The sequence below is a fragment of the Saccopteryx bilineata genome, chromosome X (assembly GCF_036850765.1).
Source record: "Saccopteryx bilineata isolate mSacBil1 chromosome X, mSacBil1_pri_phased_curated, whole genome shotgun sequence".
Classification (NCBI taxonomy): domain Eukaryota; kingdom Metazoa; phylum Chordata; class Mammalia; order Chiroptera; family Emballonuridae; genus Saccopteryx; species Saccopteryx bilineata.
The window spans coordinates 99,621,779-99,691,037 of NC_089502.1; the positions used below are offsets into that span (position 1 = coordinate 99,621,779).

Consider the following 69,259-nt stretch of genomic DNA (forward strand, 5'->3'; position numbering starts at 1 on the left):
CTCTCACTCTCTGCCTGTCTGTCTTTAACTGTCTCTGGATCTCTGTGTGCGTCTCTCCCTCCCTCTCCTAGTCTCTTGTTTCTTTCTGTGCCCTCTGCCCCTTCCAGCTCTGTTTCTTTCTCTGTGTCTCCCGATTTCTATCTCTCTGTCTCTTTCTCACTCTTCTCTATACCTTCAATTCTTCCCTTTCCCCCGCCCTATCCCACTCCTCAAGGACGGGCAGAGGAATCGGCCGCTGGTCCCACCTGTTTCCCGCCTCCAGAGCAGCATGGCAGGCAAGAAGTTGAGGCCGCTGTCCCTGGATGCCCCCCCTAACCCCACCCCCCATCCCAAGACAGCCTTTTACCGCGGAGCCAACAGCCACTGTGGCCTCCATCTGATAAGACTTATCTGCTGTCCCAGGGCAGGCCAGAGCTGGCGTAAGCCCCAGTGGGGCACTGAGTGAGTGTGCTCCTGCCTCCCAGGGGCTGGGCCTGGGTCGTCAAGATGTCTTATGGGCTCTGGTTCAGATACCACCGAACTTTTCTGAGCCTCATTCTTCTTGCCTGCAAAATGGGTACAGTCACATCCCTCCTTTCCCTATGACCAGGAAGACTCGCATACATAAATGCCCAGCCCACACCTGGCCCAGCACATAGTAGGTGCTTTATGCCCACTGAAAAGTCCAGCAGAGTCACGAAACCGTATCTTCTAGTTTTGTTTTATCTTAGCTTCAGCCCATATTGTTTGCTTGGACACTAAAATCCATGGGAGCCCAAGTCAAACAGTGTCTAAGAATCTATGGGGTGGGCAAGTGGGGTGGAGAAAGGCACCCACTGCCCAAGAGGTGCCCCACCAGCAAGGAGGATGGCCCCCACCCCTGGCCTGCCCCACCCACTGGTGCACCAGCCACTCCCTGGGGAGGAGGGAGGAGGGAGAGGGGAGGGAGGGAGGGAAGGAGGAAGGGAGCCTCAAAGGCCAAGGCCAGCCAGGACACCCCCTGGGATCACACTGAGCTCGCCACATCCCCAAGGCAGCTGCACCCTCTGCACCAACCAGCCCAGGTCAGTCTCAGCCCCTCAGGAGTCCCCAGCAAGGTGAACTCTTACCTCAAGGCTACTCCCCCAGCCTGCTTCAGGCTCCCCACCCTACCGCTGGCCCCCAAGTATCTACCAGCCCTGAACCCCTTGACAGCTCCTTCAGACCACCTCTTCTTTCAAACCCCCTCCCCACCCCAAACCTCCTCCCCTAGACTTTCTCTCTGCCCTGATTCCCATCTGTACCTTCCAAAATACCTATGTTCCCCTGATCCTTTAACATTCCCCCGGCCCCACCTCTGCACCCTAAAACACCCCTTCATCCCCCAAATCCCACTTATGCCCCCAATTTGATTTTCACTCACCTGAACTTGTCTCTGTCTTCAGACTCTCCTCCAAAAGTCACCCCACCCTATTTCTGCTCCCCAAGCCGTCTGCTCTACCACCTCCTTGCCTTTGCCCTAATTTCCCCCCTGACACGCAGAACTATCTCTGGCCTGCCAAGCCCTAGCCCCCTCCTCTTACTTTCATCTCTGCCTCTCAAACCTTGTATTTGTTCCCCGTGACTTCTCTCTCTGAGCCTCTCCCCCCAAAACATTTCTCACCCCAACCCTTTGCCTATGCATCGAAATGTCTTTGCCGCCCAAACACCAAGTCTACTGCTCCCAATCTGTTCTGTCACATGGATCTTTGTGTCTGCCTTCCCTAAGCCCCATCTCAGCCCCAAAGTGTCTCTGTCCATCAGATCTCCTTTCTGGCCCCAAATCTTTCTCTACTCCAATTCTATCTTAGTTCCAAAACTCTGTCTGTGCTCTCACAACCCATCTCTAATCACCAGACACACTTCTGCCTGTCAAAACCCATCTTTGACCCCTAAGTATCATCTCTGCTCCGGTAAAACCTCTGGACCCCCAAACTTTTCCATGACCCTCAGAATCCATCTCTGATCCCCAACTACACCTCCAAATTCTCGACTGCAGCTCAGATTCTCAAACTTCATCCTTGATTCTCAACCTTGTCTCTTCTTTCCCAACCTATTTCTGACCCCAAAATGTGACCCTGCAAGGTAGTCTCTGCTCTTCAAACCTGTATCTGCTTTCTAAAACCCCATAATTATAACCCAAACCTCTCTGACTCCTCAGGCCCAATCTGACCCTCAAACCAAGATGCATCTGCTCTTTTTAGTCCGGAGGGACTCTCCCTCAAGGACTGGAATAAGGATGTTACCTGGGGCGAGGGGCTGGGCGAGGGGCCAGGCCGAGGGAGAGTTGAGGGTGCCGGCCTGCTGCCTGCTGCCCGTTGGGGCAGCACTTACTCTAGTGGGGCAGCTGATAAGGAGCTTTCATATCCCCCAGCCTCGAGATAAACTTTATCTCTGTCTGGAGAGTGATAACTGAGCGGAGGGAGGGGGGGTAGGCTGGGCCCCTGCCATGAGGGGGTGGGCAGCCCTGGACCTGCCAAGGAGTCAGGTGCAGGGGGAGCAGGGAGGGCTGCAGGGAGGGTATGGGGGTGAGCATGAGGGGATAAAGGAACAGTGGTGATGGAGACAAAAAGCAAGAGACACACAGGGAGATATAGAGAGAAGGAAGGGAGAAACAAAGGGAGAGATGGGGAGAGAAAGAAATAGAGAAGAGCAAGAGGCAGAGACATACAGAGAGAGAAAGGAGACACAGATAGAGAGACTCGGGAAATATATGAGAGACAGAGACAGCAGGAGAGCAGGAGACCCAGTAACAAAAACAGAGAGACAAGAACAGCGAGAGAGAGAGAGTCACAGATAGAATCATGAATAGACAGAGAGGAAAGAGAGGGAGGCTGAGATGAGAAGGCAAGACACCCTCCCTGGGGAGCGATCCTGGGGCCTAGGATGGTGGTGGGCATATGCGCAGGGCCATCTTTTCCCTAGCATAACCCCCAACCCCAGGCCTAACCCTTAACCTGTCTACAAAATGGATCACAGAGGCCTTCAGGTTCACAGGGCAAATCAGGGTCTGGGTAAATTACCTGGATCCTCATCTGGGGCTGTGTGCAGTAGAGTGTGGTCAGGGGTATGGGGGTAGTAAAACAGGCATGGAAATAAGGCCAGAGGGCTTACAGAGAGAAAAAGCAGGGGAAGACAAACAAGCAGAAAAACAGAGCAGAGCCTTGGCCGGGTAGCTCAGTTAGTTAGAGCATCACCTGATACGCCAACGTTGCCGGTTCAATCCCTTGTCAGGGCACATAAAAGGTCAATCAATGAATGTATAAATAAGTGGACCAACAAATTGATGTTTCTTTCTCTCTCTCCCCTTCCTTTCTCTCTCTAAAATCAATCAATCAATCAATTAATTAAAAAAAGAAAGAGGCAGAGTAGGATAGATGTAGATATGAGTGGAAAGGAAGAGAGAAGAGAAGGAGAAAAAGGATATAAAGAGAGCTAAGAGAAAGAGAAACAAAAAGAGATTAAAAGGCAGAGACAAAGATGGAGAGAAACAGTCATAGAGAGAGAGACATGGAAAGACAGCGAAAGGGAGGGAAAAACATTAGACACTTATCAAAGCAGAGAGAGAGAGCAATATACACCACGGGAGCCGGAACAATGGAAAGAAATGCAGAGCCAGACTTGAGAAGAGACAGTGTCAGAGAAAAGGAGACCCAGGGAGGCAGAGATGCGCGCGGGGAAGGACAGTGGCAAAGGGGCACAGATCAAGCTGCCAGCTCACAGGTCTCAGCTTGGCCCGGTCACCACCTCCTATCTGGAAAATGGGGAAACTGAGGCCTGGAGATGGTGGGAACTGAAGGAACCAGAAAGCAGAACTATGGCCAGCCTCCCTGGGGAGTGGGTATGGGTGAAGGGAACACCTCCCACCTGGCCCCCTTCTCAGAGGAAGCCAGTGGCCTTGGGGTGATTTCAAAAGTTGGGCGGGGATGGCAGAGATAAGCAGTGGGGTGCTGACCCCCCCCCAGAGCAGGGAGGAACTCTGTCTGCAGACCCAACTGAGGTGGGGGAGGGGAGTCAAGCCGGAAGCCTTGGGGTTTCTGAGAAAGTCAGAAGGCAAGATGCAGCAGATAGGAATGAAACTGGGCCCTGGTCAGATAGCTCAGTTGGTTAGAGAGTCATCCTAAAGTGTAGAGGTTGCTGGTTCGATCCCTGGTCAGGGCACATACAGGAACAGATCAATGTTCCTGTCTCCCTCTCTCTCAAATCAACATTATTAAAAAAGAAATTAAATTTGGGAGCACAGGAGGGTGAACCCCCAGGTCCCAGGGGGTGAGAAGAGGTTCATGGGACTCTGATTCTGTACCCCAGTCTACCGCACCCAGACTCCTCCAAGGGGAAGGGCAGGGAAGATGGGGGCAGGGGGAGAAGAGGAAGAGAAGGAATAGGAGGAGGGGAGGTGAAAATGAGGAGAGGGAGAGATGAGCATAAGGGAGAGGAGACCCTGACCTGTGGTGGTGCAGTGGATAAGGCGTCAGCCTGGAATGCTAAGGACACTGGTTCGAGGCCCTGGACTTGCCCAAAGCACATACAAGAAATACTAGATGTGCCTGACCTGTGGTGACACAGTGGATAAAGCGTCGACCTGGAAATGCTGAGGTTGCTGGTTCGAAACCCTGGGTTTGCCCAGTCAAGGCACATATGGGAGTTGATGCTTCCAGCTCCTCCCCTGTCTCTCTCTCTCCTCTCTCTCTCTCTCTCTCTCTCTCTCTCTCTCTCTCTCTCTCTCTCTCCCCCTCTCTCTCTCCTATCTAAAATGAATAAATAAAATAAAAAAAGAAATACAAGATGCAACTTCCACAAGTTGATGTTTCCCGCTTCTCCCCCCTTCACCCCCATCCTTTTTTCTCTCTCTGCTCTTTCTAAAATCAATCAATAAAATCTTTTTTAAAAAAGTAAAGGAGAGGAGAAGGATGAAGAAAAAGGAGGTGAGGAGAGAGAAGGAAAGGGGAAGGGACAGGAGGAGACAAAAAGGAGGTGAGGAAGGAGGAACGGAGGAGATGTAGAAAGGGTAAGAGGGACAGAAGGTGGCTGAGGGGGAAGAGGGGAGAGAAGAAGGAAGAAACCGAGGAAGAGAAGAGGGACCACGGAGGGAGGACGATGGAGCAAGGGAAAGGAAGAGGGAGGGAGGAGAGGAAGAACAAATGGGGCGCGAAGGGGAGAACAGGAAAGGAGAGGAGGATGGGGAGTGAGAGGACAGAGAGGAAAACAAGGGGGAGATGATGGATGGAGGAACGGAAAGGGAGAAAAGAGAGGAGGGGAGGGGGAAGGGACCTGGGGAGATGGAAAGGAGGGATATAAAGATGGAGGGGATGGAGTGGCAGAAGAGAGGAAGGAGGGAAGAGGCAGTGAGAGGGGAGGGGAAGGATTTCTGTGTCTGAAGCCCCCTCCTGTCCTCACAGGTCAAACCTCAGAGGCCCCATGGAGTTCCCTGGCCTGGGGGCCCTGGGAACCTCTGAGCCCCTGCCCCAGTTTGTAGACCCTGCCTTGGTGTCCTCACTACCAGAGTCAGGGGTCTTCTTCCCCTCTGGGCCTGAGGGCCTGGACGCAGCAGCCTCCTCCACTGCTCCGAGCGCCACCTCCGCTGCAGCTGCCGCACTGGCCTACTACAGGGATGCTGAGGCCTACAGACACTCGCCAGGTAACTCCTTTGGGTGGCTTTCCTGGCACTGGTTCCATGCTGTTAGGATCTCCATGGAGACCCTTAGCTAGGGCAGAATCCCACAAGGACATCATCGTGAAAATGGCCACGCTGACAACTTCCACTAGTTAATTCCAATGAATGCATAAATTCCAATGAATTGACGCCCATGCTCCTCAACCTGCCACATTGGGAAGCAATATTGGAAGTAGGTGGTGGTGGCCTTAGCTGCGAGTAATCCACGGGGCTCCAAATTACAGCAGTTATCCTCAAAGGCCATTTGGAAATGGTTGGAGGTTACTGCAGTTGCCAGAGTGACCAAGAGGGCTTAGGATCCAGGAGTGAGCCAGCTGCTGTTCTAGCAATCGATGGAAAGCTTAGAAAGTTGGCCACCATGTTGGGGCTGTTGGGGACCACTGTACCCTGAAAGCAGGATGGCTTTAGACTGTTCTGTCCTCTTCTTTCTTCTTTCCCATACCCACCCTGCAACAGTCTTTCAGGTGTACCCGCTGCTCAACTGTATGGAGGGGATCCCAGGGAGCCCCCCATACACAGCCTGGGCCTATGGCAAGACTGGGCTCTACCCTCCCTCAACTGTGTGCCCCACACGCGAGGACTCCCCTCCCCAGGCCCCGGAAGATCTGGATGGGAAAGGCAGCAGCAGTTTCCTGGAGACCTTAAAGACAGAGCGACTGAGTCCGGACCTTTTGACACTGGGGCCTGCACTGCCTTCTTCAATCCCGGTCCCCGGCAGTGCCTATGGGGGACCTGACTTTCCCAGTAACTTCTTTTCTCCTACCGGAAGCCCCCTCAATCCAGCGGCCTATTCCTCCTCCAAGCTTCGTGGAACCCTGCCTCTGGCCACCTGTGGTGAGGTTCCCAAAAAGGAGCAGGGAGGTTGAGGTGGGGTTGGTGTCCAAAGCAAAGTTGGGCTGAGCCTGGCTCCCTTTCCCCTCTTGTCCACCTCACCAGAGGCCAGGGAGTGTGTGAACTGTGGAGCAACAGCCACGCCACTGTGGCGGCGGGACAGGACAGGTCACTACCTGTGCAACGCCTGTGGCCTCTATCACAAGATGAATGGGCAAAACAGGCCTCTTATCCGGCCCAAGAAGCGCCTGGTAAGACCCCAGGCCTGCTTCCCCTTACCCAGGTACTGCTGTTCTCACCACGTGCAGGGATCCCCGTCCTCACACTCTGTAAGAACCCACATCCCCCATCCCTGCCCCACCCATGCAGGGACCAGCTTTGTACAGGAGTGCCGATCTTAAACCTGCCCTCACAGGCCGCAAGCAGGAACCCTGCCACTCCCTGCATAGCAGTTTTCATACTTGGCTACACATTGGGACCATCTTGCAGTCCTCCCCTAGATATGCTGATTTAACTGGTCTGGGGTGCTTGCTGGGCATCAGGATTTTTGTTTTAAGTGAGAAGACGGGAGATAGAGAGAAAGATTCCCACATGTGTCCCAGCCGGGATGCACCTGGTAACTCCTGTCTGGGGCCGATGCTCTGCCCATCTGGGGCAACTCAACCAAGCTATTTTTAGCACCCGAGGGTGACACACTCAGACCAATCGAGCTATCCTCAGCACCCAGGGCCCGCACTTGAACCAACTGAGCCAATGGCTGCGGGTGGAGAAGAGGGAGAGGGTGGGGACAGGGAAGGGGAGAGAAGCAGATATGTGCCCTGATCAGGAATAAAACCCCAGACGTCCATACGCTGGGCCCATGCTCTAGCCACTGAGCCAAATGGCCAGGGACAGGATTGTTTTTAACTCCCCAAGTGATTCCAACATCTGCCAAAGTTGAGAACTACTGATGTAGTTTCCCACACAACATGGAAAAGCCCAGGACAGGAGGCAATGTCCTCACTCCATAGAGAACCCAGAGTCCACACTCTGTCCAGGAAGCCCTGCCTTCACCCTGACCCTCACATCGTGTGCCCTCCACTCCCCAGTGCACTGATCCTCACATTCTTGCTTCCCCTAGATTGTCAGCAAACGGGCAGGTACCCAGTGCACCAACTGCCAGACAACCACCACGACATTGTGGCGGAGAAATGCCACTGGGGACCCTGTGTGCAATGCCTGTGGCCTCTACTACAAACTACACCAGGTGTGCCCTGCCTCTCGGAGCCTCCTGCCTCTCCTCTCCCATCCCACTCACCCTCCCTTTCTTCTCCTTGTTTTCCTTCCCTGTATTCTTTCTATCTCCCCTTCCCTCTCTTCTTCACTCCCTTCCTACTTCCTGTTACTCTCTTCCCTCTTCCTTCCTCCTTATCCTCTCCTCTCTGTACCTTCATGTCCTCGCTCCCTTCCAATCCTTCTTGCTCCTTTCTCTGTCCTCTACTTCTCATCTCCTTCCTCCTCCCCTCCAGCCATTAGCTAGTCCCCTGGGTAGAGGTTTCCTCAAGCCTCTCCCCAGCTTAGGGCCTCATAAGCTCATGATTCCTTAGGACAATATCTGTGGCACAGTGGGGGGCCAGCTTCCCTAGTCCTTGACCCAATTCCCTATCGTCAAGGAGTGGGGTGGAAAGGGTATACCTGTTGGAGACATCGAGGCAAAATCTGAAGTTGGGAAACACTCACGGCCTCCCTTTTGTCAGGTGAACCGCCCACTGACCATGCGGAAGGATGGTATTCAGACTAGAAACCGAAAGGCATCTGGAAAAGGGAAAAAGAAACGGGGGTCGAGTCTAGGAGGTACAGGAGCAGCTGAAGGACCAGCTGGTGGCTTCATGGTAGTGGCTGGGAGCAGCGGGGGTGGGAATTGTGGGGAAGTGGCCTCAGGCTTGACATTGGGCCCCCCTGGTAGTGCCCATCTCTACCAAGGCCTGGGCCCTGTGATGCTGTCGGGGCCTGTTAGCCACCTCATGCCTTTCCCGGGGCCCCTGCTGGGTTCACCCACAGGTTCCTTCTCCACAGGCCCCATGCCACCCAGCACAAGCTCCACCGTGGTGGCGCCACTCAGCTCATGAGGACACAGAGCATGGCCTCAGAGCAGGAGTAGGGTCCCTCTCCTCTTGTAACCAGCAGTCTGTACAATGCAACCCTCTGGGCCCCAGACACCCTTCGGTCTGGGGACCTTCAAAGCTTTTGTGAAATAAAACCACCCAAGTCCTGAAATTGAAGGTGTGAGTCTGTGTAGAACTGAATAAAGAGCCACGGTAGGTGGGGGTGTGTAACAGTGTCTGTGATTCTGTGATGACGGTGTGTGACCCTGTGTGACAGCATGTGGGACCTGGCACACATGACCCTTCACGATGGTGGGTTATGACGTGCAATGACAACAGTGTATGTGAGACCGCGTGTGAAAGCCCGCAGGTTGTGCAACGCGGCACAGGTATCCACGCATTGTGGGGAGAGACAGTGTGTGGCCGGCTGGGTGCTCTGCGAGGTGGTGACTGTGGGGACGAGGCTGGGAGATGCTGTGCAGATACCAGGTGGCTGTGAGAAACAGGGCACAGGAGGCTACAGGAGAGGACGTGGAAGGAAGCACGTGTGTGATGGTGTGCGCTGAGACCTGTGAGGCTGTGCTCGTGTGGTTGTGCACCACACAGGGTAGTTTTGAGATGGTGTGACAACATGTGGACTGGGCATAGAATTTGATCAATAAACATTTTTGGAATGTTGAACAAGGGCTGCACGGGATGGTGTATGGAGACATAACGGTGTCACTATGCGGTACTACGTGTCAGGATGTCTCGGTGGGTCTGGTAACGGCAGTACTTCTGTGCAAGTCTGTGTGTGCATGCGTTTTACGAATCACGTGCCATGCCACAGTGTCTCTGAGAGTCTGACAATGTGAGCAGTTATCTGTACACTTATTTGTGGAAGTATCAATGTCTACAGTTTCAGTTGGTATAAGTTAGAGACCCCTCTCCAAGGGACAAAAAACATGTTCAGGACAGGAGTGGGAGGAGAGAGTGGGGCAGGAACGGTAGCCAGCAGGAAGGTCTGTGGGGCTGGCCACGGGCATTCTCGTCACTCACCTCTTATCTCTCTCAGCCCTGCTCAGCCTGCAGCCCTGTGGGAAATGGCAGAGAAGGAGAGGGGTAGGTTAGGACGATAAAAGAGCCTCTGGGGGGATATTCTGACCCAACAGGCGGGGAGCTCCCCACAGTGCCAATACTTTTCCCAACACACCTGCTCACCTGGGCGAACTGCTCCACCTAATGTGGAATCTGTTCTTCCATCGAACAAACCCTCACATAGGAACGTGCACTGAGTCGGGTTACACCCTGAACCGGACTGGTTAAATGGCTCTCTGAGGCCACACAGCTGGTGGCACGGGGCTGAGCCAGGCTCCATGGCTTAGCCGACACACTACCAGCAAGCAGCACCATTTACTGAGTGCTCACCCTGGGTGACAATGCCTGGAAGGCCTCAGTTGCTTTAGTTCATAAACACCTGAAAGAAATATTCCAGATAGCCCAACCAGGCGGTGGCGCAGTGGATAGAGCGTCAGACTGGGATGCGTAAGGACCCAAGTTCAAGACCCTGAGGTTGCCAGCTTGAGTGCGGGCTCATCTGGTTTGAGCAAAAAGCTCACCAGCTTGGACCCAAGGTCTCTGGCTCAAGCAAGGGATTACTCGGTCTGCTGAAGGCCCGTGGTCAAGGCACATATGAGAAAGCAATCAATGAACAACTAAGATGTCGCAATGCGCAACGAAAAACTAATGATTGATGCTTCTCATCTCTCCGTTCCTGTCTGTCTGTCCCTGTCTATCCCTCACTCTGACACTCCTTCTCTGTAAAAAAAAAAAAATCCAGATAAAAGTATACTCAGTGATTTTATCAATGAAAAAGTGAGGCTCAGAACTAAGGAGTAGCTTGCTCTGACCACACTGAGTTTAAGGAGTGAATTTTGAATCAGCACACCCACCCCAAAAGTGATTCTTGCTCACATTTATTTGAAATGCTTTTCTCTTTCTTTTTAAATCACTCACTCATCAATTCACTCAAATCTGAATTTTCTTTTTTTTTTTTTTAGTGAGAGAGAGACACTGAGAGAGACGGCAGACAGGAAGGGAGAGAGATGAGAAGCATCAACTCATAGTTGAGGCACCTTAGTTGTTCACTGATTGCTTTCTCATATGCCTTGACTGGGGGGCTGCAGCTGAGCCAGTGACCCCTTGCTCATGGCAGCAACCTTGGGCACAAGTCAGTGACCTTGGGCTTCAAGTCAGCAACCTTTGGGCTCAAGTCAGCGACCATGGGGTCATGTCTATGATCCCATGCTCAAGCCGGTGACCCTGCATTCAAGCCGAATGAGCCTGCACTCAAGCCAGTGACCTCGGGGTTTCGAAGCTGGGTCCTCAGGATCCCAGATCAAAGGTCTATCCACTGCACCACCACCTAATCAAGGCTGGATTTCCTTTTGGGCTGCTCCTCTTTATGGCTTCTCCCCTTGACCCTCAGAGATGGGGATTGTGGGATCATATATCCTGGACATAATATGAGTAAGCAGCTGTCCTCAACAGAACAGCATCCCTTCAGCTAGTCACCACACTAGCCCGCTGTAGAACCACAGTAGTCCATGCTCATTACAGGGATTGTCCAGAACTGTCCTGGCTACTGCACAGAACCCCAAGCCCTCTTATCCTGTAGAAATCCCTGTCCTTGTCTTACAGAAACCCCTTTCAGAACCTGTGCTGAAAATGTGCCTGGACCCACCTTGTCCAGGAACCATGGTCCTGAATCTTTATAAAATCAGCAGCCCTAGCCCGATGTAGGAACCTAGTTCTGTAACTCTAAGGGAACCCCTTCTCTAATTATCAACAGGAAATCCATCCTGATGCTGGACAGGAACACCAGTCCTTATCTTATAGAGGAGGCACCCCATCCCGCCATGGCACCGGAACCTCTCTGCCTTACCCAGTGAGGAGTCTGGGCCCATGCCTGTCCTGACCTTCTTTTTTTTTTCTGTTTTTTACTTCTCCGAAGCTGGAAACGGGGAAAGACAGTCAGACAGACTCCCGCATGCGCCCGACCGGGATCCACCGGGCACGCCCACCAGGGGGCGACGCTCTGCCCACCAGGGGGCGATGCTCTGCCGCGACCAGAGCCACTCTAGCACCTGGGGCAGAGGCCAAGGAGCCATCCCCAGCTCCCGGGCCATCTCTGCTCCAATGGAGCCCTGGCTGCGGGAGGGGAAGAGAGAAACAGAGAGGAAAGGGGGGTGGAGAAGCAAATGGGCGCCTCTCCTATGTGCCCTGGCCGGGAATCGAACCCTGGTACCCCCGCACGCCAGGCCGACGCTCTACCGCTGAGCCAACTGGCCAGGGCCCTGACCTTCTTCATGAGCTTCCATCTCTCTATAGGAAACCTGCCTTGACCCTGGACAGGACACCTCCATCCTCACACTTGTCCTGGAGCCCTGGCCTCTAGGTAGCATTTTAGAAACACTTCGTACCTGACCTGTGGTGGTGCAGTAGATAAAGCATCGACCTGGAATGCTGAGGTTGCCGGTTCGAAACCCTGGGCTTACCTGGTCAAGACACATATGGGAGTTGATGCTTCCTGCTCCTCCCCCTCTCTTTTCTCGCTCTCTCCTCTCTAAAATGAAGAAATAAAATCTTTTTAAAAAAAGAATAGAAACACTTCACTCATAATAAAATCTAGTTCTGAACTAGTGACCAGACTCTGTCTGCAGAAACCCCAATCTGTAGGAACCCTTGATTGAGTTCGGGAGCCTTGCTTTCATTGTCGACAATGACTCCCGATATCACTCTACACAACAATCCCTATCTTACCCCATAACCCATAGAGTCCACAGGAACCCACAATCCAATTCCCAGCATGAACCTCGATAGTGAACTTAAATGGAAAACCCTTTCCCGAGCCTGTGGCGGGGCCCCTGTCCTGACTCTCGCTTAAGCCCAGACCTCATCCTGTACAGATACCAACAGTCTCACCTGGCACAGGACCCTCCGCCCAGACACTAGATAGGGCTTTTGGTCCTCACTCTGTGTTGGCTCCATGACCCTGACCCTACAGGAAGCCTTGTCTATAACAGTACTGGAACCTATAACTAGACCAGGGGTCCCCAAACTACGGCCCGCGGGCCACATGCGGCCCCCTGAGGTCATTTATCTGGCCCCCGCCAAACTTCTGGAAGGGGCACCTCTTTCATTGGTGGTCAGCATCCATATCCTGTGCTCCTGGAGTACTGTATGTGGCAGCGTCGCTCACGTACAGTACTACTTCCGGTGACGCAGGATGCATGCGTCACGGCTCCGGAAGCGCGTCATATCACTTGTTACGGCTAGCAGTGACAAATATGGAACCGAACATTGACCATCTCATTAGCCAAAAGCAGGCCCATAGTTTCCATTGAAATACTGGTCAGTTTGTTGATTTAAATTTACTTGTTCTTTATTTTAAATATTGTATTTGTCCCCGTTTTGTTTTTTTACTTTAAAATAAGATATATGCAGTGTGCAGAGGGATTTGTTCATAAGGTTTTTTTTTATAGTCTGGCCCTCCAACGGTCTTGAGGGACAGTGAACTGGCCCCTGTGTAAAAAGTTTGAGGACCCCTGAACTAGACTCTGCAGAAAACCTTTTCCTGACTTTCAACAGAAATTCTCTTAAAATTTTTTTTTCCATTGATTTGAGAGAGACAGAGAAAAGGGGAGGTGGGGAGGGAGCAGAAGAGAAAGAGAGAGAGAGAGAAAGAGAGGGGGGTATCAACTCATTGTTCCACATAATTGTACACTCACTGGTTGCTCCTTTATATGTGTCCTGACTGGGGATCAAACCTGCAATCTTGGGAAACCAGGACGACACTTTATCCACTGAGCACCCGGCCAGGCCTCAACAGAAATTGACAACTTGATTAGATTACAGGAATCTCAGATCTGATCCTACAGGAACTCCTATCCTACCTTGGCCCTCTGGAAACACTCTCCTCACACTGTATAGGAAGCCCTGATGTGATTCTCTCTGACAGCCCTTGCCCTAGCCTTGGTCTAGAAGCCCTACCCTCACTTTGTACAGGAACCACTGTTCTGATTGTGGCCAGTGGCTACCACATGAAAACAACATAGTTCTGTGGAATCTACAGAATCCTGTAGCAGGCACTGCTATAGGCTCTTCAGACCGATTCCCTTTCTTCCTGAGCTCACTTATTTTTCCAGCTTCACTTACACTTAGATGTTGACCTGTGACAGAGCTCTGATCAACGGAGTGTGTGCAAAGTAACATACATGACTTCCAAGCCTGGCCCATTAAAACCTTATGGAATTCTCCTTCTCTCTCTCTTTCCCTGTCTACCAGCTGCATAGTGAGAACTCCAAGGACTCAAAGGCAGAGCCACAAAATGGAAGTTGCCTGGGTCCATGAATAACCAGTAGTAAATATTCACTGTATTTTGTATGAGCAAGAAATAAACATTTGTTAAGCCCCTGCAATTCTGTGCTTGTTACAACAGCTAGCCTAATTAAGCCCAATTAATAATACTCTTCTGACTGAATCTGGACATGAATACTTGATCCTATTGTCTTTATGAACACAGCTCTGAACCTATACAGAAACACTTGTTCTGACCCTGAACTGGACCACCTAATCATTTTTTAGAACCTGTCAGAATGCAGTCTAAGAAGCCCCATCCTGAACCTGAACTTGTATGGGAAATCTTAGTCCGGAGCTCTCTCTGAAAGCAACTGCCTTGTCCTGTATAGAAACCCCTGATTGGTTCAGTGGAAGAACAATGCTACAGAAACCATGGAAATCCCTGTCCTCACGCTGTATTGGGATATTTGCTTGACCCAGTAGAAAAACACTAGAAACAACCAGACCAGGGGTCGGGAACCTTTTTGGCTGAGAGAGCCATGAACGCCACATATTTTAAAATGTAATTCCATGAGAGCCATACAACAACCCGTGTATGTAAGGCATTATCCAATAAAAATTTGGTGTTGTCCTGGAGGACAGCTGTGATTGGCTCCAGCCACCCACAACCATGAACATGAGCGGTAGAAAATGAATGGATTGTAATACATGAGAATGTTTTATATTTTTAACGTTATTATTATTTTTATTAAGATTTGTCTGCGAGCCAGATGCAGCCATCAAAAGAGCCACATCTGGCTCGCGAGCCATAGGTTCCCGGCCCCTGAACCAGATGCTGTACATGAATTCATCCTCACACCTCACACAAAAAGAGTATTTCTCCTCAGGAAGCATGAAACTTCAGCACTTATTCTGTAAAAGGATTCCAGCCAGATAAAGGAAACCAAAGACTGACGCTCTATTGCAGGAATCAGCAAACTATGGCCTTTAGGCCAAAGCCAGACTGAAACCTGTTTTTACATTTTTAAGGGAAAGAAAGACTATACCAGAGGCTATATGTGGTCTATGAAGGCTAAAATATTTACTCTTTAGTCCTTCATAGAAAAAGTTTGCTGACCTCTGCTCTCTTCTGACTATACAAAAAATGGGCCTTAATTTAACCCTTGTAAGAGTCCCTACTCTATTACTTTGCAAGCATCACAACCCCAGAATGTTCCTTAGTGTCTATCATTGAGTTTTCTTTGGCGCATGTCGAAGTTTAAAGGTCATAGGGCTGTGAAGCTTTTCCACAGGGACAAAAGACTCGCTCAGGCAGGAAAAGAGTGGAAGGGAAGAGAAGGCTGAAACTAGGGTTTTCAAGAAGGTCAGAGGGCCCGGCTAGTGGGTGGTGGGGCTGTCAATCTGTTTGTTAGTCAGCGATGCTGAACCCCAGACCGCTTATCTTTCCGGCCCCAGCCTACAGCCCGGTAGGAAATGGTGAAGAATGAGAAAGGGAGATTAGGAGGACAAACCGGTCTCCTGTGAGGCTATTTAGACATGGGGTGGGAGGGAGTTGCGCCCCCTCCCTGCCCTGCACGGGGCAACTCCCCCTTCCTCCCACGCACACACTTGAAAGCAGAGGTTACTCAGGAGGAGGCTGACAGAGGGAGCGGCAGCTCAAGAAAAACTCCCCTCCCCGAGTCCATTCTTGCCCTGGAGGCACTATTTTATCACAGTTTTCCAGATGACGAAACTGAAGCACGGAGATGTTCAGTAACTTGCCCAAGGTCACATGGCTAAGTCATGTAACCTCAGTTTCCTTATTTGTAAAGCAGCCTTAATAATGGGAACTACTTCACAGAATTGTGGTGTACAATGCCTGACACACAATACTTGCTATCATTACAATTATTTGACCCTACTAATACTCCTTTCGCCCCACCATCCATTTTTGCGGCAGAATATTAATAGATAGCACTTGGTAAGTGCTTCCTGTGTACCACTTTGTATAGAGCAACAGTAGAGCGGACTTTTTGGACAACTTTTGACAATTTAATATGGAGTCACTGCCAGCCATGACAGTCAGTTATATCAAGTGGCAATATGACCAAGATTGAGGTAATGAGATATAATAGGATGCCCTTAAGATGGGACCGCAAAACTCCAAGTCTGGACACTCAGATAAGAACTCTATCTGGACACTGATATGAGTGGAACCTGCACCCACTGCGGGCTATAAGAACTCAAAAGTTCAATCAGCCCACGCTCCAGCTTGGCTGTACCATAGGTCACAGGTACCTCAGAGCCCAACAGGGTTTCCACTCCCTCAGACTCATGCCATCACTATAGCCTCCTGGCTTGGGACCAATGCACGCCTCTCCCTCCGGGGAGGTCGCCAATGATTGAGACTTCATCCCATGCTTGCTCTGCTCGCTCTCTTGCGGACCGGCACCAGTTGGCGGAGATCGGCGGAGGGGAGGCTGAAAACCACTGGCAGAAGTTCCCCCTCTCTGCGTGTAAACCTATTTATTGACTTATTTATTTGGGAAGTCTCCCCTAATAAATTTGGCATTATGGAAAGACACAATCATGTATGTGATTCCTTTCGAGGATACTCCCTTGCTCAGGGTACACCTTCCTGAACATAAACTTCAGAAAAATCTTAACCCGTTTAGCATCATCACCACACCCACTTGGCCGCCACCAGCGTCCTTCCAATTTCAACTGGACTCCAGCCCACCCGTGTTACGTCATCGCCGCGCGCCGCGCGGGAAGCCGCGGAAAGAGAAGACGCCCTTTCCTAACTCCCTCGTTAGCTTGCTTGTTTGCTCTCTTTAATCACCGCAAGACAATTATCGTGGGTCCGGAGGGCTCCTAAGGTGACTGGACAAGGACGGAGGGATGGCGGCCAGGGTAGCCAGGACAAAAGCAGTAACGGTTGGGGGGAGGGGCGAATTTGAGTCTGAGCGCCGGCTCTTACCTCGGGCAGGTATTTCGCGCAGGCGCAGCATGGCCCGCGCGCGTAATGACGCACAAACCGGCCATTTGTGAACTCGTGGGAGGTGTAGCTCTCACGAGCGCGGCCCTGCGGCAAGATCCCCGGTGTGGGCGGGAACTGGGCGGTAAGTAGACAGAGCCGGCCCAATGGAAAAGCGGGCCTCGGGCTCCCGCAACTCCACAGGTCGCTGGGAATTGAGCGGTACTAGGCCTGGGCGGAGTTTGAGAAGAGGGCTGCGCCGCGCCCAGTGTGTGGAGCTGAAGGGATTGGTTGGCGTCGACGGAGGGGGCGGGAGGCGGCTCAGAACTAGCTGAAGAAGGCTTGGGAAAGCGTCAGGGGTAGGGTTTGGGCAGGGGGTGGGGTTTGGTGGAAGGAAAGGGGCAGTTCCCTGAGGAGCTGTGCTCGTTGGGAGGTTCGGGGACGGAATCTGGCCAAGTGGAAGGTGCGGGTCCTGCAGGATAAGGGGTGGGGTTAAGTGGGTCGTTAAGGGTGGAGTCAAACCAGGGGCTGGGGCTGGAGCTGGAGCTGGGGCTGGGGCTGGGGCTGGGGCTGGGGCTGGGGCTGGGGCTGGTTGAGTGAAAGGGTAGGTGATGATCCCTGGAGGTTGGGTGAAAAGGGCAGGTCTGTGAATAGGTGGGGTCTCCGGCTCGGCTGAGAGGAATGAAAGGACCTGGGAATAGGGTTTGGTCGAGCGGAAGGGACGGTGATTTGCTGGGAAGATCAAACCCTAGAATGGACTGAGCCTGGGGGTTAATTGCTCTTTGAAAAGGCAAAACTTTGAAAGAAGAAAGAAGAGTGTCAATGGGGTGGAGTCTAGTGGGATGGGAGGGACCAAGTGGACTGGACACCTCAGTGAAGGGAGAGGGCCTTGAGAAAGACAGAGATTAGAAAGCCGCTCCTGGGAGATAGGATAGCATAAAGGGCGAGGCCTGGGAAGAGGCTGGGATGTGGGGTCCTCAGGACACCCAGCCCCTTCAGTCACCTCCACCGCACTCCCCAGAACCGCATCAGGGGTGAAGTCTCCCCAGCCATGACCTCCACCGGCCAGGATTCCACCACAACCAGGCAAGGAAGGAGTAGGCACAACCCCCACTCAGCCCCCCACGACTCCAGCATCATCTCGGTGAGGCCCTAGACCTGTCCTGATGAGGGGGCGGGGGAGCAGCAGGCTGTGCAGTGGACTCTGACCTGTCTCTCTGTTTGGCAGAAGCCAGGTGTTAAGGGTGCCGGACTCCGCTCTAGCCCCAAACTAGAGGAGATAAAGAAGAAAGGCAGAATGAAGAAGCTCAGCCAAACAGCAGAGCAAGACCTAATCGTGGGACTGCAAGGGCTGGTGAGAGTGGCCTGGCCACAGTTTAGCCTCTTGTGACAAAACCCTGAGGTTCTCCATCCTGGACAGTATGTTGACTCAGGCCCTAAATGGATTGGTGTCTCTCTTTTTTTTTTTTTCCTTGCAGAGTCTGAATGCTGAGGCCAAGACACTGCCTCGTACTGGCTTGGTGTTTGATGAGCAGCTAAATGAATTCCACTGCCTCTGGGATGACAGGTGAGGCTGACTCCTTCGGGCTGTCCCCGAGCCACACAAATATGCTCGCTTAGAGCCGTTAGGAAGAACAGATCCTTCCTTGCACTAGCCTGGAGACTGGAAGCAGATGACTTAGGGAGGTGGGGCTCAAGTTTGACAGGGTTCTTTTCATTTAGGCAGCAAACGTTTATTGAGTGCCTATTGTGTGGCAGGAGTTGGTGATGAAAATATGTCAGACAAGACAGACAGGGCGCTTCTCAAGGAGCTGATAGATGAGTAGGAGAGCAGGTCATTAAACAACCAACAGCAGTGTGAAGTATTTAATGTAGGAGAACTTAAGACCAGAGGCTTCAAGAGTGTTTAGTAGAAGATCCTAGACTAGCATCCAGGGTTCCCAAAAGGTGTCTTTGAAGAAGGGGCATTTGTGCTGAGGTGGAAGAATTACACCTCCCACTTGCTCACATATGTTATAATCGATCAGTAAGTTCTCTTGGCTCTGTGTTTGGAATATATTCAGTATCTGACCTGTCCTCACTGCCACCACTATCATCTATCACTCACCAAAACTTGCGGAGGCCTCCTCACTTGTCCATTCTTTCCACTCTCACCCCTGCTGTCTGTTTTCTACACAGCCACCTAAAAAATACCTATATGAGATGATATTCTCTTAAAATCTTTCAAGGGTAGACCATTGCCCTCAAGGTAAAATTAAAATTTTCATTTGGCCTCTTAGGTTTCACATGATTTGGCTCCACATCACCTCGGTACCTCATCAGCCAATCCTCACTACGCTTCACTTCACCCACACTGGTCCCCTTGCTGTTCTTTCAACATGCTAGGCACTCCCTCATCTCTGATCTTTGCCCTGGCTGATCCCTCTTGCAGAGATTTGTTTTCTGTCTTCTCTGTTCCTAGTTAACATTCACATCTCAAGGAGACTTTCTTAGAGAGGGCTATGCCTGGCCACCCCCCCCCCCCCATACCTGATCTCTGAGATCTTCCTAGCCTATGTTATTGTTTGCTCATTATATTTATGTGTTTAACAGTTCAGTATCTATCTCCCATATCTTAGTGGAAGATCCAGAATGGCAAAAGCCTTCATTATTAAATACAGACCTGCCATCTCTTGGGGAGTTAGTGACACGGCAGTAGACAAAACAGACAAACCCCTGTCTTTGTGGAGATTATATTTTCAAGGGGGAAAATAGGCAGTAACAAACAGAGAGTGAATGCTACAATGTGTTAGAAACTAGCGCTACAGAGAAACACTGAAGTGGGAGAGAGAGTAGCAGAAAGAACAGTGGAGGAGACTTCAGTTTTGAATCGGATGGCCAGGGAAGGCCTCGCTGCTATGTGAACAGGAATCTGAAGCAGGTGTAGGAGTGAACCATAAAGATATCTGGGAGTGGGGCGTTCTAGGCAGAGGGGAGAGCTAACTGAAAAGTACATGGTTTGATAAGAGTCACAAGGAAGGGTTTTTGTTGTTGTTTGTTTTTTGTTTGTTTTTATTATTTTTTAGAGAGAGAGACAGGGTCGGACAGACAGGAAGGGAGAGAGATAAGCATCAGCCCATAGTTGCGACACCTTAGTTGTTCACTGATTGTTTTCTCATACGTGCCTTTGCCTGGGGGCTCCAGCTGAGTCAGTGACACCTTGCTCATGGCAGCAACCTTGAGCACAAGTCAGTGACCTTGGGCTTCAAGCCAGTGAGCATGGAATCATGTCTCTGACTTCACACTCAAGCCAGGTGAGCCCGCACTTAAGCTGGCGGCCTCAGTTTTTCAAACCTGGGTCCTCAGCATCCCAGGCCAATGCTCCATCCACAGCACCACTACCTGGTCAGGCCACAGAAGGTTTTGAGTTTAGGTGGGACATGATCTGATTTGGATTTTAACCAATGATTGCTGAGAGAAGAAAGTATTGTTGGGGGAATGAAGGCAGAAGTAGGAAGGCCAATGAAGACCTGACTGCAGGAGGCCAGGAAGAAGACTGTGATAGCAGCAGTGGTGGTGATGGGGAGAAGGGTAGGCTCCGGATATACTGTGAGAGCTGAGCCAACAGGCATAGGAGTGACTTCAGAGTTTCTGGTGTGAGCAGCTGTGTACGGGTGGGTGGAAAAGATGTACAGGACCAGCTGTGCAGCTCACCAGTGTCTCTGTACTTATCTGTGTGTGCATATCTGTCGTTCCAGCTTCCCTGAAGGCCCCGAACGGCTCCATGCCATCAAGGAACAGCTGCTCCAGGAGGGCCTCCTGGACCGCTGTGTGTCCTTTCAGGTGAATTCCCCAGCCGGTACCTTGGATGGAGGGCAGGAGCTGGCAGGACCTGGGCGTGGCCAGCACCTTAGCTCTTTGTACCTTGTGTCTCTCCAGGCCCGGTTTGCTGAAAAGGCAGAGCTGATGTTGGTTCACAGGTGAAGGCTTGCTAACCTTGTAGGGATGGGGAGGAGGCTGCCCTGGATCCACCAGGGCAGACTGGATGCTTTGGGAAGGAATGTCATTGGCTCTGTGGCCATGGGCAAGTTGCTGAGCCTCTCTGAATCCCAGTGTCATGGCCTATAATGGGGAATGGTTAATACAGGTTCCTCAGGAAGGTTTTCTATGTGTTGGGTGTTTAGAATGGTGCCTGACATATCACCAGCCTGATGGGCTATTGTTGTTATTATAACCTGGTGTGTGTAGAACTTGTGGCTGTGTGGACAGAGTAATCGGGGTTCTCCAGGAACCCAGAGTAAGTGGCCTGGTGTGGAGTGGCCTGAGGAAAGGAGCTTGGCAGAGGGGGTATCTGAGCTGAGCACTAAGAGGAAAAAGTGAGTCAGATGAAGAGGAGGGCTGAAGGAAGGGAGGTACAGATAGCTGGAACATTCTGACCAAAGGCCTAGCAGTAGGATTTCATGTGGCTAGAACAGAAGGCAAGGGATGCTATCGGAAATATGACGAGGTAGAGAAGCAGCATGGAATGTGACCTGTACCAGTGGTCCCCAACCTTTTTTGGGCCATGGACTGGTTTAATGTCAGAAAATATTTTCACGGACCAGCCTTTAGGGTGGGACGGATAAATGTATCACGTGACCTAGACAAGCAGCAAGAGTGAGTCTTAGATGGATGTAGCAGAGGGAATCTGGTCTTTTTTTTTTTTGTATTTTTCTGAAGTTGGAAACGAAGAGGCAGACAGACTCCTGCATGCACCCGACCGGGATCCACCCGGCAGGCCCACCAGGGGGCGACGCTCTGCCCATCTGGGGCATTGCTCTGTCGCACCCAGAGCCATTCTAGCGCCTGAGGCAGAGGCCATAGAGCCATCCTCAACGCCCAGGCCAACTTTGCTCCAATGGAGCCTTGACTGTGGAGGAGAAGAGAGAGACAGAGAGGAAGGAGAGGGGGTGGGGTGGAGAAGCAGATGGGCACTTCTCCTGTGTGCCCTGGCTGGGAATCGAACCCGGGACTCCTGCACACCAGGCCAACGCTCTACCACAGCAAACCAGGCAGGGCAATCTGGTCATTTTTTAAAAATAAAACATCGTTCAGGCCCTGGCCTGTTGGCTCAGCGGTAGAGCATCGGCCTGGCGTGCGGGGGACCCGGGTTCGATTCCCGGCCAGGGCACATAGGAGAAGCGCCCATTTGCTCCTCCACCCCCCCTCCTTCCTCTCTCTCTCTCCCCCTCCTGCAGCCAAGGCTCCATTGGAGCAAAGATGGCCCGGGCGCTGGGGATGGCTCCTTGGCCTCTGCCCCAGGCGCTAGAGTGGCTCTGGTTGCGGCAGAGCGACGCCCCAGAGGGGCAGAGCATCGCCCCCTGGTGGGCAGAGTGTTGCCCCTGGTGGGCGTGCCAGGTGGATCCCGGTTGGGCGCATGCGGGAGTCTGTCTGACTGTCTCTCCCCGATTCCAGCTTCAGAAAAAAAAAACACAAAGAAACAAAAAAACATCATTCAGACTTAAATATAAATAAAATGGAAATAATGGAAGTTATTTATTCTTTCTCTGTGGACCGGTACCAAATGGCCCAGGGACTGGTACCAATCCGTGGCCCGGGGGTTGGGGACCACTGCCCTATATCTCAGCTGTTCCCCCAGACTGACAATTGAAGAGGTGTGACTTGTCTAGGGGTTTGTTGCATGGAGGGCTTAGCTGGGAAGGGGGCAGGGTTTTGGCTTAGGGCCAAGGAGAGAGGCAGGCCCTTGAATCTCATCCCCCGTTTGTGTCCCCAGCCTAGAATATATTGATCTGATGGAGACAACCCAATACATGAATGAGAGAGAACTCCGCGGCCTAGCGGACACCTATGACTCAGTTTATCTGCATCCGGTATGGATGAGAACTGTGCGGGCAGAGGGTGATGGCGATCCTGAGGATACCCATTTCAGTGCCTACCCCACCCTGGGGGAAGCAGCTGAGTGCACAGGGCTGCTGTTTCCCTCACTCCCCCTCTGGCTCCCCACTGTCTCTCCAGAACTCATACAGCTGTGCGTGCTTGGCCTCGGGCTCTGTCCTCAGGCTCGTGGATGCGGTCCTGGGGGCCGAGATCCGGAACGGCATGGCCATCATCAGGTAGGGCCCGCCAGCATTTGTCTTTAGGTATTTTTTAAAAAGATTTTATCTATCGATTTTAGAAAGAGGAGGGGAAAGCCTGGGGTTTCAAACTGGTAACTGTAGCGTAGTGTTCCAGGTCATTGCTCTATCTGCTGCGTCACCACAGGTCAGGCATGGCTTTCTACATTTTAGAAAATTTCTTTCTTCAAATATAAAATGTATTGGTAATGGGTAGTGTATTTATATGCTTAAGGTACAGAAGAGGGTGCAAGAAAATGTCTTCTTCCCACTCCCGCCCCCTAGACACTTGCTTCCTCTCCTAGGGTAGTCACTGTAACCAGTAACTCACGTGTTCTCCACAAATAGTCTGTGCTTGTTCGTAGAGTAAATACCATATTTCGTTGATTCTAAAATGCATATTTTTCATATTGGTAACATCTTGAAATTCAGATGTATCTTATAAACAGTGACATCTCAGAATTGAGTTGGCAGTATTTTCGGCTTTGTTGTTGGCATGTATAATCACAGTACAGCTTTATCATTTTGGCATCTCATAACTGATGAAATGCAGATACAGCGCCTTTCTGCCCCTCCCCTACTTTAGGGGAGTTCTCCAGCCTTCACAGCGCTCTCTTCCATACCAGGCATTTTCCACTTAAACATCTCGGAGAGCTTTTCTCTAACAGTGTATAGCTTAGACCCATGGACAACACCATTGTGTAAATGTACAGTAAGTTAACCAGCTCCCTACTATTGGGCATTTACTGTTTCCAGAAAATTCCACAGCATATGTTGTCCATTTTATAAACATGTTATTTTACCCTTTTTGTTACATAGGCTGTAGGCTATGCACCAGGAGCAAAATGACTAGATGTAAGGCTGTATGCATTGATTATTTTCAGAAGCATTATCAACTTCCCTTCAAAGAGAGAGCAGTAGATAGGGTGAGAGTCTGAGGGCCCGAGTTACTCAGTTCCTGGCAGATTGTCAGGCATCAGCACTGGGGGAGTCGGTGGTCCAGGATTAGAGAACAAGGGAGAATTCCTCACTACAGAGGAGGAACCCCCAACCTGTGGTTTTCCCTGTCTTGCCTAGGCCTCCTGGACACCATGCCCAGCACAGTCTTATGGATGGATATTGCATGTTCAACCATGTGGCCGTGGCTGCTCGTTATGCTCAGCAGAAGCATGGCATTCAGAGGTCAGCAGCAAGCAGCAGGGCAGGTGTGATGGGGGTGGCACGGGGTGGGGTTGCCTGCTCTGGCACTTCCTCCAGATGCACTCAGATCCTCTTATTCAGTGCTCCATCTGTTCCGTTCACAGGGTCCTTATCGTGGATTGGGATGTGCACCATGGTCAAGGAACACAATTCACTTTTGACCATGACCCCAGGTATGCCCCAAACACCACCCCAAATGCTAGACGTCCAGCCAGAAGGGGCCCAGGAGAGAGGGGATGGTATTCCCATTCCTGGGACCAGGTTCTGTGCTGCTCTCTGTGTGTCTGTCTGCTCTTTTAATTTCACTCTGAGGCAGGGACTGTTGAGTTCCCCATTTTACAGGTGGGGGAACTGAGGCTTACAGGTTAGAAGATCACACAAAGAAGAATGAGAAGAGATGAGATTTGTACTCACAAATATTTGGAGAGCTTGTTCATCAATATCCCCTGGAGCTGGAGTGAACCTCAAATTACTACTTTGTTCTTTCTAATTATGATTACTACAAATTATTTATTTAAAAAATTAAATAATACAGAAATGTCTATAGCAGTGACTCTCCTATAAATCCTATCACCTCAAAAATAACTGTTCATAGTTTTGGTTTTACCTTTACAGAATTTTTCCTATAGATGTATGAATATTCATTATTATTATTAACACACTGCCTAATCGGGTAATCCTCGTGGTCTTTGGCAATTTGCTTTTTGCATTTAACAGCATATGGCGGACACTGCTCCATTTTAGTGCCTCTAAAAAGTACCTCCTTCTTTGTAAGGGCTGTACAATGTTTCATTGTATGGCTGTACCTCTGGTCATTAACTCCAAGACACAGTGCATCGCAGTTTTTGCTATTACAGACAATTCTACAGTGAACAGTCTGGTAGATACGTTGTTGCTTCTCTGCATATGTCTATGGAATGTGTTTCCAGTCATGGATTAGTGGGTCACAGGGTTGGCATGCTTTAAACTCTGGGATCTATAACCAGATTTTCTTCCAGAAGGGGCCCCAGTTTACCCTTCCAGCAGGAAGTGGTTGAGCTAGTCCTCCTCAGTAGGGACACTACTAAGTAGTTGTTTATCCAGCCTTCTTTCGAACAGACGGTGAATCCACTTCTTCCTCTGGTAGATCCTAATCTCCCATGGCCCATTATCTAATCTAGGTTGGCTGTTTTCTAGACATTGCTTTATTATTTTCTAACATTCAGTGTTGCTGACAGATGTCTGATGTCAGTCTAATTTTCATTCCTTTCTGAGTAACCTATTTGTATAAATGAAAAAGAACTTACCCATGCCCTTCAATCTCCCTGCTCCCCATCTCTGTCTCTTAACTCCACCAGCAGGGTCCTGGGGTGGAGACAAGTTGGACATTCCTTAAAAGACTATTATGAAGACAAAGAAAACAGGAAAATTAAAGCTAAGTAGTTAAAAGAAACAAGTAAATATAGTGAATTGGTCATTTGGTGAGTTGGTCATCCAGGACTGATTTTGTGTGCAGTGACCGAGAACTGGGCTTGACTTCTCCAGAAAGGAAACCTCAAGTCATCCTCGGGCCCCTGGAGCCTAAAAACGCTTTCCAGGAATTTGTTGAAGTCTCTTATTGTTTGAATTCTTTCTCTCAGTCTGTCTTTCTATGTGGATACTTGTTTAATAGTCCTTTAATGTCTTGACTGGGATTGTAGGAAAGTGAAGCAGTAAACCTGTGCTATCAGGCCCCCATTCCTTCACTGGAAGTCAGTCAGACTTATTTTAAAATCTCCTGTGTGCTTTATAAACTTAGTTTCCTGGGTGTTAGTTCTTTTTATTCTGGTAACTCTCTTGTGGGGTTGGTTTTCTTTAAATCTTTTCTTTTTTTAAACGTTTGTTTATTGGTTTTAGAGAGAGAGGAAAACATCACCTGTTCCACTTATTTATGCATTCATTGGTTGATTCTTGTGTGTGCCCTGATTTGGGGGGAGGGAATTGAATCTGCAGTCTTGGTGTATCGGGGCGATGCTCTAACCGACTGAGCTACCTGGCCAGGGCTCATCAAATTTTTTCTTTAGTTCTTTCTTCCCCCTGATAATAATATTTATGTTCTACGGTATATTTCTCTTCTTTAATGGTTAAATTAGTAAAACAAAAAAGTTTAGAACTGGTGTTTATATGAGTCAAAAATAAAAAACAATCATCCCCCACCTACTCAATACCAAAGCTTTCACATGAATTTCATTCCCCAATTGCCAGCTATTTTTCTTCAATTTTAACAAGCTTTTTATATCAATTTTATTAAATTTTACAACTGCATTATCAACATTTATTAAAATGAGACTCAAGTTTGTCTAGATTGCTCGCTTACCACAATTTCATGCATTTCCCTACAGAAAGGGGGAAAAAAACTGCCTTAAATCCTCCCTGGAACAAGACAGGGAGTGATGAGCCCACGGATGGATAGATGAGAGATTATTCATTTGGATGCCTCAGTCAGGACTAATCCCTTCCCCAGCCCACTGCCAGGTTTTTTGAACCATTGTGTCTTTTCAATATCTTTTCTGTGTGTCCCCTTCACTACTCTGAGTATCTTTTTCTCACCTATAGAATAAAAGAAATAGTAGAGGTGTTGAGAAGAAGGGATTGTCCCCCCACTGGCCTCATGGAGCCCCAGCCAGCACCCCCACTCCAGCTCCACACACAGAACCAACTCCTAACCCTAACTTTCAAGTCTCTCGCATCCTTCAGGAGAAATGCTAAGCTCTCCAGCCTTGCCTAATGCTCTTAGCAGCCTTAGCCGGCTCCCATCAACATAAAGCCCCATGTCACCTGTGGATCTCCCAAAGTCACAGGATTTGTCCTGTTGTTACCACCATGGTCACATGGGACAGATAGATGGACAGGCATGATCTAGAGTCCCCACAGGGTCAGGAGCCCTTGGGGGCTGAGATAGACCCATTAGCTCTTGGGATCTCAGAGCTAGACCTGGGGGGGGGCAGCAATGTTTGCCAAGGGAGTTCCGGTAAGAGATGAAATGAATGAGTGAGTGAAGTAATGGGTAAATAAATGGAAGAATGAATGAATGTGTGAGTTAAAGATTTAATGGGGAAAATAATGAGAGAATGACTGAGTGGTTGAGGTAGTCGTGGGTTGGGGGGGTCTAGGAGATTGACTCCTCAACCCCCCTCCCCGATCTCTTTTTTTTCCCTTTGTTCCCAGTGTGCTCTATTTTTCCATCCACCGCTACGAGCAGGGTCGGTTCTGGCCACACCTGAAGGCCTCCAACTGGTCCACCACAGGTTTTGGCCAAGGCCAGGGATACACCATCAATGTGCCTTGGAACCAGGTCAGTGTCTGCCTACCAGTAGCCCTTACAGTGAGGCTCATCTATGCCCTTCAGTGGTTCAAGGCAGAGGGCAGAATGTCCCCACCTCACCATCGTGTGCCTCTGTCTGCAGGTGGGGATGCGAGATGCCGACTACATTGCCGCCTTTCTGCAAGTCCTGCTGCCAGTTGCCCTTGAGGTCCTAGGGGGCTGGGATGTGTTGGGACAGGGGTATTAGTGAAGGGTGGGCTGTGAGGACAGGTGGGCCTCATGTAGTCCTTTTCTCCCCTCAGTTCCAGCCCCAACTGGTCCTGGTGGCCGCTGGATTTGATGCCCTCCAAGGTGACCCCAAAGTAAGGCGGGCTCTCTGGAACGGCAGGTAGGCAGAAGGAGGCTACGTGGAGCCAGGCTGACCCTCTGTGTCCCCCCAGGGCGAGATGGCCGCCACTCCGGCAGGGTTTGCCCAGCTAACCCACCTGCTCATGGGTCTGGCAGGAGGCAGGCTTATCCTTTCTCTGGAGGTGAGTGACTCACTTCATCTCTGAGCCGGTGAACCCTAGAGGACATAAGAACAAAGCTTTCAAGCCCGGCGGGAGTTCCTGTCCCAGCATTTCCACTTCCTAACTGGACAACCTCACTTAAGTCACTCAGCTTCCTCATACCTCTGCTTTCCTCATGTAAATCAGGCATAATGCTAGTAGTAGTCATGTCATAGCCTTGTTCAGTGAGCGAAATGAAGTCACCTCTAAATTCCTTGTTGCTTGACATGTTGTCAGCACCCTAGTGGTTGTATTACTACTGTTCTTCCCTGGTAACATCTGGTTCTTTCCTGACACCCCTCACCCTATTCGCCCAGGGTGGCTACAACCTTCGTTCCCTGGCTGAGGGCGTCAGTGCCTCGCTCCATACCCTTCTGGGTGACCCGTGCCCAATGCTGGAGTCCCCCGGTGCTCCCTGCCCAAGGTGAGCCCAGGTGGCGAAGGGAAACGTAGGACCCTCACTGCCTACCTGGGGGCCATTTGATCACTCCCCCCCCCCTGCCTTGCAGTGCCCAGTCATCACTGTCCTGCACTCTGGAAGCCCTGGAGCCCTTCTGGGAGATCCTTGTGAGACCCGGTAAGAGGCAGGGAGTGGGCTTTGGGGGGGGGGGGTCAGGGATAGAATGAGCCATAAGAGAGACTGTCTTTTAGAACCTGCTCTGACTTTTCTGGGCTGCCTTCGTGGGGGAAGGTCAGGCCCTCTCTCTCACTGGGCCCTGGTTTCAGGCCTCCCACCCTTTTTTATGTTTGGCAAATAGTTCCTAATTATTACACTGATCCAAGGTGGGGTAGTAGGGTGAGTATGGTCTCCCCTTGCAGGTGACACCCTGGAGGGGGACAACGTGGAAGGGGATGAGGAGGAGGAAGAGGAGGGACCATGGCCGCCCCCTGCGCTCCCAATCCTGATGTGGCCTGTGTTGCGGGCTCGCACAGGGCTTGTCTATGACCAGCGGATGATGGATCACTACAACCTGTGGGACAAGTATGTGGTTGGAGAGCTGGGCTGTGTGGGCAGGTGTCCTTCATCCTCCTCAAGCATTAAGCCCTGCCTCTGTGTCCCCCACTTCCCAGCCAACACCCTGAGATGCCCCAGCGTGTCTCACAGATCATGTGCCGCCTGGAGGAGCTGGGCCTTGCTGGGCGCTGTCTTACCCTGCCCGCCCGGCCTGCCACCGAGGCAGAGCTGCTCACCTGCCACAGGTCAGACCCTCATGCCTGGGGGTGGAGTGGGGTCTCTGCACACATGCCACCCGGGGGCTGGAGCTTGGGTACGTGGAGCTTCTGGGGGTCACCAGAGGGGCCATGGAGAGGACAGAACCACCTGACTGTCCCTGGTGTCCCCTCTGCGCTTCCAGTGCTGAGTACGTGAGCCGTCTGCGGGCCACAGAGAAAATGAAAACTCGGGAGCTGCATCGCGAGAGTGCCAGCTTTGACTCCATCTACATCTGCCCCAGCACCTTTGCCTGTGCACAGCTGGCCACTGGTGCTACGTGCTGCCTCGTGGAGGCCGTGCTGGCGGGAGAGGTATGGCTGCTTTGAGGTGGGGCTCTGGCTCGGAGGGGTGGGGCTCTGGCTCTCCTGGGGGGTGGAGAGAAGCTACTCTGAGGAAACTGGCAAGGGCCTGAGGGAACAGGGGTGGGGAGAAGGCTCCTGCTCTCCAGGGGCCTTGCTCACCAGGAAGTGCAGCCATGGGAATGGGGCTGTCAGGCTGGGCTCCCCAGCAGCTGGTAGTGGAAGTGTTGGGGGAGAGGTCAGAGGAAAAGCAAGGGGACCAGAGCAAGGGAAGCAGTGAGGGCAGTTGTTCGATCTTGGCTCCCTCACTTCCTCCAGGTTTTGAATGGTGTTGCTGTGGTGCGTCCTCCAGGACACCATGCGGAGCAGGATGCTGCTTGTGGTTTCTGCTTTTTCAACTCTGTGGCTGTGGCTGCTCGCCACGCCCAGGCCATCAGCGGGCATGCACTGCGGTGAAGGCTCTCTGCCCCCCCTCAAGCTCAGTGCTTACTCGGCAGGCCCCATACATAGTACAGGTCCCAGACTTACCCCGAGACACCCAAGGGTACAGTTGACCAGCAATTCCCAGAAAAGGACTGAGGACCTAGCCTCTCAGTGCTTACTTGGAGAGGACTCTGAGACTATGATGCCTGGGTGCTTATGAAACAGTATCCAGGGTCCCCTCCTAGCCTTTCTGGCTCCTGACACTATCCCTACAGAGCCTCGAGTCCAAGCCCTCAGTGCCTCCCCGCACAGGACCTAGGTTCGGGCCTGAGTGCTCGTTCAGGAGCCAGGCTCAGCTGCCATCTTTACTTTGACAGGACCCACAAGTTTCCCACCTAATACTTTCCCTATGGACTCAGGATTTAGCCACCCACAGTACACAGCCCTGGAGACAGGCCCCGGGGTCTAGCCTCTGCCTTCTCCCGGGGGGCCAGTGTCCTGGGTAACTGAGAAGCTATTCCTCCCCAGGATCCTGATTGTGGACTGGGATATACACCATGGTAATGGAACTCAGCATATATTTGAGAAAGACCCCAGGTGAGGGGATGGGGCTGGGGGCGTAGTGTGGGAGGTGGGGTGCCAGGCTGCTAGCTAACCAGGCACGCCTCCCCCACCCTGTCTTTGGCAGTGTGCTCTACATTTCCCTACACCGCTATGATCATGGCTCCTTCTTTCCCATGGGGGATGAGGGCACCAGCAGCCAGGTGGGCAAGGCCGCAGGCGCAGGCTTCACCGTCAACGTGGCCTGGAATGGGCCCCGCATTGGTGACTCTGAGTACCTGGTTGCCTGGCATCGTCTGGTGCTTCCCATTGCCTATGAGGTACGCTTCTGAATGTTGGGACACGACTGTGTGGGTAGCAGTGAGCGTACTCGTGTCTAACTTCTGGGTGATTGATCCTGTGAGGCAGACAGCAGCGGGAAGGGGGGAGTGACTCTTATGGCCTTTGTGTCTGTGACTGCCTTTTCTGTGTGTGACTGTGAATGACTTCTGGGTGTGTGGGGATGGTCTTTGTGTTCCTGACTGTGTGTGTCCTGTGTGTACACCGTCACCAGTGCCTGTCTGTATGTGATGGTGGCCCCATGTGACTGCCATCTTGGAACTGCATGTACAAGGTGAGGAAGGGTTTGAGTATGTGTGTGAGGCTGCATGAGTGTCTATTTCTATCCTTGCTCTATGTGATGGGTGCTTTTCCTGTGACAGCCAGACTTTCTGCATGTGGGAGGCTGTGTGTGACAGTCATCTTTTTGTCTGTCTACTATGGCTGTTTGTCTCTCTGACTGGAGGTGGCCTGTATATATTTGCTTGACTCTGCATGAGTGGCTGTAGAGATCTCCTCCATGTGTAAATTGTGTGTGTCTGTGGCAGATCATATGTGTGTGACTAACTCAGAATGCAGATAAAAGCGCCATCTCTGATCTCTGCAGACAAGCATGTTCAGATGTGTAAATGTGTCTTGATGATGCACAGTGACTGTAACTACCTTCTGTGTGTGTGCAACTAATACCATGTATTGTGGCTAGTTATAAGTGATCACCTGGGGGCGCAGCAGTGTGCATATGTGTGTGTGCGACTTGTGATTGTAATGATGACACGTGTATGATTGTGTCTGTGCAGGGGTGACTAGATTACTGTCCCCTCTGGGAAAAACTGTGTAACTAGCATAATGTGTAGTATGGTCTATATAGGACTGATTGTGTGTGGGTATGTATGGCTGGCTGTATGTGACCACCTTCTTTGTATGGCACTTTAATTGTCATTTTCTGTGATGTAAATATGCAGCAACCTCTCTTTGTCCCCGTGTGTATAAAACCTTTTTTCTTGTGCACGTGTCACATGTTTGATGCAGGGGGGGATTATGTACCCTTGGGCGTGTGTGTGAGGACATATATCTGTCTCTGTCATGTCACCATCTCTTGATGGCTGAATCTCCACATCTCAGGACTCTGCCTCATGTCCCCATGTGTTCATTTTTAGTGTTTAGTGTCTAATCTGTGTCCAATGTATCCATGACTGTTGATCCTTCTCCACGTCTCTGTCTTATGTCTCCACATCCTGCCCGTCCTAGTTTCAGGACTTTAGTCTTGTGTCTCTCAGCCCCCAAGTCCCATGTCTCCATCTCTCTGACTTGTGTCCTCATGTCTTCATTTGTCCTCGTCTCAGTGTCTCTAGGGCTACCTTACCTGTTACAAACCCCTGCCCCCACACTCAGACCCATGCATTTCTTCTCTCCCTGCCCCAGTTTAACCCAGAACTGGTGCTGGTCTCAGCTGGCTTCGATGCTGCATGGGGGGACCCGCTGGGAGGCTGCCAGTTGTCACCGGAGGGCTATGCCCACCTCACCCATCTGCTGATGGGCCTTGCCAGTGGTCGCATTATCCTAGTCCTAGAGGTAACTCTCTCAATCTCTCTTTCCACTGTGGGGATGCTTTGTAAGAGTCGGAGTCCTGCCTTTTCTGCTAGCCGGCTGCAGCGCTGGGGATAAATTCCTAAAATCCCCTTTGAGTGTCTCCACCTGGGACTGTTGACACATACTGCACATTAATAACACGAGCATTAACAACTGCCATCGAATGCTCATTATGTGTAAGACACTCTCTTGACACTTTATGTGTGTTATTGATTCATTGACAAAGCAGCCTTCTCAGGTGGGGTCCACTGACCTCATCATTTTCCTCTCTCAGGATTGGGGAAACTGAGGCACAGAAAGGTGTAATGACTAGCTGGAGGCCACATATTGAATATGGTAGAGCCAGGGCTTGAATTCAAGCAACCCGACTCCAGAGTCTGCATTTTACCATTACTTGAACTGCCTCTATCAGGTTCTTGAAACAAAGTAAATTCACTGACCTTTTTTTTTCTTTATTTTCTTTTTTTTTTTTTTTTTGTATTTTTTTTGTATTTTTCTGAAGCTGGAAAAGGGGAGAGACAAACAGACTCCCGCATGCGCCCAACCGGGATCCACCCGGCACGCCCACCAGGGGCGATGCTCTGTTGCGACCAGAGCCACTCCAGCGCCTGGGGCAGAGGCCAAAGAGCCATCCCCAGCGCCCGGGCCATCTTTGCTCCAATGGAGCCTCGCTGCGGAGGGGAAGAGAGAGACAGAGAGGAAGGAGAGGGGGAGGGGTGGAGAGGCAGATGGGCGCCTCTCCTGTGTGCCCTGGCCGGGAATCGAACCCGGGACTTCTACACACCAGGCTGACGCTCTACCACTGAGCCAACCGGCCAGGGCCTTTTCTATTTTTTTAATCTTTTATTTATTTTTATTGAATCCAGAGAGAGGAAGGGGGGCAAGGGGGAGACAGAAGCATCAATCTGTTTCTGTATGTGCCCCGGCCAAGGACCGAACCAGCCACCTCTGCATTGGAGGACAATGCTCCAGCCAAGCGAGCCATCCAGCCAGGGCTCACTGACCCTTTTAAAACTACTCAGTGTTCCTGCCCCCTGGGCCTCAGTTTCCTCATCTGTAAGATAGGGCTAGCTAATCATAGAAGCCTCAGTTTCCTCATCTGTAAGATAGGGCTAGCTAATCATAGAAGAGTGGCATGTGGGAAGCATTGTAGAAGTGCTGTAGCTTATTGTTATGTGCTGTTCATATACTAGTTTAATCCTCTCAAGAACCTTATGTGCTTGTTTTCCCTATTTTACAGGCGAGCACAGTAAGTCACAGAGAGATTAATTGACTAGTAGGAAGTCTCACAGTGCGCCCAGACTGCTTATGGCAGGGTGGGGGTTAAGAACATGGACTCTGTCATCAGATGGCACTGAACCCAGCATTCCCTCTTTCCAGCTGTTATGACCTCAGACAAGTCATCTAACCACTTGGTTTCTTTGTCTGTAAAAAGAGCAGAGACTGGCTTTTCTATAAAATGTAAGAAAAGGGGTCTCCTATCCAGGTCAGGACTGGCGTTCACGTGAAGAGAAGGACCAGCTGTTCCTGTACTAGGTTGGGGCAGGGCTCTCATGTGCATGCTACTAAGGGTTCCCATACTGTGAAGACAGGTTCCTGCACCAGTGGAGTATGTGTGGTTTGAGGATTGAGTTCATGTGTATAACAGCCTTAGAATAGGGCCTAGCATACAGCAGGCACGTAATGAACAGCAGCTATTACTAATGTCACCATCAGTATTCTTGTTACTGTCATTACTATCTTGTACCATACATTGCATTTATCTCCCTCAACAGCCATCTCACACAATGGGTGCTGCCCATTTGATGGATGTGGCCTCTATTCACTTGTCCCCAGTTGCACCTTCCAGACTTGCAGGGTCCTGAGGCAGGATTGAGAAGCAAGACATCTTGTCTCCCAAATTCTGTGAGGATACTCCATCATACCTTTCACTCTCCTTTTCCTTAAAAGGGTGGCTATAACCTGACATCCATCTCGGAGTCCGTAGCTGCCTGTACCCGCACCCTCCTTGGGGACCCACCACCCCTGCTGACCCTGTCACGACCCCCACTATCAGGGGCCCTGGCCTCGATCACTGAGACTATCCAAGTGCATCGCAGATACTGGCGCAGCTTACGGACCATGAGTGAGTGGGCATGGGGAGTTGGGGGCAGTGGGGGGTTCAGGGAAGGGCAGGGATTAAACTCAGGAGAGTGTATGGCACTCATACTCAAGGATCTCCCTCCCATGGTTCCAGAGGTCGAAGACAAGGACGAACCCTTCAATTCTAAGTCAGTCACCAAGGAGGCACCTCAGCCAGCCAGTCCTGAGTCATCTGAGAGGCTAACCATGCCAAAAGGGAACCCTGTGGATGCAGGCATGGGGAAGGCCACCTCAACGTCATCTGTGCAAGAATCCGTTCCAGCCCAGACTGAGTCAGAGACAGCTGTGGTGTTTACTCAGGACCAGTCCTCAGAGGCAGCCACAGGGGAATCCGTGCTGGACCAGCCCACCTTAGAGGCAGCTACAGTGAAGCAGACTACCTCAAAGGCAGCCACAGGTGGAGCCATGCTGGACCAGACCATCTCAGAGGAGGCTGTGGGAAGAGCTGAGCTGATCCAAACCCCTCAAGCCTCGTGCACTGACAGCCAGACTCCTCCAGCCTCACCTGTGCAAGGAGCCCTACCCACGCTGTCCCTCAGTGGGCTGATTGTGAATCTCGGGACCTTGGAACTAGACAATAAGGCTCAGGTAAGGCCCACCACCACACCCAGGTAGGGGAAGGAGGAGCAAGAATCAGGACTCTCAGATTCATCTCTTGCCTCTGTGTGTCCAGGAGGCCCCAGAGTGTCAGATCCCAGAAGAGGAGAAGCTGCTAGGAGAAGCAGCTGGAGGTCAGGACATAAATGATTCGGTGATGATTCAGGCCTTAGGGGACACTGCCCAGGTGAGCATAGGGAGTACACGGAACAGTTGCTTAATTTTTTTGTCCATTCATGCCTCCAGGTAGGAGCATGAAATGCAGGAACATCTGATGGGGAGATAAGTCCCTAGCTTACTCAGTTTCATCCACCCAGGACACGTTTTATGCCGTGACACCTCTGCCCTGGTGTCCCCATTTGGTGGCAGTGTGCCCCATTCCTGAAGCAGGCCTGGATGTGACCCAACCTTGCCAGGACTGTGGAGCACTCCAGGAGAACTGGCTGTGTCTCTCTTGCTATGAGGTATGCAACAGCAGAAGGGGGTGGAGCCCAGGTTGGCCCAGGAACAAACTGCAGATGGGTGCTGACCTCTGCCCAACATTTACTCCCTAACCTCAGGTCTACTGTGGTCGTTACATCAATGCCCATATGCTCCAGCACCATGAAGGCTCGGGACACCCGCTGGTCCTCAGCTACGTTGACCTGTCTACCTGGTGTTACCAATGTCAGGCCTATGTTCACCACCAGGTGGGCCCTAGACAGACCCTCTGATGTGTCCACACTCACTCACCCCCCCCATACTTCTGTGATTGGATAAGTGGAAAAAGGAGGCCCTTATGCATGTTGGATAGTCCAGGAGACTGGGTGGTTGAGGGTTGGAGTGGGGGCAGCCTCCTGGCTGTGGTAGAGGGGGTCCTCTCAGCCACCCTCTCTTGTCTTTTCCTCAGGCTCTCCTGGATGTGAAGAGTGCTGCCCACCAGAACAAGTTTGGAGAAGACATGCCTCACTCACACTGACTCCCAGAACGTGCTCCTCCTCTCCACCTACAAGGCCCAGGATAGACCAACTTTAGTTCATTCCAACCTGTGCCTTGGATGATGGGCAGCTTCACTCCTTTCCTCCTGAAAACCCTGTTCGACTCTCTACGGGTGCCGATTTGTTTAAATACCTGTAAGAGGACTATGATGATGATTTGTAGTATTCACCCTGCCCACTGCTTGCTCTAGGGACTCTTATTGGCTCTGCCCTAGAAAGAAAGGGTACAGCTCAGTGGCCCCAGGAGGGGGCTGATATGGAGATGATACTTTGGAGGGAGAGGGGATCAACTGGCACGTATGATGGGGTTGCATATGTAATAAAGTACAAGCTGTTACAAAACCTGAAGAATGTCTTTTAACCTAGAGTGGGTGGAGAAGCCACACTCCTGGCTAGCAGGGCTGATGAGTATAGAAGAAATGGGGGCATGGGTCTTTGTGAGGTCAGTCCCCTGCCCAACTAGCACCCAGGAAGCTAACTGAAAATAGAACAAGCAACTTGACTGGCTCCACTATAGATTAAATGGTAGAATCTGTGAGAAAATGAGTGCCTAACAGCCAGTCCCAACTACACCCTGGACTGGGAAGACAAGAAAAATCCCAGGAAGTGTCCCCTCCAGGTCTCAGTCTTCCCGTCTGTCTTTTTGTCGTTTGGGAGAAGGGGCTGTCCAGGGTTAACATACGTAGTTTGGTAGTCATGGATAGCTTCTTGAGGGAAGGATTGCCTACTATGGACCAGGGGTCAGGAATTGGGAGGATAATTTGGGGGGTTTTATTTCTCCAACATGAGGATTAATTGGGCAACTCAAAGAAGTCCAGGGATGAGGTTTCCTGGACTTGTCTTCATGGCCACATTATGGCCCCAAGATGACCACCAGACCCCCACCCAGTCAAGAGGAGGAATGAGGAGGAAGAAGGAGCTGTAGCCAACTCAGTCCATTCTTATTTTAAGGAGCATTCTGGATGCTCCACCCAATAACCCCTGCTTACATCTCATTGGTCAGAACTGTATCACATGAGATAGCTGCAAGGGAGTCTAGGAAGTGTTTTAGCCTTGACATGTGTCCACCTCATAGTAGGTTCTCTCTGCCCTGACAGAATAACCACTCCTCTGCACTCTCTCCCTCCAGGAACAGACACAATGCCCTCTGGTACCTCTTTCCCTCCGGGAGCAGAGACAACCCTCTCTGGTACCTCTCTCCCTGCAGGAACAGGCACAGCCCTCTCCCACGCTACCAAAAAGCAGCCTGCTTAGGGCAGCACTGGCTCCATGGCCTCAGAGGACCTCCCAAAATATTTCACAAAGTTTGGCCACTCAGGTCAAAAATCTGGACACCCCCCCACACACACACTAAAAACCTGAAACCGCAGCCCTGATACGGGCAAGGTAAGGGAGAGGTGCAGCAGGACGAAGAGGGCATGCGGCGGAGGTCTGATCCCCGTCATTGCACCACCACCAGACTTCCTTGAAGCACACCAGCAGGCAGGGGCGAGACCTGCACTCACCCTCCGACTGGGGTAAGGGGAGGAGGATGGGGGTGTGCCAGTGAAGGGGCTTGAGGGCGGGGCCACGTAACGCGTAAACCCCTTTCCCCGCCCCTCCTACTCTGGTGCTGTTACTGTTGATGCACCTCACCAGTCGGTGCTGTCAGAGCTGCAACGAGTTCGAGTTCGGGTCCCAGCGCAACCTTCTCTCCCAAGTCTGAGGTGAGCGGGCTGGAAAAACCACACCCCAGCCCTGACCTGGGAGGGCTGCCCACCTAGGGCTGTGGGGGTTGCGACTGAGGTGAGGTTTGCAGGGACCCTTCTCCTTCCACCGCTTCCCTTCGAGGGGACCAGCCACCACATCCCAGGCCCTCCGGCCGCCGGCTTTGTGGAGGCTGAGCTGGGCTAGGGGCCGTGCAGGGCGGGAAGCGGGGCTGCGGACTCAGTCTCAGGGTCGGGGTCCCTTCCCCTATCTACCCCATCCCCTCTAAAGAAAAACTGACCGATCTGGTCCAGACTGAGCACAGGGTCAGGGTTTTAGGGTGAAACTTGTGGGTCACTCCTCCCTGCCCCAAGCTTTCTACCGCACCTGGCTTAATCACGGGAAGTGTTGTTGGATTCCTGGGCTAGCCCTGAAAGGAGAGTTGGAAGGGCTCGCATTGTGGTGGTCCTTTCGCCCTCCAGGCCCTCCACTCCCTGAATCCGCGCCACCCCCAACTCACCCCCCAGGTAGTTCAGCGAACACAAAAGACCGGGCTGCAAGGATGGGGGTGGGGTGCGGTGGGGTGAGGGAGGGGGGCCACAGCGTCTTAAGGACCCTATAATGGACATTCCAATAGAACGAACTTGGCACAGCAAGTGGCTCTTTATTACTTACAAAGGATGCAACCAGTCTTCTGTTGATCTCTGGATTGTGGGACCTCAAACCAGTCACCATCCCCTCACTTCTCCGAACCTCGCTCACTGTTTCTCACTGATAGAGTGGCCACTGTGCTGATAGCCCACACCTCACCAGGGTGTCAGGAGAAAATGTGGGCACGATAGGCGGGTCACCTGGCATGAGCTAGATTCTTAGTAAGTAATGCCTTATGCTTTTAGGATCATAGTCACAGTCATGGCGACTTACCGAGATGAAAGAGCTCATCTCCCGTGTTCCCACCCTCAAATAATGGCACCCTCAGATTTCCATCTTCCCGGCCTATCCTTGACCCCCCTATCTCTTAATCTCTCAAAAAATCCTGCCAGTTCCACCTTCAGAATATACCAGAATCTGACCTCTCGTTTCCACACCCGCTGCCATTGCGCACCTGAACTACTCCAGTGACCGCCTCACTGCTTCCGCCCTCACCCCCTCCTCTCAGTTTGTCCTCGCAGGTAGATCTCCCTCTTTCTGTCTCCCCAATGTTGGGAACCCCAAGAATTCGTCCTGTTTACCTCTTTGCTCATCATAGCCACCTTCTTTCTGGGTGAGCACTTCCAATAACTTTTCAGGGATCTCTGGGCTGAGGACAACATAACTAGCCAGACCTTGCTCCTCCACTCTGCCCTCCGGCTCCCAAACTCAACGGAAACCCCCTCGGATGCCTGAAACCCCTCACCTACCCCCAAACTGCCATTGCTCCCGGGGTTTCCAGGGAGACTGGTAGCGGCCATTAAGAAGCATTTCCTGAGGCCACACACTAAACTTAATATCGGGATGTGTATTGAATGCATTAACGGTGATTTGCTATTGATAGCTAACACTCAGTGAGCGCCTGCTGTGTGCCCATCCTCTTCTAATTGTTTGGTAATTTACTTGCTTATCTTGCTTATTGTCTCTTTCTCACTTTTAGAATCTAATCCTCTCAAGGTCAGGGACTTTATTTTGTTCACTGCCACATCTCCACCGCCACACCCCCCATCCCCATACCATTAAATGCCGGGCATGTGGAAGCTTCTGGAAGTAATGAATGAGAATTAAATCACCTAATGTTTATATTAACCAAGCACCTTCTGTATGCTTATTACCTGTTGCTGAAATGTCTTTGTTGTTGTCTGTCTTCCTGACTAGGTCTGTCCCATTACTTGAGGGTCAGGGTTTGTTATCTATTTGCCTTAAGTTATCACGCAGTAAGTTCCCAGTAGCAAAATGTTGAATAAGAAATAAAGACTGAATTTCAGATAATGGCTAACAGACCTCACACATTTGCTTATTTATTTGGTTCATTGTCCCCACCTTTTAGAATATATGTGCCCTGGGGGCAGGGATATTGTTTAGCACTTACTGTGTGACAGGCATTGTGCTGGGCTGGGGTTCAACGGTTTAAAACTCCAAATCGCGACCAACAAAATCCCTGCCATCCCTCCGGAGTGGGGAAGGCCAGCTCATGAGCAGAGGTTCCTTTTTGAGGTGACAAAAATCTAAAATTAAATTATGGTGATGGTTGCACAACTCTGTGAATATACTAAAAATCATTGAATTGTATGCTTTCACCAGGTTAACTAGGGTATGTAAAGTATATACTAATAAAGTTAGTCTGACCTGTGGTGGCGCAGTGGATAAAGCGTTGACCTGGAAACACTGAGGTTGCTGGTTCAGAACCAGGGCCTTGCCTGTTCAAGGCACATACGAGGAGTACATGCTATGAGTTGATGTTTCCGCTCCTCCCCACCCCCTTCTCTCTCTCTCTTCTCTCTCTAATGAAATATTTTTTTTAAAAAGTTTTTTAAATCCCTGCCTTCACAGAATTTATGTCATAGAAGGGAATGAAAGAAAGAGAACAAACATAAATAATGTGTATAGCATATTAGAAGGTGATTAGCACACAGTGGGCACTTAGGAAATGTTGACTCGATGACACAAGCTGCCCCTTGCCCCCATGGTCTCCTTGCCTAACCTATTTATTGCCCATACCCGCCCCTGCCATTATTGTCTTTCTTTTCTCTTCCCAGTTGCAGGGCTTGCTGTCCACTTCTCTTCCCTGAGTATGGCACTGCCAAAAAAGCCTAGCGTGCTTGATCTGGGACTGGGCACATGGAATGTGAGCTCCCAGGAGGAGAGCCAGAAGGCTCAGGCACCTTCCAGGGATGTTAAAAAGAAGCTGCCAGAGTACAAGGCAGTGGTGGTGGGTGCCAGTGGTGTGGGCAAGAGTGCACTGACCATCCAGCTTAACCACCAGTGTTTCGTGGAAGACCATGACCCCACGATCCAAGATTCCTACTGGAAGGAGATGACCCTGGACCAAGAGGGCTGCATTCTAAATGTGCTAGACACAGCCGGGCAGGCCACTCATAAGGCCTTGCGTGACCAGTGCTTGGCTGTTGGGGATGGTGTACTGGGTGTCTTTGCCCTTGATGACCCCTCATCTTTAACCCAGCTGCAGCAGATGCGGGCCACCTGGGGCCCTCACTATACCAGGCCCCTCGTCCTTGTGGGCAACAAGTGCGACCTTGTGACCGCTGCCGGAGATGCTCATGCTGCTGCTATAGAACTTGCGAAGAGCTGGGGGGCCCCGTTCGTGGAGACCTCTGCCAAAACACGGCAAGGTGTAGAGGAAGCCTTTACCCTGCTCATCCATGAGATCCAGAGGGTCCAGGAGGCCCTTGCAAAGGAGGCTGAGGCGGGGTCCAGAAAGGCGAAGGCCCGGCACCAGAAGACCATGTGCCACTGTGGCTGCTCTGTGGCCTGAAGGTTTTGGTCCAGAAAGTGAACCATCCCCCAGGCCAGGGTGATGCTTCCTTGATAACAGAAGCCCGAGCACGTAGCTATGTGTGTGGGACACTGGGTGTTCTTGGGAAGATGGACTCTTCTTCTGGGGATATTTTCATTCGGTGATGGGCTTTTAGTAATGTGGAATATACTGTTGCTTATGTTCTGTCAAGTTGAGAGATTCTGTGCAAAATAAAATAGTGTTCTTAGGTTTCAAAGCTGCCTCAGTTCCAAGTATTATGTGGGTGGGTGTGAAACTGGTAAGAATGTTACTTAAATTGAGAGAATCACTTCATTCAAGAATGTGGAAGAGCCCGCTGTGTGATATAAGACTAGGTTTTCAAGGCAGGTGAAGGGATAAGGGAGGTCAAGGAAAGCTTTACTGAGCAGGTAACATTTGAGCAAAAACTTGCAGATAAATAGGGGCGGAGGGAATAATAGCAAGTGCAAAAGCCATGACCACAAACCAGCTACCCACACTCCCAGCTCCCAATATCTTCAGGACTAGGGGAGAGTACAGATAGAGCAGCCTCTGTACAATACAAATAAATATTTAAACATTACAAGTCAAGCTAACAAGTGTAAAGATGCATTTTATCCTTCTCTTGGACAACACTTCAATGACCTGGAGGCCCAAGGTTTTAATTTCTGGTGGTACATGAGTTTCATGCCAGGATGTGGGTGGGTTGGGAGGGCTGGGCCCTGGCTTTGCGCTCCACTCCCTTTCTCTTACCTGGGTAGCCCCTTCCCATATCAGAAGGCACTCTGTGGTGTAACTGGAAGTGCCAGCCAGCAAGACCCAGGCTCCACTCAAGCCCCACAAACAGGCGCCCTTTAAACACCCCTTTGTCCTCAGGAAGATGGATCCTGGACCAGGAAGACACTGCTGTCTGTCCTTGAAAATGGTGCTAAAGCCTTCTGGGCTCCCCTTACCTGAGTGAGGCCTAGAAGTGGGGCACAGAATTTGGGTGGGCACCGAGGCACAGACTAAACGGGATCAGTCTTTAAAGAGCCTGACCGAGGCCAGGGATGGCTCTTTTTTGTCTGAGGCCATAACCACGGACCCCACTAGCCCACAGAAACTGCCACTCACGGACAAGTACATAGCTGCTTCAGATCGTTTTATTTATTGTGGGGCCGAGGTGTGTGTGTGTGAGGAATTCGGCGGGCAGCAAATCCCGAGGGGAGGGGGGGAGGCTGATGGGGGACATGCCAGCGGGGAGCAGTTGGAGTGTTGGGGGAGGGGCGACCAGGAGCAGTTGGGGTGTTGGGGGAGGGGCGGCTATGGGCCCTAGCCGGCGGGGAAGCAGTCGTGCTGGTGGGGACCAGTCGGGGTGTGGGGAAAGGGCAGCCTTGGACCCCAGGGCGCGCAGTATCCCGGCGATGCTCAGGATGGCAAGAGGCGGCGCGCAGGGGGCGCCGGGGGTGCAGGGGGCGCAGGAGGCGCAGGGGTCTCCAGGCGCTTCACGCGCAGCAGGGCCCCCAGTACACCCTCAGTGGGTATATCAGGGCCCAGATCCTGGACTGCGGCTCGGCGGAGGCGGCGGCGCTGGGCAGCCGCCGCCTCGGAATCCGCGCTTCCCGCGAGGATCCGCCCCAACAAGTACCTGCAAAGGAGCAGAACGGATGCAATGAGAATGTGTGAAGTGAGCGTGTTAATGCCGGGGGCCCTAGGGCCCAGGTGGCCCTGCAACCCTATACTGTCTGGGTACCCCATCCCCATCGCAAGTCTTTGAGGCAATGTCCCCGCCTCTTCGTCCTCCCCCCAGAAACCGGGGTTCGGAGTCCCCCATTCAGGGGTCCAAGAGTGCACGTCCCCGACAGTCACCACAGCCAAGCTTTTCTACCCCCACACCCTGTGTCCAGGGCCTCCCTCCCTCCTAGGGTCTCAGAACCCAGGTGTTCTCACCTCCACCCCGGGATGCAGGCACCCGCCATGCCGTCCCAACCTCACTGCCTACCCCATGCCAACTACCTCAGCAGTTCGGGATCCACATCGGGTGTGTCGTCACCGGCATCCTCGGCCTCGGGGCCCGCGGGGCCATCATCGTAGATTGGGGGCCGGGGTCGGAGTGCATTGGCGGGGGCTGGGGCAGGGACCAGCTGGGCTGCAAGGGCAGCAGGATCCAGGCGGGCGCGTAGTAGGGCGCGGGCCAGCTGCGCGGCGGGGGCGTCGGGATCATCCTCCAGGCCCGGGGCCAGGTCGTTGGTACGGGGAGCGCCCCAGACACGCAACAGCTGCGCCAAGACGCGCGCCTGCTGGTCCTCGGCCTCCTGCGCCTCGGCACGCGCCCGCTCCTGCCGTTCGGCCTCCAGCAGGTGAGCCAGCGCCCGCGCCAGCTCCTGCACGGCCTCCGCTGCCTCACCCCAGGCCGCTGCCCGCCGGAAGCGGCGAGGGATGCCAGCCTCGCTCAAGGTTGGCGAGGCTGAGCCCACGCTGCGAGGGTCCTGCAGAGAGACGAAGTGTGTGTGGGGGGAAGATGGCATCGGTCAGGCCAGGAACCCCCAACCCAGGGAACTCCAAAGGCACCGTGGCCCCTTAAATATACCTGGGCACCCCTAAGGCCCCTGGAGACCCCCAAATATCTCCAGAGACACTTAAGACCACAAAAGACCTTTACATCCACCCCCCCCCCCACACACACACACACACAATTTCCTAGTGACTCAGAATTTGCCCCAGAGCTTCTGGAGACCAGGTTTCTTTACAGAATCAGCATGGCAGATATGACAGCTATAGATTTTTCTATGTTAATATTGTGGACAATAAGAAACTATATTTGCATTTTATAGGCTCCTGTTTAACCCAAAAGGTAGAAAATTGTTCGCACCTTGCTTTTTGGAATCTCTATCTACATCAGTTCCTTAAAAGCATCCTTTCTTTTTTTCTCTTTTGTTCTTTAGCCTTTCTTTAAATATATATATATATATATATATATATATATAATTTTATTTTAAGAGAGAGAGAAACATTGATTTGTTGTTCCACTTATCTATGCATTCATTGGTTGATTCTTGTGTGTGCCCTGACTGGGGATCGAATCTACAATGTTGACATATCAGGAAGATGGTCCTACCAACTGAGCTACCTGGTCAGGGCCTCTTTCTTTAGTCTTTCTTCTGCATTGAGTCCATTTTGTGTGTATGTACAATAGTTTATTTAATCAGTCTTCAACCAATGAACATTTAGGGTGTTTCCAATCTTTTGCTATCTTATAATGTAGGAATGAATAATGGTGTTAATATATCATTTGGCACGTACAGCTTACCTGTAGAATAAATTCCCCAGTGACTCATTTGCAGTTCAGTTTTAAAATGTAAAAGTATGAGCCAGGACATAAAACTGACCGTGAATGATGACTTGAAAAAGAAACATTGAGAACATCTATAAATATATTTTAAATCAAATTAAAAATTAAATGGGCAAGTTAAACAGAAGATTAGACACGGCACAGGAAATAACAGGACTGAACAAAGCTTAGAAATAGGCATATTGACCCTTGCTATTCGACAGAGGTAGCACTGCAGAGCAGTGAGAATGGGTCGAGCTCCTTCAATAAATCATGCAGGAACAACCCGTCCAAATTTGAGACTATGGAAAAGAAGGCAAATTTGACTACATAAAATTAAGAATTTCTTTTTGTCTGAAGACACCATGAAAAGAATAAAAAGTGGGAGAAGATGCCTGCAACACAAACCATCAATAAAGCATTAGTATCCAGTATTCAAAGAATCTCTAAAAAGCAACAAAAAACAGGCAAAGTTAATGATCAAGTATTTCAGAAAAAAGAAGCAAAAGTAGTTATTAAACATATGAGACATAGTGAACCCCATTAGTAATCAGGGAAATGCAAATTAAAATGCCAGGGAGAGAGAATTTCCATCCTAGAATAATGGCCCAATTTGTCAGTAACCTCCTGGAGAACTCTCTCCACCCTACCCCACCCCCACCCCCTACCCCCCAACCCCCACCCCCACCCCCCGTGCTGATAAACGCTGCTGTGACTTACTCAAGCCTGGATTAGCCACATCTATACCAAAGTTGAGCTGATTCTTCCAACCCCTGCTGAGGTCCGCACAGCTATTCAGAGCTTGAAAAACAGTCAATAGTGATCAAACTGGTAGCTTCAAACAGCTCAGTTAAGGATGCCCTGCTGAATGGTTTGGTGGCCACTGAGGAGTGGATGTGGTTTAATGTCGGCAAGATCATAAGCAAGTGTGGCATCCTTGGCTATAATGTTTAAAGACCAATTTTTTCTTTTTCTTTTTCTTTTTTTTTGTGGCAGAGACAGAGAGAGTCAGAGAGAGGGACAGATAGGGACAGACAGGAAGGGAGAGAAATGAGAAACATCAGTTCTTTGTTGTGGCTCCTTAGTTGTTCATTGATTGCTTTCTCATATGTGCCTTGACCGGGGGGCTACAGCAGACCGAGTGACCCCTTGCTTGAGCCAGCAACCTTGGGCTTAAGCTGGTGAGCTTTGCTCAAACCAGATGAGCCCGCACTCAAGCTGGTGATGTTGGGGTCTCAAACCTGGGTCCTCCACATCCCAGTCGGACGCTCTATCCACTGCGCCACCACCTGGTCAGGCAAAGACCAATTTTTAACATCTGTTTCTTTTTTGTTTATTATTTGAATGTTCTTGGACCATGAGTGATCAGAATGGTATTTGAGTAAAAAAAAAAAAAAAAAGATATGTCAAAAAATAAAATGCCAGTGAGATACTATGCATAATACAGCCAAAAGATTACTAAAACCCAGAAAGTCTAATATGCCCAATGTTGACATGGATGTGGAAAAATGGGAACTCTCAAATATTGCTGATTGGCACTCAATTGCCCAAATAACTTTGAAGAACATTTTGGCAATATCTAAAAGGATGTCCCTACTCCTGAGGTATTACAATCCAGCATAGCTTCTGTGCATATGCTACTGGACACAAGTTCATTAAAAATTAGTGGATAAAGCATCGACCTGGAAATGCTGAGGTCGCCGGTTCGAAACCCTGGGCTTGCCTGGTCAAGGCACATATGGGAGTTGATGCTTCCAGCTCCTCTCCCCTTCTCTCTCTCTCTCTCTCTCTCTCTCTCTCTCTCTCTCCTCTCTAAAATGAATAAAAAATTTAAAAAAAGATATTATTTAAAAAAAATTACAGCTGCACTATTTGCAATAGTGTAAAAGTGGAAGGAGGAAAAATAGAAAGAAAAGCCTGTACACAACCCAACTGTCTACTGGCATATTGATAAATCCCTGGCCTGGTAGTTCAGTAAGTTAGAGTGTCCTCCAGATACGCCAAGGTTGTGTGTTCGATTCCCAGTCAAGGTATATACAAGGATCAACCAAATAGGTGGAACAACAAATCAATGTTTCTCTCTCTCCTCTGTTTCTCTATCTCCCTTTCTCTCTCTCTGAAATCAATAAATATAAAATTAAAAGAGAATGTGCCTGGCCTGTGGTGGCGCAGTGCATAAAGTGTCGACCTAGAATGCTGAGGGTCACTGGTTTGAAACCCCAGGCTTGCCAGGTCAAGACACATACAAGAAGCAAGTACTATGATTGAAGCTTACTGCTCCCCGCCCCCCCTAAAATCAATAAATAAAATATTTTTTAAAAAGAGAATGCATACATAAGCCATGTATCATAAGTATCATATACTAATGATACATTCATAGGATAAAATATTATGAATAAAGAATGAATTACAGCCACACACTTCAATGTGGAGGTATCTCACTACCAGTGTAAGACTAAAAGCAGTTTGCAGAATTCCACCGCAGACTACCTGAGACTAAATCACCTGATTACTTTAGTGACCCCTAGTGACGACCAGAGGCCAGACACTGGTATGATTCTATTTTTATGAGAAAAAAACTAAACAAGATATTGTATATGTCAAAGGTATAATGAACAGAAAATCCAGGATAATGATCATGGAAGAGAGAGGGTCTTATGTGGGAAGGGGCACCCAGGGGCTTCTAAATATTGGTCACGCTCTGTTTCTGAAACTCAGTGGTAGATACCTAGGGGGGTTATATGTCACTATTCCTTACCTTGGACATACATGTTAATTATATAATGTCATATATATATAATATTTAATAGGTTTTTAAATCCTCCAGCTCTGAAGTTAGAGGAGGACGTGCTCCAAGTGCCCTTGGCACACCCCAACCCTTGGCCCCCGAGGAATCACACTCGCCAGCAATCACTGCCTCATACACACCCACATGGACGGACAGGCCTTGAGATATCACACTTGCAATCCAACACTGCCACATCCACACGAGAGGAACTGTGCGCGTTCACACAGGGCTGCTCCTGCAGTTACAATCACTGAGCAATCCACATGCAAGGTCACGCATCACCTCTTTAAAGACACATGCAGCACAGAAACATCACAGCTCCTCCTCCCACAATGACATAGTTCCGCAAAGAAGCAGGAGACACAGCTTTATGAACGCACATATAACATTTTGGTCCAACAGAACCAAAATGAGATGTGCACACGGGGATACAAAGACCACGCCCTCCCAAACAAAAACGAAATTGCGCGCGCACGCGCGCGCACACATACGCGCCCAAAGGTAACGCCATCGCTATAAGATTGACAGGCATGCATACAGTGTTATTTTGTTTGTTTGTTTTTTAGTTTTTGAGAAAAGACAGAAGCAGCCCCAGCATCACCCACACGGCACACCTGGACCCATAACGGCACCTTTGTATGGATGCTCGGAAGTGCTCACATCAAAGGACACACACTTACAAGGACACCACACCCTCACGCCCCTGTCATCACATCACGCGCCCACACATACCGATGCGCTCTCCCCCTTCCTTAAATACGCGCTAGTCCCATGGACAGCGGCACCTGAGCCGGGAGAGAAGGGATGGGCAGGGAAGGCAAGGCTGCCAGCCGAGCCCAGGATATCGCCATCCTCACACCCACAGACCCAGCCCGGCCCCGGAGGCGCCGGCACGGCCTGGGCGCGGACTGGTGGCTGGACCCCGGGCCTTCCTGGCCGATGTTTCCGCAGGTCCGAGTAGCTGGGGCCAGCGACACTGAGATAGCACCCCCCCTCCCCGCTCCCCTAACCCCTGTCAGACCGGGATCGCACCTTTACCGGCCGTGTGCAGAGAGCGGTGGGTGGCCTAAGTAAGCCCAATAGCAGCAGCACCAGAAGGCCGACGCCCCCGGCCCGCGGCCCGCCGAGCAGTGGCGACCCCGCCATGCTGCCCCAGCGAGCCGGGCTCCGGACTGGCGGACTGACTGACAAATGCGCAGCGCCTGGGCTAGCAGGCCAGTCTGCGGTGCCCTGCGGCTGCGCACGTTGTGTATCCCGCCGTCGTCGTCCCCCCCCCCCCCCCGCGCGCCATCTCCTGCCCACCCTATCCCGTTACTCGACGCAGGCGCATCCTTGGAGCTCTAGCAGCCTTTCCAGCCTGCCGGTCGCCATGGAGATGCCCAAGGGACAAGGTGGAGAGCTGGAGACTGTGATGGCGGTTGCCAGGGCGCTTGGAGGGCAGTTGCCTGGGTAACAGACCTTGCTGTCGTATTAGCATATAAACAGGACAAATTGACTCAGCTGAGTGAAATGGGAGTCTGGTCCCCATCACTCTTGCCTTGAGGAGGAAATATATGACTTTGTCCATTGGATAAACAATTATGAGTAACGTTTATGGCCCAGGCCTTTATAGGACCATGGATTCAATTCAGGTGATGTGACCATGGACAGGTCACATTCTAAGGCTCAGTTCTTCACCTGCATAAAGGGGTTACTAATAACTGTCTCTTATAGTGATTTTGAAGGTTTAATAAGAAGGACATTCAGTAAGAGCTAAATAAATACTCTTTTCCATCCTGTCCTTGTCTCTTTGCTAGTAGTATCTTCACTCTCTATGGCTCTCTGTGTCCTTCTGTGCCCACAATTCTGTCTCTCCCAGCCTCTGGCTTTTTCTCTCCCTTTATCTATACAACCCTCCTACTGTTTTTATTTTACTTATTTATCTACTTGTGTTTCCACAGACACGGATAAAAACGTAGGTAGGGCCTGACCTGTGGTGGCACAGTGGATAAAACGTCGACCTGGAACGCTGAGGTCGCTCGTTTGAAACCCTGGGTTTTCCAGGTCAAGGCACATATGGGAGTTGATGCTTCCTGCTCCTCCCCTGCTTTCTCTCTCTCTCTCTCTCTCTCCTCTCTAAAATAAATAAATAAAAATTAAAAATGTAGGTAGGTAGATTTTACTCGTACATTGTTCCAGAAAGGATTTCAAGCCATTTAAAATGACACATCAGAGGAAAAAGTTTTGGTAAAATGTGTGTATCCATAGTGGGGGAAATGTTGGAAAGAAATGTTAGTGGATATGTATGGATGGGGAGATAAGTACAGGGAGTTCTTGAATAACAACAGTCTCGACATACGACATTTTGAGTTTATGAAGCTCACTCCCATAAAAACTTTTAAAAATTGAGACGTGAGCATTTCAGCTTACGCCGGTAGAGTCGTACTTGTGGACTATGGGGGTGAACTAGTGTGATTGCGCGTGGCGGAAGAATATGCAGTAATGCAGCGTATGAGTGAGGGAGTTGGCACTCCACAGTACGCTTACCTGGGCCATTTCGGACTGTTAAAAGCACAAGTGTTCCATTTTTGTTGCTTTGTTTGGTGACTTTTTTTCCCTTATCATGGATCCTAAATGGAAGTCAGAGTCTTCAGATGGTAGTGCTTCAAAGAAGAGGAAAGCCATCACGATGGATGTCACAGGCCTGCTGGCATTACATGGACAGACACTGCTGAGGACCTCACTCAGCTGGAGAAGCAGCTGATTGAAGAGGAAGAGAGAGAAACCCCAGAACACAAGAGATTTACTACCAAGGGTTTGGCAGAAGGTTTTTCTATGGTAGAGGATAGATTGGAAAAATTTCAGGCTGAGGACCCCAGAGATGAGAGAATCAGTAAGGTCTACAGAGCTGCTATGGATGCCTTGCAATGTTATAGGCAGATTTTGGAAGAGAAGTCAACAATCTTTCAGATTAGCCTAGAACAATTCTTTTTTTTTTTTTTAATTTTATAGAGGAGGGAGGGAGAGAGAGAGAGAGAGAGAGAGAGAGAGAGAGAGAGAGAAGGGGGAGGAGCAGGAAGCATCAACTCCCATATGTGCCTTGACCAGGCAATCCAGGGTTTTGAACCGGCAACCTCAGTGTTTCCAGGTTGACGCTTTATCCACTGCGCCACCACAGGTCAGGCTAGAACAATTCTTTAAGAAGGAAGAGAGGCCCGCAACAGGTCCTGTACCCTCTACATCAGCTGTGTCTCGAGATGGAACACCTGTAGTACAGGCAGAATCACCTCCAGCGCCTCCTGCATGTTCCTTAGGCAATCCTGATTCACCTGACCCAGTATCTCCAGCACCTTCTGCAGGTTCTCCTGCCTCTCCAGCTTCCTTCTCCCAATAGGTCACCCTCTCCCACCTTGCAATGCCCTTCCAGTGTGCAAGCCAACCACAGGAATAAAGGTAGGGACTTTTTTTTTTACACTCATTTTTTTCTGTTACAATAGTACAGTGTATGGTACATTATATTTATGTCTTTTTCCTTTCTCTGTGGCTTAGTTGTGTTTTTATGTTCTAGATTATGATTTTACAACTGTGTTAGGATAGGTAAGTGACTTAGGTAGGGTGTGTTTCGATTTACACCAAAATTCAGGCTATGTCACTATTGTACGAATGGAACTGTGTTTTAACCTGAGGACCCCTGTAATGATATGTCACTTTTTCCTCTACACTTTTCTCTGTTGTCTGAAAACTTATTGCAATGAGTATGTATTACTATTTTTTTATTATTAAATGAGAAGCGGGAGGCAGAGAGACAGAGACAAACTCCTGCTTGTGCCCCGACTGGGATCCACCTACCAAGCTCCCTATGGGGTGATGCTCTACTCATCTGGGGCCATTGCTCCATTGCTCGACAACTGAGCTATTTCGGCACCTGAGGTGAGGCCACAGGCCATCCTCAGCGCCCAGGCCAAATTGCTCCAACTATTTGAGCTATGGCTGTGAGACAGGAGGGGAGAGAGAGAAAAAAAAAAGAGAAGGGGGGAGGGATGGAGAAGCAGATGGTTGCTTCTCCTGTATGCCCTGACCACGAATCAAATCCGGGACTTGCACATGGTGGGCCGACACTCTACTGCTGAGTCAGCCGGCCAGGGCCTTGTATTACTATTATAACCAGATAAAAGTAAAGATATTTTCATTTTGGAGTTAAAATGAAGTATGGCAACATGGCATAAATTAAAAGTGAAGAAAAGAAAGATTCATTTATGTTGCTGTGAGTGTATCTATATATATATATTTTTTTAATTTATTCATTTTAGAGAAGAAAGAGAGAGAGAGAGAGAGAGAGAAGGGGGGAGGAGCAGGAAGCATCAACTTCCATATGTGCCTTGACCAGGCAAGCTCAGGGCTTTGAACCTGCAACCTCAGCATTTCCAGGTCGACGCTTTATTCACTGCACCACCACAGGTCAGGCTCTGTGAGTGTATCTAATCCACTGATTCTAACTGTAATACTGAGCTTCCATCTCCTCAGTATTACAAACAACTTTACAATGAAAATGTATTTTTTAAAAATATTTATTGATTGATTTGAGAAAGAGGGAGGGAGCAAGATCACATAGCTGCTTCACTTTAGTTGTTCATTGATTGCTTCTCGTATGTGTCTTGACCAGGCAAGCATAGGGTTTCAAACCAGCCACCTCAGTGTTCCAGGTCAACACTCTATATCTACTGCTCTGCCACAGGTCAGGCTACAATGAAAATCTTATATGCATCTCCGTATGGACCTGAAGATTATATACCCAAGGATGGTGTAATGCAGTGGTCCCTAACCCCTGGGTGGCGGACCGGTACCGGTCCGTGAGCCATTTGGTACCGGTCCGCAGAGAAAGAATAAATAACTTCCATTATTTCCGTTTTATTTATATTTAAGTCTGAACAATGTTTTATTTTTTAAAAATGATCAAATTCCCTCTGTTACATCTGTCTAAGACTCACTCGACGCTTGTCTCGTAAGTTCAACAATTATATTTAAAAATACCACAGTTTTTACGCCGGTTGCATAATTTTATTTTGTGCATTTATCCGTCCCACCCTAAAGGCCGGTCCGTGAAAATATGTTCTGACACTAAACCGGTCTGTGGCCCAGAAAAGGTTGGGGACCACTGGTGTAATGGACACACCCTTCCGGTAGTTCCCATGATCCTTGCCTCGTGGCTTTCACAGCCTCGTTTAATCCCCTCCTCTTGAGTGTGTGCATGACTGAAGGTGACCAGATTTACATGATTACATGTATGTAATTATGTTTAAAATGAGTATGAGGCAACCATCTTGTCATTTCAAGGGATGAGACTTTTACTCCCTTACTGGCTTTAAGATGGAGCAAGTGGCCACTTTGGGGAACCTTATGCAGCAAGGAACACAGGGTGGCCTCTAGGAGCTGAGCTTGGCTTCTGGGCACAGCCAGCAAGAAATCAAAGCCCTCAGTCCTACAACCACAAAAGCTAAATTCTGCCCACAATTTGAGCTTAGAAGCAGATCTTTCCCCAGTCAAACCTCAGACGAGACTGAACCCCCAGTTAACATCTTCATTTAAGCTTTGTGAGACCCTAAGCAGAGAACCCAGTTAAGCAACATCCCAATTCCTGACCCACACACAGAAACTGTAAGACAATGTTGCATGTTGTTTTAAGCTGAGCAGTTTATGGTAATATTGTTACACTGCAATAAAAAACTGGTATAGATGGGATGTATAAGACCTTTATAGAGAAAATATTAAAACTTCATTAAAAGGTACAAAAGATGATCTGAATAAATGAAGACACATTTCACATTCTTGGATGAAACAATTTCATATTCTAAAGATTTCAATGGTATACTAATGAATATGTAATTTTAATATCATTTCAATTTAAATCCCAGCTGAATATATTAAGAAAAATAAATAAAACTTATTTTTCAATATATATAAAGAGTCTACACAAAAACCTGTATATGGCCTGACCAGGCGGTGGCACAGTGGACAGAGCATCAGACTGGGATGCAGAAGGACCCAGGTTCGAGACCTCAAGGTCACCAGCTTGAGCGCAGACTCAACTGGTTTGAGCAAAAGCTCATCAGCTTGGACCCAAGGTTGCTGGCTCGAGCAAGGGGTTACTCCATCTGCTGAAGGCCCGCGGTCAAGGCACATAGGAGAAAGCAATCAATGAACAACTAAGGTGTCACAACAAAAAACTGATGATTGATGCTTCTCATCTCTCTCCGTTCCTGTCTGTCCCTATCTATCCCTCTCTCTCTGACTCTCTCTCTGTCTCTGTAAAAAAAAACAACAACAAAAAAACCCACCTGTATATGAATGCTAAAAGCAGCATTTTTTATAATAGCCATAAAATAGAAAAAACCCAAATGTCAATCAAATGATGAACAAACAAAATGAGGTATATATCTATATGATGCATTATCCATAAAATGAAATGTAGTACTGATACACACTGCAATCTGAGTTAAGCTTGAAAATCGCCTGACCTGTGGTGGTGCAGTGAACAAAGTGTTGACATGGAATGCTGAGGTCACTGGTTCAAAACCCTGGGCTTGCCTGGTCAAGGCACATATGGGAGTAAATCCTTCCTACTCCTCCCTACTCTCTCTCTCTCTTCCTCTCTCTCTCTCTCTCTCCTCTCTCTCCCTCTTCTTCTCTTTCTCTCTCCTCCCTAAAATGAATAATAAAAAAGAAAAGAAAAAAGAAACTTGAAAAATCTGCTAAGTGAAAAAAGCCTGACAGAAAAAGCCATGCACTGCATGATTCCATTCCTACAAATGTCCAGAATAAGAAAATCCATAAAGATAGAAAGCTGGACTTGACCAGGTGGTGGTACAGTGGATAGAGCGTCAGACTGGGATGCAGAGAACCCAGGTTCGAAACCGCAAGGTTGCCGGCTTGAGTGTGGGCTCACCAGCTTGAGTGCAGGCTCATCAGCTTGAGCAGGGGTCGCTGGCTTGAGCGCGGGATCATAGATATATGACCCCATGGTCACTGGTTTGAGTCCAAAGGTCGCTGGCTTGAAGCCCAAGGTTGCTGGCTTGAGCAAGGAGTCACTCGGTCTGTTATAGCCCCCACCCCCACCCCGTCAAGGCACATATGAGAAAGCAATCAATGAACAACTAAGGTGCCACAACAAAGAATTGACACTTCTTATCTCACCAACATTTGTTGTTTGCTGACTTACTACTGATGATAGCCATTCTGACAGGTGTGAGGTGATATTTCCCCTTTTGTAGAATTGATTTAGGTATTCACAGACCTTTATTCTAGAGAAGCAAACTACCAGCTGGTGCTTCCTGCTCCGCCCCTTCTCCCTTCTCTCTCTCCTCTCTAAAAAAATCAATAAATAAAATATTTTCCCTGGCTGGATGGCTCAGTTGGTTAGAGCATCATCCTGCGAGGTAGAGGTGGGTGGTTCGATCCTTGGCTGGGGCACAGAAACAGATTGATGTTTCTGTCTCCGTCTCTCTTCCCCCTCTCTCTGAATTCAATTAAATAAATAAATAATATATAAAAAAATCATTGAATTGTACAGCTTAAAATCGTGAACTTGGCCCTGGCCGGTTGGCTCAGCGGTAGAGCGTCAGCCTGGCGTGCGGGGGCCCCGGGTTCGATTCCCGGCCAGGGCGTATGGGAGAGGCGCCCATTTGCTTCTCTACCCCCCACCCCCTCCTTCCTCTCTGTCTCTCTCTTCCCCTCCCGCAGCCAAGGCTCCATTGGAGCAAGGATGGCCCGGGCGCTGGGGATGGCTCCTTGGCCTCTGCCCCAGGCACTGGAGTGGCTCTGGTCACGGCAGAGCGACGCCCGGAGGGGCAGAGCATCGCCCCCTGGTGGGCGTGCCGGGTGGATCCCGGTCGGGCGCATGCGGGAGTCTGTCTGTCTCTCCGCGTTTCCAGCTTCAGAAAAATACAAAAAAAAAAAAAATCGTGAACTTCATAGTCTGACCTGTGGTGATGCAGTGGATGGAACATAGACATGGAACACGGAGGTTGCTCGTTTGGAACCCTGGGCTTGCCCGGTCAAGGCCCATACGAGAAGCAGCTATGAGTTGATGCTTCCTGTTCCTCCCCCACCACCTTTCTCTCTCTCTAAAATTAACATATAAAATAGTTTTTAAAATGTTGACCTTTATATTATGTAAATTATATCTCAATAAATAGATATCTATATAAAAGAATAAAGGTCTGTGAATACCTAAATCAATTCTACAAAAGGGGAAATATCACCTCACACCTGTCAGAATGGCTATCATCAGTAGTAAGTCAGCAAACAACAAATGTTGGTGAGAATGTGAAGAAAAGGGAACCCTTGTTCCCTGTTGGTGGTAATGCTAATTGGTGCAGCTACTATGGAAAACATTATGACATGCCTTAAAAAATTAGAAACAGAACTACCTTATGACCTAGCAATTCCACTTCTGGGTGCTTATCTGAAGAAACTCAAAACACTAATTCGAAAGAATAGTATGTGCACTCCTGTGTTCGCTGCAGCATTATTTACAATAGCCGAGATGTGGAAGCAACCTAAATGCCCATCAACAGAAGCCTGGATATATGTGGTACATATATGCAATGAAATATTACTCAGCCATAAAAACAATGAAGTCTTACCATTTGAGACATCATGGATGGACCTTGAAGGTATCATGTTAAGTGAAATAAGTCAAAGAAGAACAAATATCATATGGTTTCACTCATTTGCGGAATCTAAAAAAAAAAGCTATCTAAATAAACAAACAAAACAGAAACAGACTCATAGATACAGAGAGAAAAATTATAAGTTGCCAGATTGAGGGGTGTGGAAGGCTGGGGGAAGGGGGTCAGGGGATTGAGAAATACAAATAGGCCATTACCAAGTAGTCACGGGATGTCGAGCATAGAGAATATACTTAATAATATTGTAATAACTATGTATGATAACAGACGGGTACCAGACTTACCAGGGGGATCACTTCGTAAGTTATATAAATGTCTAACCACTGTTCTGTACACCTGAAACTAATATAATATTAAATGACAACTTTAACTGAAAAAATAAATTTAAAAAGGATATAAACAGCTTTAAAAATTCTATAAAAGGGGAGTAAAGAAGATGGACTTGACCTGTCAGATATTAGAATGTGTTATGAGGCCAGAAAGGTAGATGGTGTTAGGGAAACTGGAAGAAAATAAGCTGGAGCCCTACCTCACACATGTACAAATGATAACCCCAGGCAGGTTCATACCTTAATGTAAAAGGAAAACACATAAATTAACAGAAGAAAATATACTATGTAACCTAGGGATACAGAAGAACTTGAACAAAGTTTCAAAAGCACAAGCCACGGCCCTGGCCGGTTGGCTCAGTGGTAGAGCATCGGCCTGGCGTGCAGAAGTCCCAGGTTCGATTCCCGGCCAGGGCACACAGGAGAAGCGCCCATCTGCTTCTCCACCCCTCCCCCTCTCCTTCCTCTCTGTCTCTCTCTTCCCCTCCCGCAGCCAAGGCTCCATGGGAGCAAAGTTGGCCTGGGCACTGAGGATGGCTCCATGGCCTCTGCCTCAGGCGCTACAGTGGCTCTGGTCGCAACAGAAGCGACGCCCCGGATGGGCAGAGCATCACCCCCTGGTGGGCGTGCCAGGTGGATCCTGGTCGGGCGCATGCAGGAGTCTGTCTGACTGCCTCTCCGTTTCCAGCTTCAGAAAAAAATAATAATAATAAAAAAGCACAAGCCACAAGGAAGAATGTTGATGACAATGTACATATCTAAATATACAATTTCTGTTTAATAAAAGACCCTATCCACAAAGTTAACAGACATGACAACCTGGGAACTATCTCTATGCCTGAAATGATGGGAGGTTAAACATCTAGAACATAAAGGGGAATTTGGGAAATCAGCAAGAAAAAGATAGAACACCCCTGAATGGACAAAAGATAGGAACAGAGGCCCTGGCCGGTTGGCTCAGCGGTAGAGCGTCGGCCTGGCGTGCGGGGGACCCGGGTTCGATTCCTGGCCAGGGCACATGGAAGAAGCGCCCATTTGCTTCTCCACCCCCCCTCCTCTCTGTCTCTCTCTTCCCCTCCCGCAGCCAAGGCTCCATTGGAGCAAGGATGGCCCGGGCGCTGGGGATGGCTCCTTGGCCTCTGCCCCAGGCGCTAGAGTGGCTCTGGTCGCGGCAGAGCGATGCCCCGGAGGGGCAGAGCATCTCCCCCTGGTGGGCAGAGCGTCGCCCCCTGGTGGGCGTGCCGGGTGGATCCCGGTTGGGCACATGCGGGAGTCTGTCTGACTGTCTCTCCCTGTTTCCAGCTTCAGAAAAAAAAAAAAAAAAAAAAGATAGGAACAGACAGGTTACACAAGAGGAAATCCATGAGATTTTCAGACATAGAAAGACATGCCCAGTTTTACTAATGATTAGAGAAATGCAAATTTTTGTGTTAAGTGTAAAGGGAAAAATTACTTTTTAGCCATCATATTGGCAATAATTAGAAAAATGAATCACAGCAAATGTTGGGGGGCATGTGGGGATATAGAAACCCTCACATACTGTGGGTGAGCATCTAGGCTTGAACAGCTATTCTGGGCAGGACTTAGCCAAAACTTATGCCAGAGTTGTCAAGTAAACCATGGTAAGGTCAAGTACTCATAGTAGAAGGCAGCCTAGGAGAATTTTCCCTGAGAAAGGGTATCCGTGCTGAGAACTAAAGATTGAGGAGGAGTTACTCAAGGAAGAGCGTTTCAGAGAGGGAGCTGCACAAGAAAAAGATCTGAGGTGAGAAGCAGCATGGCATGTTTAAGGAAGTGAAGCAAGACCTGTGAGGCTGGAGCACAGCAGTGAATGTTCTCATGTCTCTCAATTTTTCTGTGAACCTAAAACTGCTAGAAATAAATGAAGCCTTTCTAAAAAAGAGGCTGCTAGCCTGACCAGGCGGTGGCGCAGTGGATGGAGCGTCGGACTGGGATGCAGAGGACCCAGGTTCGAGACCCCAAGGTCTCCAGCTTGAGTGCGAGCTCATCTGGTTTGAGCAAAGCTCACAGGCTTGGACCCAAGATCACTGGCTCAAGCAAGGGGTTACTCGGTCAGCTGTAGCCCCACGGTCGAGGCACATGTGAGAGGGCAAGCAATGAACAACTAAGGTGTCACAAAGTGCAATGAAAAACTGATGATTGATGCTTCTCATCTCTCCGTTCCTGTCTGTCTGTCCCTGTCTATCCCTCCCTCTAAAAAATATTTTAAAAAAAGAGAGAGAGAAAAAAGAGGCTGCTATTGAAAGAGTATCAATGAACACAGGGCTGAATACATAGAATGGACATAACCAAAGACAGAATTAGTAATCTGGAAGATAATTTTGGGTTGTGATTTTTAAAATGTATTAATTTGAGAGAGAGAAGAAGGGAGAGAGAGTGGGCGAGAGAGAGAGAGAGACAGGAATAAGAACCTGCTCCTGTACGTGCCCTGACCAGGGATTGAATTAGCAACCTCTGTGCTTGGGATAATGCTCTCACCAACTGAGCTATCCAGCCAGGGCAGAAAGATAATTTTGAAGAAGCATTTCAAATATGAAGATCCCAAAAGACCAAGAGATAGACCACAGAAGAGGAAAATTAAAAGCCATGAAAGACTGATGTTGGAAATTCAACATGCATCTTTCCTTCCTTAGTGCTTTTGCAATGCTATACTTATTAGAATCAGCTGCTCTCTTAAATACCTTCTGAAAAGGCCCTGGCCGGTTGGCTCAGTGGTAGAGCATCGGCCTGGCGTGCAGAAGTCCCGGGTTCGATTCCCGGCCAGGGCACACAGGAGAGGCGCCCATCTGCTTCTCCGCCCCTCCCCCTCTCCTTCCTCTCTGTCTCTCTCTTCCCCTCCCGCAGCCAAGGCTCCATTGGAGCAAAAGATGGCCCGGGCGCTGGGGATGGCTCCTTGGCCTCTGCCCCAGGAGCTAGAGTGGCTCTGGTCGCGACAGAGCGACGCCCCGGAGGGGCAGAGCATCGCCCACTGGTGGGCGTGCTGGGTAGATCCTGGTCGGGCGCATGTGGGAGTTTGTCTGACTGCCTCCCCGTATCCAGCTTCGGAAAAATACCTTCTGAAAATAGCACCCTGGTCCTCCAGACATTACTATCTAACATGACACCCTGTTCATTTCCTTTATTGCATTCATTGCAGCCTGTATTTATGTATTTGTTACTTGTCTGCCTCTTTCCCCCATCAGAATGGAAGTTCTATAAGGGCAGGGACACCATCAGTAAAGCTCATGGCTGTATCACTCTCTCAGTGTACCCAACATAAAGTATCCATGTAATATTTGATTAATTAATTAACTGATTGATCTTGGGGAAATATAGAACTCCAAGGTTAAAGAAGAAGCTTCCAGCCTGACCAAGCAATGGCGCAGTGAATAGAGCATGAGACTGGGATGCGGAGAATCCAGGTTCAAAACCTCAAGGTCTCTGGATTGAGCACAGGCTCACCAGCTTGAGCGAGGGGCCGCCAGTTTGACCGTGAGATCATAGACATGACCCCATAATTGCTGGCTGGAGCCCAAAGGTCGCTGGCTTGAGCAAGGAGTCACTCAGTCTGTTGTAGCCTCTCAGTCAAAACATATGAGAAAGCAATCACTGAACAACTAAGGAGTTGCAACAAAAACTTGATGCTTCTCATCTCTCTCCCTGTCTGTCTGTCCCTATCAATCCCTCTCTCTGACTCTTTGTCTGTCTCTGTCAAAAAGAAAAAAAAGGAAGCTTCTAAAGACATAAAATGGATTACCTAAAAAAAGTAGAAAAGCATCAGCCCTGACCAGAGAGCTCAATTGGTTAGAGCAGTGGTAGTCAACCTGGTCCCTACCGCCCACTAGTGGACTTCCCAGCTTTCATGGTGGGTGGTAGCGGAGCAACCAAGTATAAATAAAAAGATAGATTTAACTATTGTAAGTTGTTTTATAAATATTTATTCTGCCAAACTTAGCAAAAATCCGACAAAATACTTGGTAAGTAATTATTATTATATGCTTTAACTTGCTGTAACTCTGCTTTATAAATTTTATAAAGTAAAGTTACTTCCTTACTTCACTGTGGAACTGGTGGGCGGTTAGAAAATTTTACTACTAACAGAGATACAACAGTAGGCGGTAGGTATAAAAAGGTTGACTACCTCTGAGTTAGAGCATCATCTCAATATACAGAGGTTGCTGGTTCAATCCCCAGTCAGGGCACATGCAAAAACAGATTGATGTTTCTGTCTGTTTGTCTCTGTCTCTCCCCGTCCTCTTTCTCTCTAAAATCAATAAACAAATTTTTTAAAAAGAAAAAAATAGAGGAGCACCAGAGTTTTCTGAGTCAACACAGATACTAGAACACAATGATGTAATATCTTTTTTTTCCTTTGTTTGAGACAGAGAGATAGAAAGACGGGGAGAGAGAAAGATGAAAGGCATCAACTCGTAGTTGCAGCACTTTAGTTGTTCATTGATTGCTTCTCATTTGTGCCTTGTTGGGGGGCTCCAGGTGAGCCAGTGATCCCTTACTCAAACCAGTGACCTTGGACTCAAGTCAGTGAACTTGGGCTTCAAGCCAATGACCTTGGGTTTCAAGCCAGCGACCTTTGGGCTCAAGTCAGCAACCATGGGATCATACTGATGATCCACACTCAAGCCTGTGACCCCACGCTCAAGTTGATGAGCCTGTGCTCAAGCCGGTGGTAATCTTGGGGTTTTGAACCTGGAAACCCAGTGTCCCAGGTCAACACTATCCATTGTGCCACCACTGGTCAGGCTGATGTAATATCTTTAAAACTATGAGGGGAAATATTAAATCTAAAACTCTGTACCAAAAGAACCTAGTATTCAAATATGAGAGCAAATAAAGATCCTTCCCAAATTCCGTGAAAAACATTGATCGACACATCCAACAACTCAACAAACACCAAGTTCAATAAATTAAAGAAGATTCATATCTAGGCCCTAGCTGGTTTGCTCAGTGGTAGAGCATTGGCCCAGTGTGTGAAAGTCCTGGGTTTGATTCCCGGCCAGGGCACACAGGAGAAGCGCCCATCAGCTTCTTCACCCCTCCCCTTCTCCTTTCTCACTGTCTCTCTCTTCCCCTCCCGCAGCCAAGGCTCCATTGAAGCAAAGTTGGCCTGGGCGCTGACAATGGCTCCACAGCCTCCACCTCAGGTGCTAGAATGGCTCCAGTTGCAACACAGCAACGCCCTAGATGGGCAGAGCATTGCCCCCTAGTGGGCTTGCTGGGAGAATCCCTGTCGAGTGTTTGCAGGTGTCTGTCTCTCTGCCTCCCCACTTCTCACTTCAGAGAAAAAAAAAGATCCATATCTGTACACATCATAGTCAAACTTTCCAAAACTAAAGGCAGAATGAAAATCTTGGAAGAAGTTCAAATGCTATAGAAATGTTTACCTGAAACCTATGTACTCTTATTGATCAACGTCACTGTGTTAAAGTTAATTTTCTAAATAAAATTTAAAAATTAAAAAAAAAATCTTGGAAGCAACATGAAAAAGTGACACATTATGTACAAAGTTACCACCATAAGGTTAACAGCTGACTTATAAAAAAAAACCCAAAAACAAACAACCTCGCCCCAAAAAACCCCATAGAGAACAGGAGGCAGAGAGATGGCATATTTAAAGTACAGTAATTGAAGAAAATGTCAACCATGAATTTTTTTTTAATTTTTTTTTAAATTTATTTATTCATTTTAGAGAAGAGAGACAGAGAGAGAGAGAGAGAGAGAGAGAGAGAGAGAGAGAGAGAAGGGGAGAGGAGCAGGAAGCATCAAATCCTATATGTGCCTTGACTGGGCAAGCCCAGGGTTTCAAACCGGCAACCTCAGTGTTCCAGGTCGACGCTTTATCCACTGCGCCACCACAGGTCAGGCTCAACCATGAATTTTAATGCAGCAAAAATATCTCTTTAAAATGTAGAAAAAATTTTGTTATATATATCTTACCATAAGTAAAATTAAAAAAAAAATTAATGAGGGAGAATTAATCCTTTGAGTAGTGAGTTTTTTTCATGCTTGTTGACCCCTGTAGTGAGTTGTGTGTTTTTTTTTCAAAAAATAAAATTAGTTTCACTTACAGTTTTATTAACTTAAAATCATGTTTGCTTGATAACCAATTTATGGAAACAAGAAGAACATACATTTGCCTTTTTTTTTAATGTTGCCTTACACATGTATGATCATACTCTACAGATGGTCAGGAGGCACGAGGACATACATGAATGTTCATATTACTCAAAGGATAAAGACATTCCTAGGTAAACATGTTATAAAGTACCACACCCCAGATTCTGAAAGGCATTGTACCTCATTTCATCGAGTTCACGTAAAGACACCCAGTCCAGATAAATTTTGAAGAGTTTTATTAGAGGAGGAGATTTATTAAATATGCTGGCCGCATATGGCTGACATGGGGCATCAGGCCCAAATTGTGTAGTCCCAAAAATAGTTCAGGGGCTGTTCATATACCCTTGCTCACACACAGGTGGGGGAGAGCATGACATCATGGTACGAGCTGGCAACATTTGTCTAGGGCAGGGGTCGGGAAACTTTTTGGCTGAGAGAGCCATGAACGCCACATATTTTAAAATGTAATTCCGTGAGAGCCATACAACAACCTGTGTACATTACGCATTATCCAATAAAAATTTGGTGTTGTCCGGAGGACAGCTGTGATTGGCTCCAGCCACTTCAACCATGAACATGAGCGGTAGGAAATGAATGGATTGTAATACATGAGAATGTTTTATATTTTTAACGTTATTTTTTTTTTTTATTAATGATTTGTCTGCGAGCCAGATGCAGCCATCAAAAGATCCACATCTGGCTTGCAAGCCATAGGTTCCCCACCCCTGTTCTAGGGGATACACAGAAACATTAAGACTTTCAAGGTAACACAATCAAAGATATTTACAAATCCTTCAGGGTTCATCTTCCCTCATTAGCCTAGAGGTATGTTACTCTCAGGATTCCAGGAAGGGAGAGGAACTACAATCAATGCAAGATGATATGTAAATTCGGCCTCCTATTGAAAGAGAAGCAGTTTCTCCGTTAACCTTTATTTTATATTTAAAACTGAATGACCCATTGTTCTTGCAAGCCAGAAAGGGGGGATGGGACAGGAAAGCCTGACCTTTCCTCCCAGAATATCAATATCAATTTTCAGCTTTTTGGTACCTTACAACAAACAAAAATATCACTAACATATTTGAGGATGAATTTGAGGATGAGACCAGCCAGAAGAATCCAGAGGGGAATGTTTCTTTTCTTTTCTTTTCTTTTCTTTTTATTCATTTTATTTATTTATTTTTTATTTTTTTTTTCCAGGAGCCCTCCATCTTTTTTATTTTTTTATTTATTTATTTTTTACAGAGACAGAGAGAGAGAGTCAGTGAGAGGGATAGACAGGGACAGACAGACAGGAACGGAGAGATGAGAAGCATCAATCAATAGTTTTTCGTTGCGCATTGCGACACTTTAGTTGTTCATTGAATGCTTTTTCATATGTGCCTTGACCGTGGGGCTACAGCAGACTGAGTAACCCCTTGCTCGAGCCAGCAACCTTGGGTCCAAGCTGGTGAGCTTTTTTTTATTCATTTTAGAAAGGAGAGAGAGAGGGAGAGAAGAGAGAGAGAGAGAAGGGGGAGGAGCAGGAAGCATCAACTCCCATATGTGCTTTGACCAGGCAAGCCCAGGGTTTCGAACCGGGGACCTCAGCATTTCCAAGTCGACGCTTTATCCACTGCGCCACCACAGGTCAGGCATCACTAACATATTTGACCTACAAGAAATACTTGATAGATATATGAAGTTTCAACTGCCCTTTTGTAGTCCCACTTGGCTGCCTCACCTCACGCTTACTAACTGTAAGAATGAGACAGCATTCAAACTCCAGGTGTGCAGGCTTTATTAGAGGAGAAAGACCTGCCGGGGCTCTTCTCTGGGAAGAAGGACCCCCAAAACAGATTGAGGTAAAACTTTGTAGGGTTGGGGATAGCCTCGAGCAAGGGTGTGCTGGCATGTTCAGCTTTCTGGAATACTCCTCATTGGGGTGATTGACCAGCTTCCTGGAATTCCTTTGTCCCAGGGGCGACTGTCCAGTAATTAAGGGTGGGGTCAGGCAGCCAAGCCGAACAGCAAAAGGGCAGTTGTAATTCATGTATCTATCATTTCTCAACTCTGTGGTTACATATAAAAGAAAAGCAGTTATTAATTTTATAATATATGGTGAGGAGTGATGAGGAGAAAGAGGAGAAAAAATTGGAAAATTATTGCTTCTTTTGGAGAGAACTCAAGAAAAGAACCTTGCCAAGCCAAGTTTCCCATCCAGTTAAGGAGGTCATCAATTTCCATGCTGTAAGGTCTGAACCAGGCGATGTTTTCGAAACCCCGAGTGAAGAAGTAAAAAAAACTTGCGAGGTGATAATTGTTAGTTGCTTGCTGTGAGTGCCAATTGAACACGGTGACATGGTGATACATGGTCTCCTGGATGAGCCTCATGAGACGTGCTGGTCTGGTTCCTCTCGAATGGGAGGACATGTGGAGATGTTTAGAGACAGGGAACCTGTTGGTGTAAGTTTTAGAAGGACTGAGTATGTGTGGTTTAAAGGAAGGGGGTTTGGAGAACATTCAGGAGGGAACTTCTTGGGTTGAGGGGCTGCTTCTTCCTGCCGTCATCCCTACCTATTTGATATTTCCCTCGTGAAGTTCTCCTTCGGGTATTGGGGAATAGGAGTGTAGGAGCATTTGATTGTAGGTAATCCTAGAGATTTCTCTCATCTGGGCCTGTAGGAACTTGATAAAGAAGGAGGCAAGCATTAAAATTAGGCACAGAATTAGGATTGGTCCTATAATTGGTGCTAGCATGGAGAACAAGGCTTTTTTCCACCATTGTTCAGAGTAGAGGTCAGTACTGGCTTGGCCACTGCAGATTCACTCTTGAAGTTTTCAGAGAGAGTTGATATTCTCCTCGACCAGGCCAGACTCGTTATGTAGTAGCAACACTGTTCCTGTAAAAAGAGGCAAGTACCGCCTTTCTCTGCTGTTAATAGATCTAAAGGCCCTGGCCGGTTGGCTCAGTGGTAGAGCATCGGCCTGGCGTGTAGAAGTCCCGGGTTTGATTCCCGGCCAGGGCACACAGGAGAAGCGCCCATCTGCTTCTCCACCCATCCCCCTCTCCTTCCTCTCTGTCTCTCTCTTCCCCTCCTGCAGCCAAGGCTCCATTGGAGCAAAGATGGCCCAGGCGCTGGGGATGGCTCTGTGGTCTCTGCCTCAGGCGCTAGAATGGCTCTGGTCACGACAGAGCAACGCCCCGGATGGGCAGAGCATCGCCCCCTGGTGGGCATGCTGGGTGGATCCTGGTCGGGCGCGTGCAGGTGTCTGTCTGACTGTCTCCCTGTTTCCAGCTTCAGAAAAGTACAAAAAATAAAAATAAAAAAGATCTAAAGCCCTCCGGTTTTGTAGTGCGACCTGAGCTAGAGAGGTCAGTTGTCTCTGGAGGGAGGCTAGAGAGGTGGCTGAATTATCAAGGGCCTGTTCTAGGTCTGCCTTTAGTTGGTTAGTAGTCCATATACTATGGCCTAAGCCAGCCTCGCCTATCCTTATAGTCGTTATAGAGGTGGCAAGGGTAAGGTCAAGGAGGACCGGCAGGAAGGCAGCCCGTTTATTCCTGCTTGTTCTCAGCTGGTTTGAAAATTCTTCCTCTCCATAATATGTTAGTTGTGGTGCAACTATTACCGGGACACAAGGGAGGGGGGAAGAGGTGTTTAAGGTTTTTAGAATGGTTCCATTGCACCAGAAGTGAGTTCCGTTAGGGCTGGTTAGAGAAGTTTTGATTGGGATAGTCTTATTGCATAACGGGGTAGGCCAATTGGTGTAGCAAATTGAGAGGGTTGAGGTGGGGTATTCTTGGAAGAGAGGAACTCCAGAAGGAGAAAAAGGGTCTGGATTTTTCGTGATGTTGAGTGGATAGGGTAGAGGAACCACAGTAATGGGAGGCTTATTAAGAAAGGCACAGAGAAAGCAGTGAGAAGTGTTGTATACAGAAGTGAGGTTGAGAACTTGGATGCCCTGTTTTATGAGTCCTAGCCATGAGAAAGGTCAAAGATATCTACTGTGGGTATTGACAGTCTGATTTTGTTGCTTTATTTAATGTATAGTATCTCCTTTATTCCTCTTGTCTCAATGCCTCATGCCTATTGTAGGCTGGGACCTGCTGCTAATTCCAGCTAGAAGCAGTGGTCACTAGGACTTAAACTCTAACTACAAAGTATAGAAATGTAACCACCCTTTCCCTAAGATCTTACAGGATTTACAGGTTACTCAGCAAACTGTTCAAAGACTGTCCAAGAGGCACTTCCAGCAGTACATCACCCAAGGACTGACTTTCACATGACAGGTCCACACACCGTGATCCTGACAACTCCCGCTGCTGCTAAAGTAGAAAAACGGCATGCCTTACTCCAACCACAAACCGGAAGCTGGTTGGTCTACGTATGGCAAATATATAAAGAAACTAAGGACTCTTTTAGTCAGGCTTTGGGAAAAGGGAAACTAGGGTAAAAAGAAAGTCAACTTAATTGTCACTAAAAGCCAAAGATTTTTAAATCAAGAGTTCTGACTTGGAAGGAATTGTATGGTTTTGATAATAGAAGGTATAAGGTATGAAAATAATTTTGAAAGAAAAAAGAAAAAGCAAGTTGTGTTATGAAGGCCAGTTATTTCTGGATAAGAAAGTTTATGAAAGTTGAAGGTTTATGTAAGTTGTAGAAGGTTTGTGCAGGTTGTAGGAGGTTTGTACAGAGAAAAAAAGAATTTGAACAGTCAGAAAACTAGTTTTTGAAAAATGTTTAATTAGTCACTCTAGCTAACAATCCTTTATTCTCCCCACTTATTGGGGCAACTCTTTCCTCCACCCTGACCATCTGGAGCTCAGAAACAGAGAAACGAAACCGACCCCTTGTCCTTCTATTCTCTATTCACCTCTCAGCCTGCCTCACCCAATCAGGGGCTTTCTACTCGTGTAGGACCAACACCTATATGTGTCTCCCTACTAACTGGACAGAAACCTGTACCCTAATCTATCTCACCCCAAATATCAACCTAATCCCACCCCATGAGCCTCTTCCAGTTCCTAATACACTACCCATCAATCTAAGGACCAAACGAGCTGTACAAGTAATCCCTCTTCTTATTGCTTTAGAAATCTCTACAAAAGCAGGTCTAGAGGCAGGGGGACTGGCCACTGCCCTGTCTTATTCCCAATCTCTCTCTCTGAAGCCCAGCGAATTCATAAACATGGAATCAGTGGTTTCACACAAGCTGGATGTCTTGACTATTGCCTTTCATTGGTCCACACACTTTCCTATTTATTTTTCTAACTTTTGAACCCTGCTCCTTATGTTTGTTCACTAGTTTCTTACCGAACCGCATGCAGACCTTTGCCAATCAGAAAATTGGAAAAATCTACCTAACCCTACACACCAACCATGAAACCTGCTCTCGTGAAACAGAAAAATCTAGAAACCGTATAAATACACCCCTACCCAACAAGAAGCCATCACTGCATCTCTCTACCCCTCACTGAGAGTAATCCTTAGAGAGGCCATAACCCCTCACCACCCTGTTCAGCAGGAAGAAGTTACAGAAGATAATGACCTCTGTCCCTTTTCCCTTGAGGCCTCTCGAAGAACCACCTCTTTCTTTTCTTATATATCAAATAGTCGGGAATCTTAGGTTTCATTTCTTTTAATTTAATTTAATTTATTTTTTTTATTTTTTTTAATTTAATTTTTAAAAGATTTTATTTATTCATTATGGGGGGGGGGGAGGAGCAGGAAGCATCAACTCCCATATGTGCCTTGGCCAGAAAAGCCCAAGGTTTTGAACCGGCAACCTCAGCGTTTCCAGGTTGACGCTTTATCCACTACACTACCACAGGTCAGGCAGGTTTCGTTTCTTTAACCCTGACAGTAAGTCTCCTTTCAGGGCTTGCAGCAAATGACTAATTATAAAGGAATGTCTGACGTCACAAGCCAAAAAGTCCTGGCAAACTTCCATAAAAGACCTTCCTTGGTCCAGCAGCCAATGGGCTAATACCCCACAACCCTTCTCACTCCTCCTCCCCAAAACTCTTAAAACCCAAGTCCCAGGCTGTGCCTGCAAGTCAGCCCGGCAGGGTTCCTTTCTTCCTTTCAATAAAGCCTGTTACTCTGGTCTTTTCAGACTCCCATGGATTTCAATACTTACTGGATAATTGCCCCTGAGGCAGAAAAGTTCCAGAAAGCTGATCAACCGCCCAAGAGGAGCATTCCAGAAAGCTGAAATCCTAAAACTGTAAAAGGGAACATACCAGAACTTTTGACTCAGTACCCTCTCAGGCTCTCCCAAGCCCTATAAAATTCGCCCCTAGTCTGTAACCAGTGCTCTTCTCCCCAGAGAAGTGCCCAGCAGGGTTCCTTTCTTCCTTTCAATAAAGCCTGTTACTCTGGTCTTTTCGGACTCCCATGGATTCCAACAATACTAAAAGGAGTCTACCTGACCTGCAGTGGTGCAGTAGACAGGACCTCGACCTGAAATACTGAGGTTGTCAGTTCGAAGCCCTGGACTTGCCTGGTCAAGACACATAGGAGAAGCAGAGGGGTCCAATATGGTGACAGAGTAGGCAAACATTCCAACTGCCACCTCCCAGGACCAAACTGGATTACAACTTAATTTAAGAACAATCATCTTGAAAAACCAACTTTGGACTAAAGGAAGAGGACTCTATAATGAAGGATCACAGATGAAGCCACACCGAGACTGGTAGAAATGGCAGAGATGCGGAAAGGGTTACCCCGCTCCCAGGAGCAAGCCCAGAGGGACTCTCACTGCAGGGTGGGCT

General features: G+C 49.0%; 4 protein-coding genes across 12 annotated transcripts; 3 read left to right on the top strand and 1 right to left on the bottom strand.

Moving 5' to 3' along the window:
* The first annotated feature begins 984 nt into the window (after positions 1-984).
* GATA1 (GATA binding protein 1) lies at positions 985-8,736 on the top strand. 2 transcript variants are annotated; one of them, XM_066249442.1, is made up of 6 exons: positions 985-1,043; positions 5,397-5,635; positions 6,128-6,505; positions 6,608-6,753; positions 7,623-7,748; positions 8,239-8,736. In XM_066249442.1, exons 2-6 carry the CDS (start codon positions 5,416-5,418, stop codon positions 8,608-8,610), a joined length of 1,242 nt encoding a protein of 413 aa, XP_066105539.1. In that variant the 5' UTR covers positions 985-1,043; positions 5,397-5,415; the 3' UTR covers positions 8,611-8,736. The 2 variants fall into 2 exon arrangements, with proteins under 2 accessions (XP_066105539.1, XP_066105540.1); XM_066249443.1 differs by having other exon boundaries at positions 1,018-1,076.
* Positions 8,737-16,661: 7,925 nt separating this feature from the next.
* Positions 16,662-36,108, top strand: HDAC6 (histone deacetylase 6). 8 transcript variants are annotated; one of them, XM_066249062.1, is made up of 30 exons: positions 16,662-16,784; positions 16,895-17,027; positions 17,904-18,026; positions 18,111-18,236; positions 18,361-18,449; positions 20,620-20,704; positions 20,801-20,841; positions 22,635-22,731; positions 22,877-22,974; positions 24,052-24,156; positions 24,279-24,347; positions 27,361-27,487; positions 27,600-27,665; positions 27,760-27,819; positions 27,898-27,987; positions 28,323-28,429; positions 28,515-28,582; positions 28,825-28,987; positions 29,077-29,205; positions 29,361-29,529; positions 29,836-29,969; positions 30,469-30,537; positions 30,629-30,821; positions 32,242-32,391; positions 34,360-34,534; positions 34,646-35,139; positions 35,225-35,335; positions 35,466-35,612; positions 35,709-35,837; positions 36,038-36,108. In XM_066249062.1, the coding sequence occupies exons 3-30, from the start codon at positions 17,934-17,936 to the stop codon at positions 36,104-36,106; spliced, it is 3,453 nt and encodes a 1,150-aa protein (XP_066105159.1). In that variant the 5' UTR covers positions 16,662-16,784; positions 16,895-17,027; positions 17,904-17,933; the 3' UTR covers positions 36,107-36,108. The 8 variants fall into 8 exon arrangements, with proteins under 8 accessions (XP_066105159.1, XP_066105158.1, XP_066105163.1 ...); XM_066249061.1 differs by lacking the exon at positions 16,895-17,027 and having other exon boundaries at positions 16,665-16,784; XM_066249063.1 differs by lacking the exons at positions 16,662-16,784; positions 16,895-17,027 and adding an exon at positions 17,152-17,241.
* Positions 36,109-40,575: 4,467 nt separating this feature from the next.
* Positions 40,576-41,277, top strand: ERAS (ES cell expressed Ras). The gene has a single exon (XM_066250286.1). It carries the CDS (start codon positions 40,576-40,578, stop codon positions 41,275-41,277), a length of 702 nt encoding a protein of 233 aa, XP_066106383.1.
* Positions 41,278-42,401: 1,124 nt separating this feature from the next.
* On the bottom strand, positions 42,402-48,607 carry PCSK1N (proprotein convertase subtilisin/kexin type 1 inhibitor). The gene is made up of 3 exons (XM_066249213.1): positions 48,408-48,607; positions 43,273-43,745; positions 42,402-42,904 (listed from the first exon to the last, which is right to left on the bottom strand). The coding sequence occupies exons 1-3, from the start codon at positions 48,519-48,521 to the stop codon at positions 42,685-42,687; spliced, it is 807 nt and encodes a 268-aa protein (XP_066105310.1). The 5' UTR covers positions 48,522-48,607; the 3' UTR covers positions 42,402-42,684.
* Positions 48,608-69,259: the final 20,652 nt, after the last annotated feature.

What these genes read in the sequence shown, in the direction of transcription:
- HDAC6 (XM_066249062.1), top strand. Translation starts at nt 17,934, where the DNA reads ATGACCTCCACCGGCCAGGATTCCACCACAACCAGGCAAGGAAGGAGT. An exon ending in ACTCAGTTTATCTGCATCCG is followed by an intron (nt 22,732 to 22,876) that starts GTATGGATGAGA and finishes CTGTCTCTCCAG; the next exon opens with AACTCATACAGCTGTGCGTG. An exon ending in CCTTAGGGGACACTGCCCAG is followed by an intron (nt 35,336 to 35,465) that starts GTGAGCATAGGG and finishes TCATCCACCCAG; the next exon opens with GACACGTTTTATGCCGTGAC.
- PCSK1N (XM_066249213.1), bottom strand. Translation starts at nt 48,521, where the DNA reads ATGGCGGGGTCGCCACTGCTCGGCGGGCCGCGGGCCGGGGGCGTCGGC. An exon ending in TCTGCACACGGCCGGTAAAG is followed by an intron (nt 43,746 to 48,407) that starts GTGCGATCCCGG and finishes GTCTCTCTGCAG; the next exon opens with GACCCTCGCAGCGTGGGCTC. An exon ending in GTGGATCCCGAACTGCTGAG is followed by an intron (nt 42,905 to 43,272) that starts GTAGTTGGCATG and finishes GCTCCTTTGCAG; the next exon opens with GTACTTGTTGGGGCGGATCC.
- GATA1 (XM_066249442.1), top strand. Translation starts at nt 5,416, where the DNA reads ATGGAGTTCCCTGGCCTGGGGGCCCTGGGAACCTCTGAGCCCCTGCCC. An exon ending in GGCCTACAGACACTCGCCAG is followed by an intron (nt 5,636 to 6,127) that starts GTAACTCCTTTG and finishes ACCCTGCAACAG; the next exon opens with TCTTTCAGGTGTACCCGCTG. An exon ending in CCTGCCTCTGGCCACCTGTG is followed by an intron (nt 6,506 to 6,607) that starts GTGAGGTTCCCA and finishes CCACCTCACCAG; the next exon opens with AGGCCAGGGAGTGTGTGAAC.
- ERAS (XM_066250286.1), top strand. Translation starts at nt 40,576, where the DNA reads ATGGCACTGCCAAAAAAGCCTAGCGTGCTTGATCTGGGACTGGGCACA.